This window comes from Hippopotamus amphibius, chromosome 13 (genome assembly GCF_030028045.1).
Source record: "Hippopotamus amphibius kiboko isolate mHipAmp2 chromosome 13, mHipAmp2.hap2, whole genome shotgun sequence".
Taxonomy (NCBI): Eukaryota; Metazoa; Chordata; class Mammalia; order Artiodactyla; family Hippopotamidae; genus Hippopotamus; species Hippopotamus amphibius.
In genome coordinates, this window is record NC_080198.1 from 1,740,460 (window position 1) to 1,809,983 (window position 69,524).

General features: G+C 53.5%; 3 protein-coding genes across 6 annotated transcripts; 1 reads left to right on the plus strand and 2 right to left on the minus strand.

Moving 5' to 3' along the window:
• The first annotated feature begins 1,078 nt into the window (after positions 1-1,078).
• On the plus strand, positions 1,079-2,453 carry LOC130834324 (histone H1.10). The gene has a single exon (XM_057704325.1). The coding sequence runs from the start codon at positions 1,406-1,408 to the stop codon at positions 2,045-2,047; it is 642 nt and encodes a 213-aa protein (XP_057560308.1). The 5' UTR covers positions 1,079-1,405; the 3' UTR covers positions 2,048-2,453.
• A 7,442-nt stretch (positions 2,454-9,895) lies between these two features.
• HMCES (5-hydroxymethylcytosine binding, ES cell specific) lies at positions 9,896-27,498 on the minus strand. 4 transcript variants are annotated; one of them, XM_057706420.1, is made up of 7 exons: positions 27,478-27,498; positions 26,966-27,177; positions 19,326-19,469; positions 18,429-18,554; positions 15,454-15,635; positions 12,184-12,376; positions 9,896-10,710 (listed from the first exon to the last, which is right to left on the minus strand). In XM_057706420.1, the coding sequence occupies exons 2-7, from the start codon at positions 27,146-27,148 to the stop codon at positions 10,477-10,479; spliced, it is 1,062 nt and encodes a 353-aa protein (XP_057562403.1). In that variant the 5' UTR covers positions 27,149-27,177; positions 27,478-27,498; the 3' UTR covers positions 9,896-10,476. The 4 variants fall into 4 exon arrangements, with proteins under 4 accessions (XP_057562403.1, XP_057562402.1, XP_057562406.1 ...); XM_057706419.1 differs by having other exon boundaries at positions 27,409-27,488; XM_057706423.1 differs by lacking the exons at positions 19,326-19,469; positions 27,478-27,498 and having other exon boundaries at positions 26,966-27,216.
• Positions 27,499-28,527: 1,029 nt separating this feature from the next.
• On the minus strand, positions 28,528-50,314 carry COPG1 (COPI coat complex subunit gamma 1). Its single transcript, XM_057704961.1, has 24 exons — positions 50,151-50,314; positions 49,232-49,284; positions 48,695-48,775; positions 48,386-48,457; positions 48,187-48,266; positions 47,124-47,199; positions 46,825-46,917; positions 46,340-46,426; positions 45,085-45,242; positions 44,859-44,992; positions 42,743-42,810; positions 42,351-42,539; positions 41,109-41,204; positions 39,931-40,174; positions 39,101-39,176; positions 37,733-37,836; positions 37,214-37,339; positions 36,835-36,903; positions 34,101-34,243; positions 33,651-33,822; positions 32,903-33,000; positions 31,090-31,228; positions 30,767-30,865; positions 28,528-29,018 (listed from the first exon to the last, which is right to left on the minus strand). The coding sequence occupies exons 1-24, from the start codon at positions 50,185-50,187 to the stop codon at positions 28,888-28,890; spliced, it is 2,625 nt and encodes an 874-aa protein (XP_057560944.1). The 5' UTR covers positions 50,188-50,314; the 3' UTR covers positions 28,528-28,887.
• Between the last annotated feature and the right edge of the window lie 19,210 nt (positions 50,315-69,524).

Consider the following 69,524-nt stretch of genomic DNA (forward strand, 5'->3'; position numbering starts at 1 on the left):
GATCCGGGTGTAAAGCACTCACCCCAAAGGGATCCGCCCTCCTCCCGGAGCGTCCCCCCCCCCCCACCGTGGTCTCAGCTCCCCAAATGGGGGCTCCTTTGGCGTCTCCTCCGCACCCCCACTACTGGACCCAGCGGCTGGGCGACCGGATCTGCACAAGCCTCCTCCGCCTGGTACCAGCGGAGGGGCCCCCCGCCCCCCACGCGAAGAGGGAGGGGTGTGGCCCGCAACACGGAGCAACCCCCCTCCCCCATCCTCCGCGGGAGACCCTCCGGGGTCCGCGGCCTCCCCTTCGCCCGCCGGAGTCGCCGTTCGGTGTCGGGGGAACGGCGGCGGCTGCTCACGCACCAGAAAACGGGGCATTCGTGGGCTCCGCGGCGCCGGCGCGGGGGCAGCCAGGAGGGTCCCCAGGGAGGCACCGCGGCGCTCCCGCCGCCCGCAGCGCCGCGCCCGGGCCCCCGAGGCCTCGGGAGACGCCGGTGGCGCCGGGCAGGCCGCCCGCACCCGCGCCCCCCGGCGCTGCGGCGGAGACCCCCCTCGAGGCCGGCCCGGCCCCGCCACACTGCGCCGGCCGGCCGCGCGAGGGCGTGCCCTGTGTTAGTTGGGGCAAATGAAAGCGCGTCCAGCGGGCCGGCCCGGGGGCCCCCGGACGCGGTCTGGGCCTGGGGGCCCGCGGAGCGCTCTCGGCTGCCGGCCGCCGAGCCCCGGGCCGCGCGGCCTCCCCGGGGGCCCGCGCTACGCGGCCCTACCCGGGGTGCCCCCCTCCGCTCGCGCGCCCGCAGCCTGGGGTGCGCCCCTCCGGCCCGCTCTGCCGGGCCCCGCCTGGGCGCGGGCCGCCCCTCCGCCGCGCCGCGGGCTCGGGCCCGGTCCGGGGCGCACGGCGGCGGGCGCGGCGGCGCGCGGCGGGCGCGGCCCGCGGGGCCAGCGGCCGGGGAAGGGGCTCCAGAAAGCACAGGTTGGCGCTGGCCCCGGACCAGGCTGTTGTTGTTCTCAACGTGGTCCGCCGCGCAGCCATAAAGGCGGGGCGCGGCGCCCGCCTCGCCAGAGCGCAGCGCGCACGCCCAGCGAGCTCGCGCAGAGGCTGCGCAGGCGGCGGCGGCGGCGGCGCTCGCTCGGCCGACTTCCCCGCTCCCGGGCCCCCCGCGCGCTCCGGCCGCCCCGCGCCGGGACCCTTGCGCTCCGGCCGCCCCCGCGCCGGCTCCGGTCCCGCCCCGGGACCCCCGCCCCGGCCGGCCCGGCCCCCACCCCAGCCCTGCCGCCCGGCCCCAGGCCCGGCCGCGGCCGCTCCCGCCCGGAGCCGCCGCGCGCCCCCAGCCCCCCGGCGCCCCCGCGGCCCCTCGCCTTCCTCTTCCCGGCGCGGCCCCCGGGCTTCCGCGCCCCGCCCGCCACCAACCCGCTCGCCACCATGTCCGTGGAGCTCGAGGAGGCCCTGCCGCTGACGACCGCCGACGGGGCGGCCAAGAAGGCGGCCAAGGCCGGTGGCTCGGCCGCGCTGTCCCCGTCCAAGAAGAGAAAGAACAACAAGAAGAAGAACCAGCCGGGCAAGTACAGCCAGCTGGTGGTGGAGACCATCCGGCGGCTGGGCGAGCGCAACGGCTCGTCGCTGGCCAAGATCTACGCGGAGGCCAAGAAGGTGGCGTGGTTCGACCAGCAGAACGGGCGCACCTACCTCAAGTACTCCATCAAGGCGCTGGTGCAGAACGACACGCTGCTGCAGGTGAAGGGCACCGGCGCCAACGGCTCCTTCAAGCTCAACCGCAAGAAGCTGGAGGGCGGCGGCGAGCGGCGCGGAGCCCCGGCGCCCGCCTCCGCCCCGGCGCCCGCCGCGCACAAGGCCAAGAAGGCGGCCCCGGGCGCGGCCGCCCCGCGGCGGGCGGACAAGAAGCCCGCCAAGGGCCCCCCGCCCGAGAAGCGCTCGCACAAGAAGGGCGCCGCCTCCAAGAAGGACAAAGGCAGCAAGGCCAAGAAGGCGGCGGCCGCGGGGGGCAAGAAGGTGAAGAAGGCGGCCAAGCCCAGCGTCCCCAAAGTGCCCAAGGGCCGCAAGTGAGCGCGGGCCGCGGCGCCCGCTCTGCCACCCCGCGTGCGCGCAGGTCTGGCGCGGGCCCCGGCCCGGGACCGCCGTGCGCGCTCCGCCATCAGGGGCCCGCGCCCGCGCCGCCGTGCCCATCCCCCGTGTGGGAGCGGGCTTTTTTTTGTTTGCTTTAGAATTTTGAAACGGCCCCGGAGACGCCCCTATTGGCTCTCGCCCTTGGCAACGGCTGTCGTCTCGGTTCCCGGACCCCGGGCGCCCGGGCCCTGCGCGCGAGGACGCGGCGGCCGCGCAGCCCTGCCCGCCCCCGCGCTCCCCGCCTCCGGGCGCGCGCGCCGGGCCATCGCGCGGGGCGCGCGGCGCTCCCCTCCCCCCCGCCACCTTTTTTGGGGCACAATAAATTGTTTAAACCTTTGAACCGCTCTCGTTTCCTTCCGAGTGGAGCCGGGTTGGGCGCGGCTGCCGCGGGGCTTGGGCTGCTGGATGGGGCGGGTCCCTAGCGCCCCGGTCCCGTTAGATGCAGGCCCAGAGCCTGGAGCCTGCGGGGACGAGGCCCGGTGCGTCCCCAAAGGAGGTGTGGCGTTTACTTCAGATGGGCAGTGTGGGGGTGGGGGAGCGGGGACTTCGTGGGGCCTGCGGCTCAGAGCCCCTCGGCTCGCGCAAGGTCCCTGCAGGCTGGGCCTTCAAGGAGCTTCTGATTGTCGATTCCGCGAGGTTTTGCGTTGATGTGACAGGGACAGTGCAGCTGGGCTCTGGCTCACCTATTGCAAACAGGTGTGACCTGAGCAAGGCTCTGACCGGCGCCCCCCACCCAGGCCCCCGAATTTGCAAATTAATCGGGTGCACATGGGACCTGGAGGATTAAGGGCAACCTTCAGCCCTGGGATACCGCGCCCCTTTGTGTCCGGCATATGGAATGGTTGTTCGTCCAGTTGGGTACTGGACATGAAGCAGGCCTATTCTGACACGTTCCTATGAAGGGACAGCTCTGCAAAACAGTGAAAGACATGGAACAGTGGGAAGCTAGAAAACATTCTAGAACAATCCGCATACACATACCAGGCTGGGCAAGCATGGGCTGGCGCTAGATAAGAGCCATAGGGCATCTCCACTGGAGAAGAGCCTCTGGGCCTGGCAGCCACTGCCCTCCTCTGGCACACAGGGTGGGGTAACAGGGCAGACCCTTCCCACACTGGGCAAGGGGCCACCCAGTCCCACTTAAAGTCTCTTCCTACCCTGCTGGGGGCTTTCCCCACTGCTGCCTGCCGCAGGGAACTGCACGGCCTGGTGCCAGTGTGTCACTGCCCTACCCTGTCATGGGCCAAACCAGCACAGGTGCCTGCCCTGCCCAAGCTTCCAACCTCTGTGGGAGGAAGGGGAAGACAGGGCACAGGAGCACGACATCATTGCCCTGGAGGCACCCTGATCTGGCTGGCATTAGGGCAAAGGAGGAATGCTGCACTTGGAAGTGACTGTTCTGATTCTGGGGAACCACCCACCCGGCCAGCCCATGTCCTGGCCACTTGCTCATCAGTCACAGCTTCATCTACTTTGCAGTTTTGATTGGGGGGCACTGTGCCCAGTGTCCTGCTGCAGGGCCACTGTGCCAGCCTGGGCCAGTCCCAAGCTGCCTGCAGAGCCAGCCAACAGGCCAGCAGCAGCTCGCAGCGGTGAGAGGCCGCGGCCTCCCCAGGGTTCTGGGGGATGGTGCTCCTGACCAGCTACACGTGAGCCCTCTGATTCCACCTTCTCCCTAAGTCAGAAACCCAAACCCAGATGCCACCTGGGCTCACCCCCGCTGTCCAAGTCAGCATCTGAGGCTGGGGCCCGGGGCTTGGCTTTCTGACTCCTAGGTGACCCTGAGGTTCAGAGAGGGTTGGGAAGTGCTGCAGGGACCTGGACATGTGGTCACTGCTCCTTCCTGCCCAACTCTGCACTCAGAGCCGTGTCCCCTTCCCAGAGCCCTCCCTGACCGAAGCCCCGACCCTACGGACTCTGTCCTTTGAAGGTGTCCCGTGAGCTCCAAGGCCCCAAAGCGTCCAGACTGGCCTCATTCTGCATCGTCCAGGCTTCCCACCCAAATCCGCCCTTTGCTGCTCACACCCCCGGCTCTCCCGGCGGCCCCCCCCCCCCCCCCCCCCGCTCTGCTGCTGCCGCCCCCACCCCTCTCCTGTCACCCCTCCCCGCATTCTTCGAAGACCCGGCCCCTGGCTTGTTGTCCACGCTAAGGCCTACCTTCTCCAGCAGCACCGGAGCCCTTCTCATTCTTCTGATAATAAGAGGCACTTGAATTTTCTCCTGGGGACAAAACCGTCCTACTCTCAGGCCACATGGCTCTGGGGGTCTGACCCTTCCAGTCCCAGGGATGGTCATGCGACCAAAGACCTGGCTGTTGAGTGTTTAGTCTCTTCCTTGGCCGCAATGATTGGAGAAACGGGTTCTTGACCCCAGTGAGTTTAACGAGTCAATCCTGAGACTTCCTGGAACTAGTGAGAAAGAGGTGTGCTCTCACCCAGGAAGGGGCCACAGCTGCCACTGGCCATCTTTGTCAACACATAGGGAAAACCCACCTGAAAAAGGAGCCAAGACAGAGAAAGCTGGAGCCAAGAAATGGAGAAACAGAGAAACACATACCTAAGGACATTAATGCAGCATCTGGATCCAACCATGCCTGAAGCTACTTAGAGCTGGCTGTTCTGTGAGCGGATACTTGCTTTTTAACATTGGTTTGAATTGCGTTTCTGTCACTTGCAATCTGGTCTCTCACACCTTTGACTCACTTTATCCTTCCATGCCTACATCCTGGACTTTGTCATCCATTCAAATTGCTCTTCCTCAAAACCACTCTCCCAGGGTCCCTCTCTCCACCCACAGGCTCCTCCCCTCTTCCCAACTTGCTTGATCAGACCCTTCGGCCAAGCTGCACCTTCATGAGTGGGTCCCACATCCTGCAGTTGAAGGAACACTTGGTGTGTGCCAGGTCTCTGAGGAAGGCTGCAGAGACCTCAGCCTCCAGACAGCCACTGAGGGAGGCGTTCCCACACTCACCTTGCTGGTGCGGGGGGTGTATTTCCTGCCCCGACACCACACTCAGCTCCTGCACAGAGTGCGGAACCCATTTACTTACTGTGTCTCTTGGACTTGTCTTCAAGGGGCCTCAATTCCAGGTGAACATTGAAGGCACGTGACACTGCGAGGCCCTGGAGGAGGGCTTCCTGGGGGAGGTGACCAAAGTACAGCAAGGAGGCAAAAGACTAGGTGGTTTGCTTGTCTGTAAGACAGCTGCACAGCGCCGGCCCAGGCCCACAGAGGCTGAAGTCAGGGTTCTGGGCCTGCGTCCACCATGGTCTTTTGTCCAGGGCAAAAGTGTTCTCTCTCCGAGCCTCAGTTTCCTCACCTGTAAACAGAGCCAAGAAAGATTTCTTTTACTCACGCATCTGCTGACCAGAGCCTTCTGAACACACCACTCTGGCCAGGTTTTCCGCCTCCACCCCTCGCAGCCCTGGGTGTAGTGCTCTCTCCTCCTGCGAAGCCGCCTCCTTCCTCTCACAGGGCTGGGACTCTGCACCCGGTGAACCTTCTCAGGATCTCGAGTCTACCTTCTGGGTTCCTGGATCCTACTTCTCCCTGGGCCCCAGATGGCTCTGCAGACACTGCAAAGGGCCCTTTCCAGGCCAAGCAGCCCTAGCAACCCAGAGGATGGGGTCTCCACCCAGCCAACTCCTGGGGACCAACCCAGCTAAAGCTATCCTCTTGCAAGACAGGGCCTGGCACGGAGCATAGGACTGAAACCCGTGTCCATGTCGCCTCCGACCTTGGCGATGAGGGTATGGTGCAGAAACTGAGGCCTTTCACCCAGAGCGCAACACGTCCGCATCTGGCCCAGGAGTCGGAGACACTGAAGGAGGATCCAGGGGAAGTAGAGTACGTGCAGGCCCAGGTGCCACTTCCCACCAAGGAGGTAAACCAGCAGCTCAGCAACCAAAACGGTTGCTTCCTTCCACATCTGGCGAGAACCAGCCCTGCGGCCCACCTACCGGGAAACACACACGTAAGGGCGCGCTGGGCGAGGCAGCGCAGCGCAGCCACACGGACACAGTGCAGAGCCGGCGTGACTCCCCACTACGAAATGGGTGAGAGCGAACTGGACCAGGGTCTCACACACGGAGATGCACACGCCCCACACTGGGCAGGGCAGCCCGGCCAACGGGAGGACACAGACCCCCCCTGACGGGGGGCACAGACCGACCACCCAATCCTGCTGGTGGTCTCCAGGCAGCAGTGCCGCGGAATACGGACAGAGCGTCCCACTTTGTCAGACCATGTTAGAAGCTCCTCCCAAAAGTTTCTGAGGTCCCCTCCCGAGGCAGGGAGGGTCATGGGCCATCCAGGGAAGGCGGGCAGGAGGGGGCCCCGACTGGCAGTGGTCCCCCACAGGGCTCAAGTCATCAGAGGCACCTCCTGAAAAGTTTTTATGTGGAAAGTATAAACTTCTTCTTGTGAAACCTCCCAGTTTTAAAATGTGGGCTTAAAAAAAGAAACACTCCTGCTCACACCCGTTAGGATGGCTACTACTTAAAGCAAAAGAACACGTGCAGGTGAGGATGTGGAGAAACTGAAACTCCGTGCACTGTTGGTGGGAAAGTAAGATGGTGCAGCTGCTGGAAAACAGTATGGAGGGTCCTCAAAAAATCAAGCATAGAATTGATCCAGCAATTTCACTTCTGGGTACACACACCCAAAAGAACCGAAAATAGTGACCCAAAGAGAGATTCGCACACCCATGTTCACAGCAGCCCAAAGCTGGAAGCAACCCACGTGTCCGTCAGTGGATGACGGATGAAAAGAGCGGCCTCTACATACAATGGAGTATTCTTCAGTCCTGAAAGGAAGTTCTGACACGTGTGACAACACAGATGAACCTGGAGGACACTCTGCTCACTGAAATAAGCCAGTCGCGAAAGGACAAGTACTGTCTGATCCCGCTTGTTTGAGGTCCCTAGGGGAGTCAGCTTCACAAAGACAGAAAGTAGGATGGTGGTTGCAGGGGCTGGGGGAGGGGAAGGGAGTCAGAGTTTCAGTTTCGCAAGATGAAAAGGGTTGTGGGGATGGAGGGTGGGGATGACCGTACGATAATGTGAATGTACCGTATTTAACACCACTGAACTGTGCACTTAAAAGTGGTTGAGATGGCAAACTTCACGTCATGTGTATTTTACCACAACTAAAAATAAATAAATACTTTATGGGCCGAAGAAAATCACGTGTGACTTAGTGTGGCCCACGGTCCCCACCTCTGCGATCCCTCAACTTGATCTTCTATGCAGGCTGTTCCGCTGCTTCGTGAGACAAGAAGCTTCAAATGGTGGCGTCCTGATGGAGCCGGAGCCAAAGGAAGCCACACAGTGGTGAAAGTGAGACACCAGGCTGCCGGTGCCGAGGACCTGCGCCCGGGTGGCCACCTCCCCCCGCAGGGTTGCTACGAGCACCCAGAGCTTTGCACAGTGCACCATGCACGCAGCTGCTTCCCTGTTCTCACTCACCTCCTCTGGCCTCTTCCAGCTCGTCCTTCTCCTGGCTGCCTCCATCAGGGGCTACACATGTGGCACTGGGGCCCTACCCCGGCCCAGCTGCCCTTTAAACTCTGTGTGCTATTCAATGTGATGACCCAGCCCTTTCACTGAAGCCCCAGCTCGTCCAAACCGTCCCCTGGCTTCCAGTGCCCACTGGGAGCGTCGCCTGCAGAACGCCTCTCTTCTCTGGAGCCCCGGGGCACAACAGGGGAGCCTCACCCGACTCCACATGACGGACACCATGACAGATGTAGCTTCTGGGTCTCCAGCAACCAGCGCGTGTTGCTGTGGGCTCCTGGGAGTTCACCTGTGAGCACCCACTCTCCTGATTCAGAGATGGGCAAACCAAGTCTCAGAGAGGGCCAAGGACTTGGTCCGTTTTGTATGTACTGGGTACCCTACCATACAGCCTGAACCAAAGCTCCTTTCCCCAAGGAATGCGGTTCCACACCTCCCATCGCTGAGTGCTCCTCATCCTGGTTGAGAAGGGGGAGACCGTCTGAGGCCACCCATTACCATCTCTGGTTCCCACCACCAATCTACCCTCTGGGCTTTTCCCAGCAGCAAGCAAATTCTCCAAGCCAAGACACCCTTCCCAGGCCAGCAGCACCTTGGATTTGCCCTCGACTTACCTATGCCAAGCTGTGTGCTGTGGGCCAAAGCCTCTCCCTCGCCTGGGTCTGTTCCACTTGGCTCTGTACAAAGCAGGACTGGGCTTCAGGCACACAAGCTTTGCAAGGAGAGATGGACTGCAGACAGGAGTCGGGGAGACACCGGTCTACTAGAATCTGTAACCTAGAGACCCTCTGCCTCCTCTAAGGCTGCAGAGCAGGAAAGAATCCCCTAAGGCCTGGAGCCAAGCCTAGTCACTGTGCAGGTAGGGTGGAGTGGGAGGCCTGCCAGCTGCGGGCCCAGTGAGGGGCCAGACAGCCTCCTCCAAGAGCTGTCCCTCCTGCGCTGAGAACAGTTGGGGCCCTGGTCTACTTGGCCACACTGAGACAGCAAGGAGAAGGCTGCCCTGTTTGTCCCTGAGATTTGATTCTTTAAAAACAAAGGACAGGAGGAGATACTGTGCTGTTCTGACAAGCAGTAGTATTAGCAAAATGTGGGAAAATGGTAATTACATGCCCCTGAAACTAGTGAAAATTTGCAGAGTACCTTGGCAATACCTCATAAAGCTGACAACTCCGGAGGAGAAAACTGCAGCATGAAATGCCCAAGGTGACACCATTTATGTAAACCTGAAAATCTCAAAACAACGTTTTGATACAAGAATGTGCTTTTAACATCACGTTTATGTCGAAATATAAAAACCTGAATGAAAAGGACACAGGCTCCTGAGGCCACTCTATTCTGTCTTGTAAAAGACCCCAGCAACCTGACTGCTAACCCTGAAAAAGAGTGGGGAAAACACGGAAAAACAAAGGACAGTTCACTTTTGTCGCTTATTGAACTCGAAGCAGATATGACCAAAACCCCAACAGTCAGCATCCTGGCAGGGTATCTGCATTTGTAAGATCTGTCACCAGAACCCCACGCAAAAGATTCCGGAAAAGCCTGGAAGCCCCGGGAAGGCCCCGCGCGCCCCACCCGGAGCCCGGGCTCCACCCGGCCCGGCCCGGCCCGGCCCGGCCCGGCCCGCCGCCAACCCCGGCACAGGGATCGCGGGGCCCGGGTCCGCGGCCGGGACCCGCCCGCCGGCGCCGCCCGCTCCCATTGGCAGAGCAGCGCCGGGGCGCCGCTCCGATTGGCGAGGTTGCGATCCCTGATTTGCATAGGCCCGGCGGCGGCGTGCGCGCGGCAGCCCGTGCGCGGGGGCGCGCCTGCGGCCGGGGCCGCGCCCGGCGGGTTCCGGTCTCCGCGAGGCGCGGGGGCCGAGGGCGGGCCGGCGTGGCCCTCCTGGAAGCGGTGCCGGGCCCCCCGGGAGGCCCCCCGGGTCGGTGCGCGCAGGCCCTGCCGGGGCGCGCGCGGGCCCGCTGTCCGCCCGCGGAGAGAGCGGCCCCGCCTTCGCAGACCGTCCTCTGGGTGGGGAGGCGGCCAGTCCCCAGCACCCAGCGAGCACCCAGCTGCGGAGCGGCTGGTGCCCGGGCAGGCGTGCGGAACAAGCCCGGACGGCCGTCCGCGCCCCGCTCCCCCGGGGGCTCGCACCCAGACCCTGCGCTCCCCGCGCGCGCACGGGGCCCCGGCCTCTGCAGCCCCTCGTGTTTGGCAGGCACTCTGGTTTAAGCTTTAAGCGGCAGGAGTCAGACAACGTCCAAGCATTAAGAGTGAAAACAGACTCAATAAAGAGCCCTCCACCAATCCTTTTTATTGTTTCCAAAAAAGCAGTTAGCTCCACAAAAACCCCGGTCCCCACATTTGTGATGAAATGATTCCCTAGGACTACGCCAGGAGAAAACAGTCAGGTCCAGAATTCCTCCCACCAGCAGCATTTTCTGAAATGCAGACAGTTCATCAAATACAATGTATTCAGAAAAAAAACACGTTTTAACAATTGCAAAACACTGAAAGAACCCGAAGGCTGAACAGAAAATAGCCCCTGCTCAGCAGCACCAGGTCACACTGAGACCTGCCAGCAGGGTCCGGCTCTGAGGGGAGGGCCAGCAGTCCTATGGGGAGAGGGCTGTTGGCACAAGGGGGCCCCTCGCCTCCCACCATGAGTTGATGGTGGCGGCCCTTCCTATTCCCAGGCTGCCCACCCACCCCACTGGAGGTTCCTGGTCACAGCCAGGACAGCCACTCCCCCAAGAAGCCACAACTGTTAACTAACACTGGTACCTCCTCCAAGCAACAGGCCCGCCCACCACCACACACACACCACCTGCTACCACCATGCAGTGCAGCACACTGTGGTCTTGGCCTGGAAGTCCTGCACTACTGGGTGTGAGGCCGCTTGGCCACGGGCTCGTCCTCCTCCCGCTTCAGCCATCGCTCCAGGAGCCCGGGGCCACCTCTCTTAGGGGACAACGGACTCTTCTGCAGGAACTGGCTGGACCACTGGGGAACATCTGCCTCTGCCTTTGGGGGTGTTTGGGGGTCTTCCTTTTTGGGTGACTTTGTGGCCAGCCACTGCAACATCTTCTGGCTGCTGCCACTTGTCTTGCGCTCCTAGGAGAAAGAAGAAAAAGCTCAAACCACCAGCTCAAGCTTTTGGGAAAAGGCCAGCAACTCCAAGGGAAGAAACAAGGGAAGAGGCATTAGGTATTGACCTTGGCATGGAAAATGTTACCAAGAGCCAGAGAGGGCCCCTAATCAGGAGTGGGAGGTGAGGAGCAGAGTGTGTTCCAAGGGCTGTGAGGAGCAGGGGCAGCTCCCAGAGGAGGTGTGTGGGACCAGCTAGAGAAGAGAGCTGTCGGGCACTCCAAACACGGGCAGGGAATGAAGCAATCTCAGGGGAAAGAATGTACTGCAGCATGACCAGGCAGCGCGCGGAAGTGAGCTGCAGGCGCAGGATCTCAGCCAGCCACGAGAGGAGTCCGCCTAGGGCTGGAGAGGACCTGTTTCCCACCGCACAGCCCTCTGCACAGCCTCTCCTCACCAGCCCCGCTCCCCCGGCTGCCTTTACACCTGCACCCAACTCTGAACTGAAGGTTCTGAATTCACGTGATGCCACCTCTCCAGAATGTGAATTCTTCTGGAGGAAAGACCATGGCAGAAGTGGGGCAGCACCTACTGCAAAATGAATATATATAACTACATTTTTAGAGACAGGTAATGAAAAAAAGTGTCAGGGTGCAGGAGTTTGAGACAACTCAAAGAAAAAAGATGACACTGACTGTGAGTATGAAAACAATACACTTCAAGAAAAATGGGGATGGGGCCAGCTGTTCTAGCCGTCGCTGTCCTCCACACGTCTCAGGCACCCTAGCACTCAGACCCTTGTCTTACTTCGGGTCCCTCTACACCACCCGGAAACAGCGGCTACTCCTAAGCCCTCCCTCCCCAGGTGCCGGCAGGCCCAGCTTCTGTCTGCAGCTGCTTTCTCACTGAGGCCTCCTGCCTGTTCACCTTCCCTTCAGAATATATCATCTGGATCCCTGCCCATTCTAAGAAGTTACAGTTCATGGCAGGAATGTTCTCAAATCCCCCTGAAAAAGAACGAGGACTGGGATTCCTCCATCTTGTAGCTGGGAAAACAGAGGAACAGAAAATAGACATAAATAAATCACACATTTGGCTGGCGGGAAAACACAGTTATGGTCAAGGGTTCCTTTGTCCTTCTCACAAGTACCCTCTAGATTAGGGGTCCTCAAATTTGAGTTCTTCTCAGACCCACTAAAGCAGTTTCCTAAGATACAGGAGCCCAAGCCCAGCCCTGAATACCGATGCAGGAGGTCTAGACAGAGGCCGGCATTTACATTTTGAAACAGGTCTCCTGAGGACTCCAAGTCCCAGCCAGCTTTGAGAATCCCTGCTCTGGTCAGGCCTTGCTGTGCACAAGGAAGATGAATTTTGGGTGGTTGTGGTCTGTCTTTAGTCTCTGACTGTGAAAGGTCACAGCATACATTAACAGGCCATATTGACAGAAGACAGAAAGCTGAGAAAGGACCATCAGAGGTCCTGATAGTGTCAGGCCCCTACCTTTTTGATCAGCAAGTGGACAGGAAGCACACACTTAGGAGTGTCGTTTATTATGTTGTTCACCACGTAAGAGACTGGATGGAAGGTGATGTTCTCCGTGGGCTGGATTAACTTCAGAGCTTCTTGAGCTGAGACCTCCCCGAAGTCCAGCCACTTAGAGACTGCCTCCTCTCCATCTAATATGGCAGGCATCCTGGCCGGTGAGGTCAAGACGGCGGTTGGGAACAGCAGTGACGGGAGGGAAAGAGGGAGAGAGGCCTGGTCAGCTGAAGTGCACCGCGTCCCAAGCAGCAGCTCCCCCTCCCTCTGCGCCCCGAGAGCAACAGGGCACAAAGCTCCACACCAGGAGGGCCAGCTTCGCAGAGCTGCCCGGCAGTGACAGTGCCCAGCGCCGTGAGCGGATCCATCCAGCTCGCACGCTAGCACACTGGTGACCTTCATAATGCTCCAGGCTGGACTTAAAAAGAAAATAAATCCTGAAACCTTGTCTACCAACAATACTCTCCAGCCTTACCACCCATGGCAGAGTTATCTAAGCAAGAGCTATTTATATAATCGTGAACAAAGGAAATTATGGCTCAGAAAAGCAAAGAGGCTGCCCCAGATGACTGCTGGTACCCAGAAGATGTTAGGAAAAGATCCCCTGTTTAGCTTCCAATTTTATGTCCTAGGCCAATGCAAAGAACGTTTACATTTCATTGGTGAGTGGTACAGCTGAATTTAGGCGATAAATGCATTAACATCTATTTTGTTAATTACTGTTACTTCAACATGTCAAACATTTCATTTTATTTTAGTTTATTTTTTTTGGCCATGTAGCTTACGAGATCTTAGTTCCCTGACTAGGGATCGAACTCAGGCCCTCAGCAGTGGAAGCATGGAGTCATAACCACTGGACCTCCAGGGAAGTCCCCCAAACATGTACTTTTAAAAACTATTTTAAGGGACTTCCCCGGTGGCATAGTGATTAAGAATCTGCCTGCCAATCTAGGGGACACGGGTTCGGTCCCTGGGCTGGGAAGATCCCACATGCCGCGGAGCAATGAAGACCGTGCGCCACAACTACTGAGCCCGAGCTCTAGAGCTTGCGGGCCACAACTACCGAAGCGCGCGCGCCTAGAGCCTGTGTTCCACAAGAGAAGCCACCAAAATGAGGAGCCCGTGCACCACAACGAAAAGTAGCCATGGCTCACCACAACTAGAGAAAGCCCATGTGCAGCAATGAAGACCCAACGCAGCCTAAAATAAACAAACAAACCAAAAAAGTTATTTAAAAAAAAAAGTATTTTAACCTCTGAAATCCAGACGCTTTCTATGATGAATGGCATCCCCGCACTGCATTATGGTTTCATTGCCAGCATTTGGCAGCACTGGACTTTTCCAAACAGTGTATAAAATAGTGGTACAAAATCTTAGATTAGATGAAATAGGAATTTATTTTAAGGTGAATTAGCAAAAACTGGAACTATTATATCCTGTGAAGGCATCATTTCAGACAGAACGCTTAGGACAAGGGGGCTAAAATAGGTAATGTATCATGTGCGGCACTGCATTCTTTTCAGCAAAACATCATAAAATTAGTCCTGAGGACACTCAGATCTGGCAAAAACTGTGACGTGTTACACATGTACAGTCAGTTCTGCTAACACATGTTTTTATTTTTATTTATTTTTACTTTTTTAAGATTTTTTTTTTTTTTTAGTATTTATTTATGTATCCATTTGGCTGCGCCAGGTCTTCGTTGAGGCACGCGGACTCTAAGTTGCAGCACGTGGGATCTAGCTCCCCAGCCAGGGATTGAACCCGCGCCCCCTGCACTGGGAGCACGGAGTTTTAGCCACTGGACCACCAGGGACGTCCCATAACACTTGTTTTTAAAATGAAACTCTGTCCCCGTGTGACTGACCTATTAGAGCATAATGCAGATTTTGCATTTGCTTATACACGGTTTTGTCTGTGAGAAACTCAAAGTGAACACAGGAAACCGCACCCCACTGAACTGAGCTGTGTAACTGTACATAAAACACACATTCACACCCCTCAAACACTGACGGCTACCTTGGCTCACTGCGTAACATCCTCCAAAGTTGTGTCCTGCTCTTACTTTGCATCTGTAAACTTCTCTATTAAAAAAACTATTCATTTAACATCTCAAACATGTCTAAGCTTTGTGGCTCAAACATGCTAAGCAGTGCATGCAAATGGAAAACTTTTAAGTCTCAATGAGGAGCCTGAAATTATAATACAGCATCTTGAAAGCAAGAAGAGAACATGTGACATCTCCTGAGCCACAGACATAAGGGATCCACAACGGTAACAGGGCTGGGAAGAAAGGAACGTCCATGGCTGGAGCAGCTGTGAGAAGTGTTATGAAGTCAACACTAACCAGGCCTGAAGGAACAGAAGCAGTGGGAAGATTTTTTAGTGTATGGGCTGAAAGTCAAACAGAAAAAAACCTGGAAGCTTTCTCACAAAGAAAATGCACTCTCCGTACACCAAGACCACACAAGCACCATAGAGGTGGCTGCCCTTAGAGCTAGGGATGGCTGTTGTGGTGGCTTCAAACACCGACGCAGTTTCCAGAGCTCGCAGCTGTCGGGAGAAGACGTGCCCGCAGGCAAAGGTGCTGCTAAGGAATTCCCAGTAGTGATGCTGACGTCAGCTGGAAGAGGCTATGCGTTAGATCAAGACGTTCACTTCTGATTAAATACGTATCTATCATAAAGGCATGTCTCAAAGGAACAGCATTTCAAGCACAGAAGAACATGCCCCAGGATTTAAGACCGCGAAAGACAATAATTTTACATCATCTTCCTTCCACTGCTTCACAATGACGCACAAGCTGCAACTCTTCCAACACCTGCACAAGCTGATTTCAGGTCTTTTAAGGTAAAGTGCCAGATTTATTGTAATAACTATGTACTTCTTAACCGCTTAATACATGAAACAGTACAGTTTTGTTAGATTCCTATTAGTTTTTTTACGGTGTCGCTGACAAATTTTTAAGTGTTGTCCCCGTATTCCCACTTTTCCCATAAGTCTTGTGGTTTCCACTGTACAATTTTGCATAGTGTGGTGATTTTCAGGAATGCATGTCCTGTTATAGCCAAGCTGACTGTAACTGTATTTTGTGAAGCAGCTGCCTTAGTTTCCTACTCTCTAAACCCGTGCATACAGAAACTCTGCATTCTGAGAGCTGCTTATCTAAAAGCGAAGAGGACGAAGCCTGCCCTGAAGCCTCCTGGACCCGGCACGAGCAGTGTGACTTGCCTGTGGTGGATGTTGTTCAAGCCCCTGCAGGCGTCCACAGTGATGACGGTGTAAGAGTACAGGCAGTCTCCTCCCTCCGGTGGCTGCCAGCAGTCAAAGATCCCGGCCATTGTCAGTGGCCTCCAGTTGTCCCAGACTTTCTCCCAGTCCTCAGGGCCGTCTGCAGCACCCGCGCTCTCTGACTGGAAGCAGAACCCATGGCAGAGGGGATCCTCAGCAGCTGCCCTCCCCCCGCAGGCTGGGCACTATTACAGACTTGAGAGCACAGCAACCGCTTTAGAGGTAATTCAGCCATGCCTTCCCTATGGGTCCTCTTGACCCAGTGCTGCGGAAGGAAAGAGCTTGGTGGCAAATACTCGCTGAAGCAATAGGCTTACGGCTCCCAAAGGCTTCCACAAGACAATTTCACACCTCCAGCATTCGGGCCTTCCACGATCTGGATCATCAAGCCGGCTTTCACTCACGATGCAACGTGAATGAAGTCCAGCTACTTGCAAATGAAGCCCTCATACAATTTAACGCCCCCATGTCTCATGGAAGCAACTTTCCTCTGCCCAAAAGGTCTTTCCTGCCCTTTCTCATCATGCCAACTTCTACTTGCCATTTAAGATTCAGTTCAAGGCCTAGATACAGAAAGCTGGAAAGCGTCACCTGCACCCTAACAACAACAAAAAAGGCACAGAATCTAAACAGCCATAGCTTTTTTATTTATTTGTTTGTTTGTTTAGTTTATTGGCTGTGTTGGGTCTTTGTTGCTGCACACGGGCTTTCTCTAGTTGCAATGAGTGGGGGCTACTTTTCATTGTGGTGCGCGGGCTCCTCACTGAGGTGGGTTCTCTTGTTGCAGAGCACGGACTCTAGGCGTGTGGGCTTCAGTAGTTGCGGCACATGGGCTCAATAGTTGTGGCGCACAGGCTAAGCTGTTCCACAGCATGTGGGATCTTCCCGCAGCAGGGCTCAAAGCAGTGTCCCCTGCACTGGCAGGCGGGTTCTGAACCACTGCACCACCTGGGAAGTCCCGCCGTAGCTCTTCTTAAACTCACCAGAGAACTGAGGTCATAGGGCAACCAACTAGCCTGAACTTTATGGAAAGACAGGGTCCGGACTGCCGTCGTGATGCAGTGGTTAAAAATCCACCTGCCAATGCAGGGGATACAGGTTCGAGCCCTGGTCTAGGAAGATCTCACGTGCCGTGCAGAGACTAATCCTGTACACCACAGCTACTGAGCCTGTGCTCTAGAGCCTGTGAGCCACAACTATTGAGCCCATGTGCCTAGAGCCCATGCTCCACAACAAGAGAACCCACTGCAATGAGAAGCCCATGCCCCTCAACAAAGAGTAGCCCCCGCTCGCCACAGCTAGAGATCCATGAACAGCAATGAAGACCCAACACAGTCAAAAATAAAAATAAATAAATAAATAAAATGTTTAAAAAAAGGTTGAAGTTGCATCTACCCTGGTTGAATTAAAGAAAGGAAGGAAGGAAGGAAGGCAGGAAGGCAGGAAGGAAGGAAGGAAGAAAGAAAGAAAGAGAAAGAAAGGAAAAGAAAGACAGACAGACAGACAGACAGGGTCATCCAAGGGGAGATGAGATACCAGTACTGGCTTCCCAGTGGCGACAGAAGGAAAACAAGGCCTCCTTCAAACAGCAGGTGAGAATTCAGATAAAAATCGCATCAAATTGACTGATGCAGTGTGGGCTAGCCTGAGAGCACAGAACCCCTGGGGGCTGCGGACTTCGGGGGAGTTTGCCTCAGCCTGCAGACCACCCTCGGTGGGTGCTCACGCAAGAGACTGGGGGCAGGAGACTGGAGCACGCTTCCTCACCAGCGTGTGCCTCGATGCAGGGAGCTCTTCTGCCTCAGGGACGGTGAGAAGCCTCACCTGGTCACTTCTCCTCTAAGGAACAAAAAAGGCAGGGGCCAGGGGAAAAGTGACAACCCTATCGCTCCTAAGATACAGGTAAAGACCCACGGAGGCTGGAAAAGGCCAAAAGAAAAAACCCTCTACTCCGCTGGGTAAGGCGCAGGATGACTGAGAAGGCCTGAGCCTGAGAGGCGAGGACACATTCTGCTGAAGACTGAGACTGCACCCAGACAACAGAGAACTCTCTCCACCCAGGGACCAGCGACAGCAGTCTACTTCTGGGGCAGGGGCAGGGGCATGGCGGGACCCTCCTGAAGGCACAGGCTCGAAGGGAAGTAACAGCAGCTGCAGGGAGCAGGGCTAGTGAGAAAAACCCTCTGGAAAACCAACCCTTACCCTAAACACGTTTAAAGTCTGTGGTGTACAGCAAAACCCAAACCCAGTTCAGCGTCTGACAAGATCAACTCCACCTCGGACAGCAATGGCCTAATAGAAGAATAAACGTATCCATTTCCAGACATAAATATTATTGACCTCAGTCTCTGTGCTACCTACTATGTCTGGCAATCAATAGAAAATTATCAGACACAGGAAAAAGCCAAAAATGAACCAATGAACTGCCAAGATATACAGAAATCAACAGGACCAGATTCAAGAGATTACATTTCCCAAGTGCTGAAACTATCAGATAGGGATTTAAGTATAATTACTACATATAAAATAGCTATGTATTACATATATACATATAGTAGCTCTTTTAGAAAAGGCAGACAACACGCATGAACAGATAAGCAATTTCAGTGAAATAGGAAAGGACAGTGAACTTGCAAACAGGTCAATAAAAATCACCTAAACTGAAACACAGAGAAAAAAGAATGAAACATACGGAAGAGAACATCCAAAAACTATGGGACAATATCAAACTGTCTAACACAGGTATAATTAGAATCCCAGACAGAGAAGAGAAAATGGGGCAGAATATCTGAATAGATAATGGCTGAGAATTTTCAAAAAAAAATAAGAAAGACATCAAACAGAAAATCCAAGAAGCTCAGAGCACATGCCAAACACACACAGACACACAGACAGATACACACTGCTCATGATACCTTTTCTGTTTTGATTTGGGGGAAGTAGATGAAGTAGGGCTGCTTCTTCTTTTTCCCCGGACACTGCCGCCACTCATAGAATCCATCTGCTAAAACAACACAGCGTCTCCCCTTTTCCAGAGGCAGCTGCGGGAAAATACAAGCAAGACACGGTCTCAGCGACAGAAACATGTTTCACGGACTTGAGTTAAAACCTCAGATCCACCTCAGAGTGTTAATTCCTCTGTATGTCACATTTCTTATGTATAAAGTCACACTTACACAGATGTGGAAAAGATTAAATAATGTACATACAGGAAACAGACACTGTGGTAGCTAGTCTCCAAAGCTGGCCCCCCAGAGAACCACGCCTACCAAGATTCACATGTCATATAGTCCCCTCCCTCAGTGACCTCGGGCTGGCTCTGTATAACCAACAGAATACAGCGGAAGTGATGCTGTTATGACTTCCAAGGCGAGCTCACGAAGCCCTGCAGCTCCCACCCTGCTCTCTTGGATGGTGAACTCTGGGTAAGCCAGATGCCACGTGAGATGCCTGACTACCCTGACACTGCCCAGCCAGGCGTATGGAAAGGCCTCTAGCTGTTCTACTCATCCCAGCTGAGGTGTCACACATGTGGGCTAAGAAGCCACCTGGACATCCAGCTGTCATCTGGTGAGAACTACATGAGAACCTCTGGTTGGGTAAAAACTGTCCCGTTGAGCCCAGGCAGCCCACGGTTTACCATGAGAAATAATCAGCTGCTTTCCTGGCATGTGTGTCACACAGTAATGAAGACAACAGCACTCTACATTAATGACTGGGGACACACTGTGGAACTCAGGTATGTAAGACACTCATAATTCTATTAGATAAAATATCAGAATATGTGTCTTCTCCCTCGGCCAGTTACCTACCCTGAAGGACCGCTTCTCCATTATGGTATCACTACGACAGTTGCTCGTGTGGAACGGCAGCTTGGAGGGATCCGTTTCTTTAAACCAGAACGGGACCAAACCCCACTGCATGGGAGCAATGATACGCTCCGATGAGTCTGCACCCTGCCACGAGAGAGGTTAGGATCCCGTGAGGAGACCATAATGAAATTTACACAACCTAATTTAGTGCATGCATTGCATTCTACTAGCACCAACATACAAAGAGTACAAGATGATTAAAAGAGAAAGATTCTACCTGAAAACACTTTTAATGATTCATCATGAAGTGAGTAACCTGAGCTCTCTAGCAATCACCTTTATTAGAACGTAAGACGTTCTGCTTGGGTAGGCTGGGGTATACAAAGAGGTTCAGTTTCTGTAAATTTTTACTTCGTGCCTACTGCAGGAGGGACATGGCACTAGGCCCGGCACTTCACGTGGCCCCCACTTTCAAGAAGCACAGGTTACAGGCAACCATCATACAATAAGGTACACGCTGCGATTCAGGGATACACAAGGTGCTGTGGGGGCACACAAAGTGCTTAACCTCAAGGGGCTTGCACTGTAACGTGTGAGGCCACACAGACATTAACAACATGAAGTAATAAGATACTATACACAGCTAAGGGCCATATAAGTGGTACACACAAGAGTGTCAGAAAAGCTCAGTGGAGAGTGATCTGTGAGACACGGAACGGGGAAATATTATCAGCTCCTTGGGAGGGGCAGGAGGGGAGGGAACAGGGTGAGCTGGTTCTTGGACTGGATCCCACAAGAGGTACAGGAACCAGACAGAGAAGAGATGGGAGGAAAGACCAGGTATGAAATTAGAGACTGTGAATAAAGTGCAGGAAGTGGTTTTGTGCAGCAAAGTTACAGCAAGCCTGAGGATGCAACTTTTAGGAGGGTCTGTTTACGGGGCCGGCCCTCAGTTAGCATCTGGGAACTTGGATTTTGAGTGTCTCCACCTTTCCCTAACTGATAAGGGTGGTATACGATGCCTACTTTGTGCAAAAAACGAGCTTTACGCTGAGTACCTGCTTTCCTTCTAGGAGCCTGGAATTCTGGTACTTGCGAGGCAGAGGGTGCCTATGCGACCGGCCCCCAACAAAAACCTGGGGCCTGAGCTTCTAATGAGTTTCCCTGGGCAGGAACACTGCACACAAGTGACCACATTTTCCACTACTGGGGAGGGAACATGCTCGACATGTCCCCTCGCAGGAAGCACAGACTACACGGAAGCCTGCGCGAGCGCTTCTCCAGATTTCTACGTGTTTCTTTTTCCCTTGTTGATTCTACTGGGTATCCTTTCACTGCAATAAACCTCAGCCAGGTTATATGCTGCGTCCTTCCAACAAATCTCCAAATGTGGGGGTAGTCTTGGGGCCCCCGCCCTCAGCACATGGTTGTTAAACGTTTTGGGGGGGCAACTGGCCCCTCGAGAATGTCATGAAACCTACAGATTAAAATGCACACACACTGTTCTCGTGGTATATACAGCACACTGAGTTGGAAGGGACCAGAGAGCAGGGAGTGCATCTTAGGTTCTGCTACAGTGGTACAGTGGGTCTGGTGACAGTAGTGAGAGTAAAACACACTCAAAAAATAGAAAAAAAACAACTGTGGTGGGAAACGGACAAAGAAAACAGGGATGATTCAGTTTTCAGGCCCAGAAGACTGAAATAATCATGGCACTACTGAACAAGAGAAAAATCCGAAGAGGGGTTTGATTTGGGAAAGATCACATGTTGAATTTCAGGTAACAGTGGGAAGTCTGTGGCAGCTTAAAAAAATGGTCACAAAGTCTCTGAAACATCTGGAATCGACAGCTGGGGTGTCTGTTTCCTTTCCATGAATCTCTACGGGCCTGTGACTTGCTTGTATCCAACAGAATGTGGCACGAGAGACACTGCGTGATTCCTAAGGCTACGTCAGAAAAGGCTTTCCAGCTTCCTCCTTGTGTGCTGCGACACGGCTGTCGTGCTGTGAAAAAGCCCAGGCTTTGTGGAGAGGCCACATGGAGGGGCTTTGGACAAAAGCCCCAGTTAACAGACAACATCAACTGCCAGATAAGACAGTGACAATGCCTCTAGATCAGATGCTGGAGAACTTCTCTCTACAAGGTTAAACGTTAAGTACTGCAGACCTTGCAGGCCATACAGCCTTTGTTATAAATGCCGTTAGAGGGACAGAGCAGCCACAGACAGCAGACACATGGATGTTGCTCTGTTCCATAAAATTTCATTTACAGAAACGATCAGAGGAGCCTAGTTTTCTGCCTCCTGCTCTAGATGAGTCTAGCCCCACTGCCAGGTCTTCTCAGCTGAGGCCCCAGACTCCAGAGAAGAGACAAAACATACCTGCAATGCCTTGTCCCAATTCCTCACTGGTAAACATAACATAAACATTGCTCTGAGTCACTAGAATAAAATCTATGTACATATTTTTACTATGTCCAACAAGCATGTGGAATTATAGCTCAGGAGAGAGGCAGCATAGTATAGATGGGTCAGCAAACTTTTTCTGTAATGGACCAGATGGTAAATATTTTTGGCTTTCTGAGTCCATACAGTCTCTGCTGCAACTCAACTCTGCCACCGTTGGTAGTGTGAAAGCAGCCAAAGAACAAGTGAGGATGGCTGTATTCTAATAAAATTTTATTTATAAAAACAGGCAGCAAGGACTTCCCTGGTGGCACAGGCAGTGGTTAAGATTCTGCCCGCCAACGCAGGGGACAAGGGTTCGAGCCCCAGTCAGGGAACATCCCACGTGCCAAGGAGCAACTAAGCCCGTGCGCCTCAACTATTGAGCCTGCGCTCTAGAGCCCACGAGCCACAACTACTGAGCCTGTGTGCCACAACTACTGAAGCCCACACGTGCCTAGAGCCAGTGCTCCACAATAAGAGAAGCCACCGCATTGAGAAGCGCAACGAAGAGTAGCCTTCGTTCACTGCAACTGAGAAAGCCCGCTCACAGCAACGAAGACCCAACACAGCCAGTAAATAAATAAAATAAATAAATTTATTAAAAAAAACAAAAAACAAGCAGTGAGCCAGATCTGGTCTGAGGAGCATGGTTTGCCAACCTCTAGTATAAAGGAAAGAATAAGGCCTTTGTAAGAAGACCCTGGTTCTAAATTCCCTGCTCTGCTACTTACGATGTTAGATGTGTGGCATGGAATAGGCACACAAATTGTAGTTGAATATTTTTCAAGGTCATGATTAAAAAGAAACAGCAAAATCTTCTATATAAACGTGATTGGGAAAGTCATTAGGATAAAGTTTCGTAGAGAGTACGAATCACAGGATTAAATCTGGGGGTACAAAACGAAAAAAGGAGAAATGAGGAAAAAGTGCAGTCCAAGAAAAAGTACCTAGAGAGGTAAAAGCAGAATGAAAAAAGTTGAGAGGATGGAATTCCAAGAGCGGAATCATCAGTAGCAGTGTCTTAGAAGGGCTTCCTTTTTGTTTTTCTATTTTATTTGGTTGTGCCGGGTCTGAGTTGTGGCACGCAGGATCTAGTGCCCTGACCAGGGATCCAACCCGGGCCCCCTGCATGTGGAGCACTGAGTCTTAACCACTGGACTGCCAGGGAAGTCCTGGGCTACCCTTTTGTTTAAAGCTAATTCCTCCACTGTGCTCTTCACAAGATCCTGTCCCATTTCTTTCAAAATCTTGCCTGTATTAGTTAATCCCCTTTGCATACAAACAACACCCCCCCTCCCCCTCCAGAGTCCATTCTTGTTACACATGGCAGTTACAGTTGCCTCAAACACTGCATTAGGGAATACTGAACTGCTGCTCTCGGGGGAGATACCAGGAACCTACAGGGACAACATTTTCATCAACTGATCAATATACATCCTTGGCTTCTGAGTATTTTTGTTTAACATATTTATTACCATATGTGAAACTTTATTTAACATTTACTGTTGGGTCACTGATGTTGAACTCACGACCAGCAACCACAGTGACTCATGCCTGAAGGAAGCGTCTCTAACACATGTATTTTCTCTGTAAGGCACATTAAGCCCTTCTTGCATTTAGGAATTCCAGCCTGAACTTTACCACTACGCTTGGGGACAACTTTAAACAGGGAGATCACCAACAAAAAGCACAGAAATGCAAAAAACATGGCAATAAACAGATCTCAAAGAAGACACTTGTTTATAGTAAAAAATGGAAACAAGAAGGTAGAGCCTCATCTTTTTTTTTTTTTTTTTTGAATTATTAAAATTAGTGTGTTTAACAAGGTTGTTAGATCCAGGGTCAATACACAGAAAATTCTATATTTATGCATTAGCCACAAAAATTTAGAAATACAATTTTGAAAAGATACTATTTACAATAGCTCAAAAATATCAAGTATCTAGGGAGACATGCACACAGCTATCTGTAAGACTACTGCACAGGAAACTAAAACATCACTGAGAGAAATTTTAAACATGAAAATACATATTCTTGAGAAGTAAGACAATATGGTAAAGATGAGACTTCTGCAAATTATTTACAGAATCATGTAAGATGCACACGGAGAAAATGCACACTCAAATGTACAGCTTAATACATTCTAACTGACAATAGAATGACATCTAGAATATAGTGAGAACTCCTAAAAATCAACAGGAAAAAGACAGACAACCCAAATGAAAAATGGGCAAGAGAATTAACGGACAGGGACTTCACAGTTGAGAATATCGAAAAGGCCAAAAGTATATAAAAAGGTATTCAATCTCACTAGCAATCAGTGAAATGAAAACAAAAGCCACAATAAGATACCACTATGAATCCATGGAAATGGCTAAAATGAAAAAGACAATACCACGTGGTGACGAGTATACGGAGCACTGGAGACGCTCGTGCACTGCTGGTTGGTAGTAAATTTGTACAATCACTCTGAACATACACATCCCCGACAGGACACTTACACAGGTACACTGAGAGACAAGGGAGGGAATGTTCAGAGCAGCACAATTCTTAGTAGCCCCAAATGTGAAACAACCCAAGCCATCAACAGTAGAAAAAACAAATAATTGTATACAGCAATAGAAATCGTAGTAACTACAGCCACAATTTGACATCATGGATGAATCTCACAAACATATATAAGTGAAAAAAGGCAGATTCAAAGAATACGTGCTATATGATTTGACTGATATAAAATTCAAATTTAGGCCAGGAATTCAGGACAGCAGCCACCTGTGAGAACGCAGGAGGGATGCAGACGGGGCGATGGCAAAAGGGGGTGCGGACGGCCGTGAGCTGCGGTCATGTCTGGGGTAACTAACTCCGTTACCGTGCTCTCTAGGGTGGTGTATTGAGCTCCATCTTATTTGATCTGAGCTGCAGACGTGTGATTGGGTGATTAGAATATTTCACCACTTCGTATGTCCATGAATGACTACAAAAGCAACATGCCTGTTATTCTGGGGTTACAAAGTAGGCATGTAGGAAAATTTACCAACACCAAAGCTGTGAGATCTATGAGTACTGAGCGTCAATTGTACGTATAAATACATATGTATGTCTCTGTGTTTTTTCTTCCTTAAAGACGGACGCTGCCTTTAAAACCAACCATGAGAGCGCAGGATAACTAAGGAAAAGATGACTCTGGAGAGAAAATGAAGGGAGAGAAGGAATATATGAAAACACAGAGCTGCTGTAAATCCTCTTTCTCTTCCAGAATTCAACGTGTCAGATGTGCCTCCCAAGCAGACGGACCCCCTGCCCAACGCATAAATGAAAATAAGAGCGAGAACATTATCTCACAGCCAACTAAACAATCGCGAATCAGAAACTTACAAGACAATACTCTAAATCTGAGGTTCAGGACGGGGGCCATTCGGACACCTCCCTCCCAGAGCTTCACCAAGCCCCAGGGCTGGGCCCCTGGCATCGCGTGGGTGTACGCGTACGGAATGGGTATTTGGCAATATCAGGAGACACTTTTGGTTCTGAGCACCGAGGGAAAGCGACTGGCGTCTGCGGGGGAGGGGTCACCGACACTGCTGATCGCCCCACAACGCACAGGTCAGCCCCCACAGCAGCCACCCCACTCGAAACGTCAGCAGTGCCAAGGCGGAGAAATCACACTCGCACGTGATCCCCTTGAACCTGAGTGGGGTCACTGGACAATGGTAAAGTAAACCCAAAGAGAGGGCTGCCCCACACTGCGAACAATGAATAGAAAGCGGCTTCTAAGCCAAAACACTGAAAATATTGCTCACTATTAGTCATCTTTTCCTCTACCCCCTTGGACCTGTGACCAGAACCCCCAGTAACACTGGGGGTAGATACATGAAAGAGGAAGCACCGCGCACATCGGTGGTTTCAAATGCAAATGGGACAAGCGACGCACACGTGCTGGCCGTTGACGATATACGTTAACGATCTGAAATTTACAATTTTCATTTTCAGATAAATGAAACCTCAAATATTTACCAAAATTAGGAAACCCTAGCAAAGTTTATAAAATTTATTAGAGATATGGAATCAAAACATTACATTAGCAAATTCATACCACTGACAGCAGAGGAGGGCTATGCCAGCTTAGGGGCTCCATCCTCCCAATTCCTAGTTCCAGGAAGCATCCACTGGAGTGGAATGGCAGACTGGACCTTGGTACCAGCTCTGCCCCTCACTGACTGGATAACCTAGGACCCTTCACAATTTTTCTACAAGTCTGTCTTTACATCTGTTAAAGTTTTCTTCTGGCTAACATTCATTCTGTAATTCTAAAGAGGTGGTACAAAGAGAACAAAGGCTAAAAAATAAGAAACCTCGCAGTTAATCCTTCTGTCTCTTCAAATTATGCCTTCCTCTGAAACGTTTTATTTCCGCCTTTCCCAGTTAAGGTTCCCCGTGATATTTATCTTACTTTGATGTCCCTCTCATTAAAAAAAAAGCTTTTTTAGTTTCAATAAGGAAGTCTGCATCCACTAAAAATGGCTCAAGAATAAACTGTTTCATGTAAATGGCTTCATTCAACCGAAACATATCAAACTTACCTGCTTTTTTTTTCTTTTCAAAATAATGTGATCCCCGTAACGTAAAAATGACTTTTTTTGACCACCACATTATCACTACCGTTCTGAAGAGTATGCAGCACGGGAATAATCAGCTTTATCATGTGACTTAAGCATTATGGATCAAAGAGAATAAAAATCCAGGATGGAAACCATCAGGATTGTGAAAAACACATCCAGCATATTTAAAATATTTACGACATGGAGCGACCATTAATTTCCGGAATGAAGCACTTTTATGCCACTGCACGCCCGCACGCGCGCTCTCCCTCTCCCTCTCTCAGGAGCTGAAGCAAAGACCCAGAACACGATGCTACGTTACCGGCCGGTCCAACAAACACTCCAGGCGTGGATGCTATACACATAAAGGACGCAATGACACGTCAGAATACCAAACCAGGTTCCTCTGTTCCCAGCGTCCGTACAAGACACACGTAAGAAGGCTGAAAGGACGGAAACCCCAAGGCCGGGACCGCCCGCGTCTCCCGCGCCCGGGGCCCAGAGACCCCGGCCCGGCTGGGCTCCCAAGGGGCGGGCACACGCTTTCCCCCCAGCGGGTCCGGGGACGGCCCGGCGCGCTCCGCGGGCGCCTCACCTTCTCCACGTGCCGCCGCGACAGCAGCACCGGGCTGCAGGACTGCGGGCTCTTGTTGTACGAGGGCTGGTAGCCGTCCGCGCCCCTCCACTCCGGGAGCCGCCGGCGGCCCTGCCGGTCGCGGTAGGCGCAGGCCCGGGCCAGCACCTCCCTGGGCAAGTGGCAGCACGTCCGCCCGCACATCCTCCGCGCTGCGGCTCGCACGGCCGGGCCTACAGGCGAGCGGGGGCGCGGGCGCCTCGGACGCGGCCCCCCGCCCCCGGCCCCGCCCCTCCCCGAGCCCCGCCCCCGTCCCCCCGGGCCCCGCATCCCACCCCTCCCCCCCGGGCCGGGCTCACAGGCACGGGACAACCCTTCTCCGCCTGCCCTCCCCCCGGCCCCCGGCCCCCAGGGCTGCGCCTCGCCCCGCACCCCCGCCCGCCCGTCCGTCCCTCCCGCGTCACCTCCACCTCCGGCCCGCCGTCCTCCCGCCCCGGCCCGGCCCCGCTCAGCCCCCGCGCGCCGCACTCCACCTCCACCTCCGGCCCCGCGCCCGCGACGTCGCTCCCCGCGCCAGGCCCCGCCCCAACGGCAGGCCGGCCCCGCCCCCGCGCGCCAGGCCCCGCCCCCAACCGCAGGCCTGCGCTTCCTCCCCGCGGCCGGCCTTCTTCCCCGCCCCCAACGGGCCGAGGGATTGGACCCCGGAAGCTGCTCTCCTGAGAGCGCGGGAGGAGGAGGCTCTGATTGCCTCGGGGACTCCTCGGTCCCAAGGTTGTCAGGGTCCACGGCCTCCGTGTTGGCCGCTCCCCTGGGGGCTCCCTCCGAGGGCGGACCTGGGGACCGGCCCGGAGAGGGCCCCCGAGGGTCCATGCTGGCAGAGACCCTAGATGCGACCTGGGGGCCTGCGGTCCCTCCTCCGCACAGCGGGAAGCACAACTCCAGGGCACCAGGTCGTTGTAGGGGCGAAATCGGGACATATTCACTTCGCAGTCCTACCAACTTCCCATAGTTTCGGGCAAAAATTGAAAAACCATCAGGAAAACTTCCATGAATCACACAAGTCCCTCTCAAACTTCAGTGGACACCAGAACACCTTCCAAGGCCCCACCTTCCCCCCACCCCCAAATCTGAATCTCTAAAGATTGACGCCGTTTTAAAAAGATAGGCTTTACAGGTGTATTTCAGCCACAAAATCGGCAAAACCACCTGGCACGGCTCTAAAAGCCCAGCTGAGGAAACCAGGGACTTCTGCGCTGTAGGGGCTGCTTCCCCAGCAGCAGGAGTGCACCCTGCACCTGTGACCAGGCACCAGGCACCAGCCAGGTAATCCCCCAACCCTCCCGCCTCACTGAGCTACAGGAGGAGGGGTGTTTAAGGGCACAAACTCAATGCCCACCAGCTGCTGTCATTCCCTCAGCAAACCTGCACTGCTCCTGGGCGTGGGGCTCTGACCGAGGCCAGTGAGAGTCCTGCCTCATGGTAAGTACAGTGGCAAAGGGCTGCAGGTGCAAAGGGGACGCAGAGGTGTCGCTGGTGATGGGGAAGCCTGACCCTTAAGCATGAGTCTGCAGAAGTAGCAGTCATTCAATAAATACATGCTGATTTATTTATAGGGTAAGATGGTCCCTTAGGCGATAAACTCAAGAGGTGGTGCAAGCACTTTATTCATCTGCGATGTCCCTTCTCTGGCAGGCAAGGCAGCAAGTTCTACGACAAGCTAAAATCATCCCGTTTCAAAAGTTACCCTCAGCTAGGAGTTTCAGGGCAGGGGTTAAATTAAAAAAAACAAACAAACCAGAAAACAAAAAAACACTCAATGATTCCTAATTGTTTTTGAATACAGATGCTTGAAAAGGAGTTTCCACTGGGTTCACGAAAACGACACAACTTCTGCGTAGTGTTGGGGGGAAAAGGTAGGACTTGGTCCTGTACAGGCTGGCCTCTTAGCCCACAGACGCCAAGACGATGTCCACTGGCAGCTCCTCCGAACTTCTGGCTGTCACCTGCATTGTTACTGTGTCCAAAAGCAGCAGCCGGGAGCGCACCAGGATGTCATGACCCCCCCGGAACACGCCTAGAAGGGAAGAAAGAAGGATAGGTATGTAAGGCAGAAGCAGACTACAGAGCTGGGCTGAGACGGGTGCTTGCAGCAACTGGCGGAAGCAGCTCTAGGGTGTGAGATGGGCGGGCCCTGGAACAGGAGCACTGGCTGAAACCGCTGAGGGAGGTCCTGGGCATGTCACGTTACCTCTCTGAGCTGCAGCATCGTCAAGGATCTCAGTAGAGATCCCTCTACCAGCTGTATTTCATGCTTCCGCCAAGCTCAAGTGAGGTAATGGACACATATGTCTTGTGTCGGACATCACAGAGGCTCTCATACACATTGACTGAATGTAAGGGCACAGATGAAGGGACAGCCCCACCATGACAAAACGCAGTGCAGGTGTCTGCAAAACCCAGGGGACTGGGTTGCTTCACTGTGGTCAGAAATGAAGGGCTCTGGGGCTGTCAGCTGTGAGCAGGGCACTGAAGCAGAGCTACTTCCTAGTCCTGTTTATAAACACTCAGAAAAAAAAAGTTTCCTTTTGTTCACTGTTTTAGGTGTGGTAAGTATATTGCCCCCTTTTAAACAAAGGGTCGTTAACGTTTAGAGAAGCATACAGATAGAAAACATTTACATGTAAACTGTCTGTAAATGGAGTCTGCTCTAAAGGAATCTGGGCTGGAGAATAAGTGTGGGGAGACGCTGTTTGTTGTTGCAGCTGGAGGATGAGTACACAGGTTCCATTTTTGTGTATATTTGAAAATTCCATGATAAGTGCTTAAAATCCCACTGCTATTAGAAAAGACCAACCAACCCAGGAGAAAACTAGACAAAGGATGTGAAAACAATTCACAGAAGAGGAAACATAAAGGGCACTTTGCATTTGAGAAGATGCTTAACTTCACTCAATACATTTGCACCTGGCAGAGATGTTAAAGTCTGATAACACTGTGTTGTGCAAAGTATGCGAGAAAAGGCATGCAATCCCTATGTAAGGCAACGGGAAATATTTACCAAAATGAAAAATGCACTGTGACCTGGGAAAGCCTTGGGAAGCTTACCCTGCCAATACCCTAGGTGCACATATGCAAAATACAGTGTGTATGGATGCACATATGGGATTATTCCCCGCAGCAAAGCCTGTAACAGCAAAAGCTAGGACAACCTAAATGTTCATCAATACGTGAACTAGTTCTACAAAATACAGTCCATCCACAGAATGGAAGAGTCGTCAGCAACAGAAAAGAATGAGCACTCAGTGTGGGATGATGAAAAAGTTCTACAGTTGGATGGTGTGATAGTTGCAAAACAATGTGAATGTACTTAATGCCACTGAGCTGTACACCTAAAAATGGTTAAAACAGTCAATTTCATGTTACGTTAAAAAAAAAAAAGAAAGAATGAGGACGTGAGTATCGATGAGGGAGCTCTCCAAGATGCACTGTCTAGTAAAACACCAAGTGCAGAGCAACAGACGTATACACCACTTGTATATACACATTTGAGTTTAAAAAGGGAAATGCGTACACATTTGCTCTTATATCCTGATGTCCACAGGAAGGATATACAGCATCCTTCACCATCTATAACTGGCTGCCTGGTGGAAGGGAAACCGAATGACTGGCAGAAAGGGCTGGGAGGCAGGCATCTCACTGCAGGTCTTTCTGTGCCTTGTGAATGTTCAACTCTGTGAACTCCGAACCCCCGGGTTCCCAGGGGGAGCCCCCAGCCCAGGATGCAGTGGCATCCAGGCCCTCCCCAGCAGAAACGCCGCTTACCAGCCAGGAGCAGCGTGTGCGTGTTCTTGCTGTCCGGCACTTTGTCTGACCTCTCACAAGGATGCATCCCTAAGAATTTCACGATATTGCCCACAGCCTCTGTAGGGAGAAATCCCAGTGTCATTAACCCACTTATCTTGGGTCCCCTTCGTGCCACCACCACTCCCCCATCCCCTAACCCCACTCTGCACAGCTGTTAGTGAAGTGGCATCTGAAGTATGTGCTCGAGACATGGCCCTGGGTCTTTGCGGACCTGGGCGGGGGGGGGGGGGGGGGGGGGCACTTCAACAGTAGCCTTTAAAGACAAGCCCCCCAGGATTTACCTTCAAGTGTCTTGATGGTAGACAAGGTGAACGTTTCTTCCTTCTCAAACTCATCCCCGACCTCATCCCAGGCTGCTTCAAAGTTCAGCTTCATGACCTTCTGGATGTGATCTGCGATCGTGACTTCCAGATCTTCCAACTGGGGAGATGCAGGGGCGCATCAGCTCCAGGGAGAGACACCTTCGAGCCTCCGCCGCGCTCTGACCGCAGCTGCTTGCTAGGCTCCAAGCACTGTGCTCAGGGGACAGGCACCACCTGACCGGCTCCCTGTCCTCAGGGTGCTCACCGAGTGGTGTCCCCTCAGTGGAAAACGCCCTCACCCGTTTACAGCCGGCCCTCGGTATCTGCGGCGACTGGTTCTAGGACCCCGCCAGATACCAAAATGACAAACGCTCAGGTCCTTTATGCAAAGTGGTGTCATGTTTGCATTTAACGTACACACCTCCTCCCTTATTCTTTGAATTATCTCTAAACTACTTATAATACCTGAAACAATGTAAATGTTATGTAAATAGTTACACATACAATGCAATCCTATGTAAATAGTTGCCTTGTGTGACAAACTCAAGTTGTGCTTTCTGGAATTTTCTGGAACACCCTCCTACCCCAACTCTGAATATTTCTGTTGACTCCACGGAGGCAGAACCCACAGATATGGAGGGCCCACGGTCCTCATCTTCGGGTGTCAGCTGTGAGAGCACATTGCTCTACAGCTGCCTGGAGTCAGGGCCTGACAGGACAGCAGGGAGGTCCGCCTCCCGTGACTCAGCTGTGTCCTCCCTGGGCCTAACACATAATCCTGCCCCCTGCCTTGGACTAACTGTACGTAAAGGTTCCCCATTCATTCAGCCAACAGCCCCTCACCGAGCCCTACGCCTGTGTATGTGTAAGGTGTTCACACGGACTCAGCTCCTACAGCAGCCAGCCTCAGACCCAGCTCTGCTGTCCTAGGGCAGCTCCTGCCCTTAGGTCACTGCTGCCTCAGGGAAGGCCCGTCCTCACAATGCACCTGGGAGGACACACGTGACTGTGGGCTGCATCCTGGTGACTGCCCTGCTGGTCACGAGGGCTCTGACAGTCTCCATGCCAGGCTGAGCGTCAGGGGCTGCACTCAGATGGCACGGAGCCGGTGTGACCTTGGTAAACCCCAGAATGACCCTGCACTCAGTTCCACGCAAGCTCCAAGAGCTGGAAATGGAAGGGCCATTGACGTGCATGCAAACGGATCCAATTTCTCGAGAAAGCGATTGGACAGTACGAATCAAGATGTCTTAAAATCACGCTTAGCCTTTGACCCAGTTATTCTACTTCCAGGAATCTGTCCTAAGAAGATCATCTGAAATACAGATAAAATTGTGTACCCAAAGGAATGTTTACTGTAGCATTTAAAAATAGTGAAAATCTGGAATCACAAATGCCCGTTGTTAAAGGAATACAAGGTCAAGTGAGTTAGGCTTTATCAACATAAAGGAGTATCTTAAAGTCATTAAAAACTGCGTTTATCATGTATTGGTAATGACAGGATACACACTGTGGTTCTAAGTGGGCGGAGCAAGAGCTGTAATGTACAGAATGACCTCCACGACGCAACTCCTCTCCCTCCGGTCATCCCCAAGGACTATGGGTAATGTTTTCCTGTTTGTGTATACTTTGTTTTTGTATTTCCCAGGTTTTCTTTTCCCACGCACTTGTATTTTTTAAGTCAAAAAAAAAAAAAAAAACTTCTCTCAAAGAGATGTCTACACCAAAACCAGCAAGAAAAAGCTCCGAGGCTGGCTGTCAGCTCCCGAAGCCTCCTGGCCCAGCTTCTTACCACATACTCATCCTCATAGCCTTCATCGTCCGTCTCCCCGGTGGTGGGGTCGCAGTCCTTGACAGTGAACTTCATCATGCAGCTGAACGTGCAGGCCACTGCGGGGAGGAAAGGCCGGGTGTCGGTCGAGGTCCCCCGCAGGCCGGCAGCCACAGCCTGCCCTCCAGGCCTCGGCTGCATCGGCACAAGCAGCGCGTGCCACCCGGCCCCACAAGTGTGGGCAGAGGGCAGCAGCGTGCAGAAGGCAGGAGAGCCAGGCCACGGCCCCGAGATGCCCTCACAGGGAGGGGAGAGAGAGGGAGGCAGAGCTGCTGCAGGGTGGCTCTGCCCACAGCCGTCCCAGGCCTGGAAAAAGCACCTGGTTTCTTGGGGGGGAGTGGACCTGGACGGTCTGTGTCTGTGCCTGTCTCTGGGCCGTCCTCTGTGCTCTTCCCTGGTGCAGTGATAGAGTCCTGGTTTGAGGACCAGGCAGACCTGGGCTCTGCCTCTCAACAGCCATATGAACTCAGACAAGCTGAGTCTCGCTTTCCTCCTCTATGACTGGGGACAGCAGTGCTGCTCCCCTGGGGTCTATGAGGAGGAAATGAGCTAATGTGTGAAAAGCCCCCGGGACGTAGCCGTCCTTCTCGAGCAGCGAGCAGCCAGCGGAAGCTCTGATGGGAGGCACACAGCCAGTGCACGAGCCGCCCACCCCGCCCCGGCCCCAGGGGCTCCCACGAGGCCAGGGGGCATCTGCAGAGGGGCTCACCTGCTGTGGGGTCTTCTCTGGGCAGGGCCACCAGCGTGTAGCAGGTCCCGGGCTGGTTGTAGGGCAGGCTCCGGGCAGGTACATAACACAGCACCTCGTAGGCCTCCGTGGGCTCCATCTGCACTGTGACGTTCTCCAGAGTCTGGTCGTTGAGTGTGTTCGTGCAGTCAAACTGTACCAGGGAGCAGCGTGGGGCTTAGCTGCTGCGCTGGGCCACCCCTGCTGCACAGGGGCCAGGAGGTTCTGCCTCTCACCCCAAGCCACACCAACGCCCTTCCCAGGCCCCCGGCCCAGGCTCCCTGTCTCCACGCGGGCACTCAGGAGCCACAGAGGCCCTGGGACAAGGACTCGAGAGACACGGCCGCTGGAGACAGGTGCAGCATCGGGCTGGGCTCCAAGCACTCAGTGTGGGGGCGCCGGGACCCCGTGGGAGGGCCTCCCCCGGCTCACCTGGAAGACCATGTGGGCAGTGAAGGTGTGTTTGGTACAGCGGATGACATACTCTGTCTCCGACTCAGTGAGGGCCACGGGCTCAGGCGAGGACTTGAAGAGGGGCCCCAGCCCCTGGAACTCCGGCACTGCCGCCAGCTGCTCTGAAACCCCCAGGCCACACGTTTACTCAGCTGCTCAGTGAGGTCGCTCATCAGCCCTCAGGCCTGGTTCTCAAGGCCTCTGACCCACTGAAGCCGTCACTCCCGATTTCTCGAACATATCCGAGTTTCCTCACCTCCCTCCCTCTGCTCAGCATGTGCCACCCAGTGAAACACTCCACCCCGCTGTCCCACACAAGACACCAGAGCAACCAATGGACCTTAGGCCCGGTGTCCCAGGCCTAATCCTCCTGGAGACTCCCTCAACCTTAGAAGCTCAGCAAGGATTCTTCAAAGAAGAGGGAGATTGAGAAGAGAGAGAGGAGATGAATGCTGTGATGGCCATGGAACCAGGTGAAAGAACAAACTGGTCTTAGACACGGCAGTTAACATGAGTGGCCCCAAAGGAGAGGCTGCACATTCAGAGTGTTTCAGAAAACCCGACACAGTGTGGACGGGGGGCGTCTGGTAAGGCCTCTCCCTACAGCCCACAGCTGGGTTCCAGCCCTGGCGCATCCGGTGAACGAGGCATCTGGCAGCTGCCCCTATTCCACAGCAGGGGCAGGACTCCCCAAAGGGTGGTCGTGAATCACCTGTGTCAGAATTACCGGGGGTGAGGGCTTGTTGACAACACAGGTTCCTGGACCCATCCCAGACCTGCTCTATCAAAACCTCTGGCTGCGGGGTCCACCAAGCTGCACTTCTAACACGTTTCCTCAGATGACTCTGATGTGTACTGTTATTTGAAGACCACTACCCAAGATTTTTAACTTGTCTTCCCAGTTAAACTGAACTCCATGCAGAAAACAATTGTGCCTGAGGCCAGGGATATGATATTTTGCCCTGGACTTAGTAGGTGCTCAACTGACATTTCAGGAATAGAGAGGGAAAGAAGGCATTATTATTCCGCTTTCTCTCCCCACAAAGAGGCGGCCTGGGTGACTGCTTCATCCCGCTGAACGTGCAGGCGATAAAAAGCCCAGGAAGAGCCAGCTTAGCTGCTAGGAGGAGCCTTCGGGCCCCCGAGACCATGAGCCTCCAGAGTGCTTTCCTACGGGACTTGATTTCACTGGGCATCAAGGTGCCGGACCCGCCCCTTACTGCCTGGGGGATTCTGCTGGCAGCTATAAACTGATGCCTCTGAGTTTCAGACTCTTCATCAATAAAACAGATATGATCACCTCCTTCACGGGGCTGTCTGAAAGATACCTGATGCAATAAATGTCAGGATCTAGCAAACACCCTGAAACTTAACATGGGATCAATATCTGTTAGGCGTTGGAAGACTGTTTATGAATGGAATTGAGTCCCTCCAAGAGGCTTCAGAGGAGTCTTCCTTGGAAGGGGTGGCAGAACTACAGCCCCTGGGACATGTACGTGCCAACTCCCAGAACCTGTGAGCACGCGCCCCCGCTTCGCAGGGACTGCGCTGGATCTTGAGATGGGGACCCTCTCTTGGATTGCCTGGGTGGGCCCGCCGTGACCACAAGGGTCCTTGTCAGAGGGAGGCAGGAGGGTCAGAGCCAGAGGGGCGTGAAGAGGCCGCACTGCTGGCTTGAAAGACGGAGGACGGGGCCTCCAGGCAGGGCACGTAGGTGGCCCCCAAAGACGAGAGAAGGCGAGTCGACCACCCCTCTTAGGGAGCTCAGCACTGCCAACACAGCAAAACCCATTTTGGATTTCTGACCTCAGAACAAGGTAATACATTTGTGTTATGTTAAACCACTAAGTGGGTGGTGATTTGTGACAGTAGCAAGAGAGAACACAGGAGGAAAAGTTTTGGGTTAGGGTGATCCCAGTCAGCTCTGGGTCCTAGATTTGCTGAACCTGAGAGACAGTATGTTTGTGGAAGACAGGATTTGTGAATGGGATGGAAAAGGTGGGATTTACTTTAATGCAACAACCGGGAGCCCACTGTGAGGAAGGAAGGCATTGTCTAAGTGCAGTGACAGACAGAGAACACAGATGATAGAACACATGGAGAATGGCACAGGACCACGGAAGAGAAGACAGGAGCTCAGGGGCAGGGAGGGCATCACCAAGGATGAGGGACACGTGATAGGCCTCGGAGGTAGGACTCCAGTGCATAAGAGGGTCTGGCAACCCTACACGCAGCCTCTCCCTTTAAAAACTGCACGAGCAGAGGGACAGACGAAAACCTAAACAAAATCCTGAAAGACGACATGGACGGGACACATTTGGAACCTGAGACAAAGGACTGTGTCCCTCGACTCAGCTGTGCGGCATCAGACATCCTGAACTGGCCTGGGCCCCAGGCACCTGAGCTCTCAGAACCAAGGCCGAGGCAGCTCTGAGCCAGCTGGAGCTGGAACTTAATTCCAGGCCCCCCTTCCCACCCCCGACCCTCTTGCTGTGCAAACTTGGGCAAATCACTGTCTCTCTCCAAACAACCAAACCCTCAGATACTAAATGGACCCAATAACCTCCACCTGAGGATCACGTGCTGTCTAAAGACTCTCAGAGCCCAGCACTTAGGAGAGACCTGAGCGACGCGGTTTCTACTCTTAATTCCCCAGGGAAGCGCCGCTACCCTGGTCACAGCCCTGGGAGCCCCATCGAGCACCACCACTCACCCTGGAAGATCTCCTGCCGCGTGGCTGCCACCTTCTCAGGCTGCTTGGCTGCTGTGGTGGGAGTGCTTTCTGCAGGAACAAACATGCACGGTGACCCACAACTGTGGTAACGGCCAGGGTGGTGCTGACCACAGCGCTGTTACTTAGCGAGTATAACCTCCACCCCAAAGAGTGTGAAGTACAGAGCATGTGAGAAAGAGAGCAGGTGTTTGTGTCTAGGTGTCCTTATTTCCTGGAGCCAGAGGCAGACGGGATAACTCCCTCTGCCCAGCACAGCCCCATCCATCCTGGGCAGGTCTAGTGGCTTTGCGGCCAACACAGACCCTCCAGCGGAGGCCAGGACCGGACGGTCTCTGAAAGAAGTACAGGTGTTACTTACCTGTTCTCTGCTCTGCCATGGGCGTGGTGGCCAGAGGCACAGACTTGAGGTCAAAAGGCTTTTCCGATGGTTCTAGAGTGTACTGCTGCAGAGCCCTCTCCAGACCAGGGATGGACACGGTCAGACCTAGAGGCCAGTGGAAGACTGAGGTCCTGGGATCGAGGGTTGTATGATCCTGAACCACTCAGGCCTCTGAGCCCCCAACTGTCTCATGACATCGTCCTTCACGGGACTGATGTGGGGAGTAAACAGACACAGGAGAGGGACTTATAAAGGGTAAAACACTCTGCAAATGGAGATTTTTATGACTAACTATTGTTTCAGTTCACTGGGCTGTTTCCACCCACATGGCTGTGAAGCGGGGGCGCTGGGTCTCCTGAGATCACAGTGATGCTCTGTCGTTGCCATGAAAGCCCAGCCGAGAGCACCTTGCCTCAGAAATCCCTGCCCCCGCCGCCCGGCCCGGGGAGGCCCTGGCTCCAGCAGGGGCCGGCTCAGGGCCAGCCCGGTAAGACTCACCGTTTAGGATGTAGCCTGCGCTGAGGGCCTTCTGCTTCTGCTCCAGGACGCTGAGGTAGAAGGTGGCTCGGTCTCTGACCTCGTTGTCATCGTCCATCACACACCTGTGTTCAGGACATAAGGCCCTCCTGACCGGGGCCCCGCAGGGCCGGCAGGAGGGATGCTGCAGGGCTGCCGCAGAGAGCAGTGAGGGGGAGCAGGTCTCTCAAAGCTCAGTCTTCGGATGTGGACCCAGGCATCCAATGCACAGAAGGGCCCACGGGACTCTAACCAATGAACCAGGGGGTGGCCGTATTCATACTCCCTGGGCCCTCTCCCCAGAGCCCACCCAGGCAGGGAAGCAACCTCCTGTGTCCACGGCACACGTCACAAAAGAATTTAATGTGACCCAACACTTCCACTGCTGGGTACACACCCAAGAGAACTGAAAACGTGTCACATGAAAACTCGTACACAAATGTTTGCAGCAGCACGAGTCACAACAGCCACGAGGTGGAAACACCCACATGCCCACCACCTGATGAACGCACAGACAAAACGTGGTCTCTCCATGCCACGAAGCATGACTTGCCCATAAGGAATGAAGTACGGGCACATTACCACACAGAACACAGCATGAAGAAGCCAGACACCTGAAAGGCGATACGTTGCATGCCTGCCTTTATGTGAAGTGTCCAGGACAGGCAAATCCAGAGCCAGGAGGCATGTGAGTGGCTGACTAGGGCTGGGGGGGGGTGGGGTCGTGGTGACTACTCATGAGCACACGGCTGCTTTTTGGGGGCTAAAAACGTTTTCGGGACTTCCTCAGCAGCTGCGGTTAGGGCTCTGCATGGCACTGCAGGGGGCACAGGTTCGATCCTGGCCGGGGAACTAGGAGCCCACAGGCCACACGGCACAACCAAAGAAAGTCTTCAACTGAGACGGTGGCAATCGTTACACAGCTCTGAATACACTAAAACCACTGAATCACACATTCTACATGGGTACATTGTATAGGTCTCAATAAAGCTTTTTTTTCAAACAGAAAACACCTTAGTGCCCGGGTGGAGGGGTTTTTGCATGATGTTGTTTTTCATGCGTTTCTTTTTCTTTTCAATATTCATGTCTTCATCTGGCTGCCCCAGGTCTTAGTGGCAGCATACGGGCTCTGGGTCCCTGACCAGGGATCAAACCTGGGCCCCCGGCACTGGAGTGCAGAGCCTTACCCACTGGACCACGAGGGACGTTCCATGCTTTTCTACGTTCCCATTTTTTCCTATAATCAAGTTGTATTATCTTTCCTCCCCTTCATTAGTTAAAAAGAGACGAAGGACAGGCGCCCGGGCCCAAGGGAACACGGCGGCCCACCAGGCGGCGGCCTGGACTCACCTCTTCAGCAACACCAAGATGCTGGGCAGCATCTCCTCATTCTGTGCTCCAAACTTGGCCAGAGCACTCACGGCGCCTGTGTTCACGAAGCAAACGTGATTTACTTCCAGGGCTCAGAACGGGCCGTCCAGAGCCGAGCAGTCCAGAGCCAGCAGGCCCGACCCAACCCAATGCAACAAGCACCTCAACTCCTCGCTGCTCAGGGGGAAGGCAGCCCTGTTCTCAGGTCCCAGGAGAACAGCCCCTTTTGACTACGAAGAGGCCATGAGAGCTGTATCCAAACAGCCTCAGAGCACAGTGAGGTATTAAGCGACCATAAATGAGAGAACCAACGACTACGGAGCAAGTAACAACTGCTGAAAGAAGAACATCTGTCCAGAGGGGGCATGAGAAGAAAAGAGCAGTCGCTTAAAAGTAAAGTTAAAAATATGACGGTTGCACAATGAATTGCACACTCATTTAAGAGTGAGTTTTACAGTATGTGAATTACATCTCAGCAAAGCTCTTACTAAAAATAAAAGACTAAACACCAAAAAGAAAAAAAGGAAGGCGGGGAGGGAGGAAGAGAGAGAGAGAGAGAGAGAGGAAGTCAAACAACAACATATAGTGAAACTTAAAAAGACAAAAAAATCACTAAGGTGAATCAGAGGTTAAGAACCATTCACCTAGATGACGCCCAAGCATCCAGGGTCCTGCCTGTAACATCAAACACCGAGCTTGTGAGGCAAGAGCACAAGGTGCCCGTGTCCCCCTGGGGGCTCAGGGCCCTTTGCGGGGGGCTCTACTCCAGGGCAAGCCAGGGGCCCGGGGGCAGCCCTGCTCACACCCACCTGCCCGGACCTCCTCGTGCTCCAAGACCACTCGGTTGTAGATGAAGCGGATGTACTTGGAGGGGTTGTTGGTCTTGGGCCCCTCCTGGCCCAGGAGGTGCAGGATGCGGGTGGCCAGCACCGTGAACTCGCAGTCCTCGATGAACTCGCACAGGTGGGACAGCCCCGTCTCCTTGCTCTCCGAGTTCTCCTCGATGATGCTGATGATGCAGTCCACGATGGCCCGCTTGTACTCGAAGCCGCCCTGCAGCGCGAGGAGCTGGCTGAGCGCCGAGGCTGCTCTCTCCAGAGCCTAACCGGGGCCCGGCACAGCGGCCCAGGCACAGAACCCGGCGGCAAGGGCCTGGCTCTCCCGGCCGCTACCTTCCTTTTGTGTACCACGAAAGGCTCAGGCTGAATGCTCACTGGGGCCCTCCTGTTCTAACAGTAAACGGTTTAATACAAACACGTGGGACTTAATTTTCTTCTTGACTTTGAGATAAAGGTAGAATGGGTGGTGTAGGTGCTGGAGGAGCAGTGGGGAGTCAGTGTTTCATGGGAACAGAGTTCAGTTTTCCAAGATGAAAAAGTTCTGGAGATTAACTGCACACCAGTGTGAATGTACTTCACAATACTGAATTATACACTTAAAAACAGGTTAGATAATGAATTCTAAGTTGTATATTTTATGGCAATATAAGAAAAGGTAGAATGGGGCATTGGAAAGACAAAAGATCGCGGGTCAAATCTATGCTCTGCCACTTACAGACTCTAAAAACAGAAGTGGCAACTGAGATGCCGCCAGGTGCCAGACCATAAGCCGTCAAGGCGCAGCAGACTGGATGGGACAGTGGGGCCGTGTGCAGTGCCCATCCCATCTCAAGAGCGAAACCACCATGCAGCCAAGTGGTGTCGGGTCTTAGAAGTTTCTCAAGAGAAACTGGGGATCTGTTGTGGTGGTTTTCCTGATTTTTAAATAGTGGCTACTAATTCAAAATGTATAAAACTCTCTACAATCCAAGTTAAACTTGTCCGTGGGTCAGATCTGGCCCAGAAGGAGTTTAAAGGGCCGTGGGCACCAGGAAACCAGCCAGTTAGCAGGTGGTTCTGGGTACACCTGAGAACGAGCCAGATGGGGAGCCAGCAGTCGGGCCGCCGCCCGCACAGGAGACCTGGGGCCCGGAGCGCCCTGCCCTCACCTCCTCGCGCAGCATGGAGAACAGGAAGTTCATGAGCACGGCGTGCTTGCGGGGGTACTTCTGGCACAGCGCGCTGATGGCCTGCACCACCACCACCTGGGCCGAACAGACACGCGTGAGCAGCGGCCCTGCCGCCTGGCTGGTGACTTCATTCACCCAGTGCCCACGGAGTCCTTCCTCAGGCAAGGCCGGGCCCTGGGGGCGACAGGCCAGGACACGAGGGGAACCCCGCCCCCACCCTCTGGGGGCCCCCAGGCAGGGAGGCACGCACAGCCGTCCCGAGGCCCCAGCCCACACTCTGGGTCCCCCCACTCTGCTCTTCTACTCAGCTGGTTACCAGGTGGATCTGGGGACACCTGAGAACGAGCCGGACGGGGAAGAGCCCACATGCCTCAGAGCAACTGAGCCCGTGCGCCACAACTACTGAGCCTGTGCTCTAGAGCCTGCGAGCCACAACTAGTGAACCTATGTGCCACAACTACTGAGTCCACGTGCCTCAACTACTGAGGCCTGCGCATCTAGAGCCCGTGCTCCGTGACAAGAGAAGCCACTGCAGTGAGAAGCCCGCACACCGCAACAGAGCAGCCCCCGCTCGCTGCAACTAGAGAAAGCCCACGCGCACAACAAAGACCTAATACACCAAAAATAAAGAAATAAAAATATTTTAAAAAATAATAAAAATTTAAAAAATAAAATCAAAGTTTAGAGAACACTACAGAAAACCTGCTCGCATCTTACTTAAAATCACAACTCTTTATCACGACCCCCTGGGCCTCACATGGTCTCACGGCTGCCACCTGCTCCAACTTCACTGCCTCCATCGGCCCCAAAGCCCCCAACACCACACTTCGGCCCCGTCCTCCTGCTCCCGACACACTTGCTTCTGCCTCTTCTCCCATATCTTCCCAGGGCGGCTCCTCCTGGGAACGCTACCCTGTGGGTTTTCCTCCCTGCACTAGTGTGTAGCATGACCTCGTCCACCCCTTGTTGACTGTCCATCTCCCCTCCCCGGAAAGCAAGCTCTGCAAGAGCAGGACCAGTCTGTCCGCTGCTCTGTTCCCCTTTCTCCAAACTCTGTCCAGCAAGCGCACAAGAAACACTGGAGGGCTTAATAAGCTGGCCGGGAAGCTCCTGGCCTTGTGGACAAAAGCCGGACACAGCACCACACGCATCTCCACCCCACCGGCCACCTCCCCCCCATCCCGGCTCAGGGTGGGCAGGCGGCGGGCGGGGGCTGTGGACCTTGAACTCGTCCGAGATCTCCGACATGAAGGAGGAGATCTGCTTCATGAGGCGGTCAATGCTGCCCTCGCTGCCCGTCTTCAGGAGGGTGGTGATGGCCAGCGTGGCGATGCTGCGGTTCGAGTCTGTAACCAGGTTCTCCAGGTCCAGGTTACAGGCTGTCACCGCGGATGGATGCTTCATGGCCACCTGTTTTGGGAGGAAAGAGATGAAGACAAGGATGTGGTACAGCAGGCCTCCCACTGCTCTGCTGGTCCTTCAGGTGAGCTCATGTCCCCACCGGAGGGCAGAGACCGACCAGGGCTGCACCTCCCACAGGGCAGGGGCCAGGAGACACGTCCAGCAGGCCCGGGCCGCCTCCCCCGGCCCCATTCCGCCCACCCCGAACTCACCTTGTTGAGGGTGCGGACAGCAGCGTAACGGAGCGCAGCCTTGGGGGAGCTGCAGAAAAGCTGGAGCACTGCAGGGAGACAGACACCGGTGCTGGGCTGCCCCCTGCTCGGCAGCCAGGAAACCCAGGGGCCCCCAGGAGGAGCAGGAACAGGGCACGGGCGGTGGGAGTGGGGCGTGCAAGGGCTCTGAGGCGTTCAGACCCGGACCCCCCACTCAGCTGTGTCCCTGCTGGCGCCACCATCCCAACCAAGGAAGACGCTGTGCTCTCTGTGGGTCCCGGAGCCCCGCACGGACCCCAGGCATGCTCGCGAGGGCCCGGGGCTCCATGCGGAGGGGCCTGGTGCTGAGAGCTGCCTGCTGTCTCCACGAACCCCCTCATGCCGGCAAAGCAACTCCCATATCTCCCCACTTAACACACACAGAGGCCAAGGTGCAAAGGGGCGGAGCAACTGCAGGAACGAGGCCAGCAGGTGGGAAGTGGCAGAGCCAGGACTGACATCCGAGGCTGCCTGCCCCCGAGCCCGAGCCGCTGCCCGTGTGGAGCCGATCCCCCCTGGGGCCGCACAGAGATCGGCCGCCCCGCCCTGCGCCTCGGCCTCAGGAAGCTCGGGCTCCCTCCTGCACCCGCTGGAGCAATGAACACGACCACTGCTCTCTGCAGTCTCTACGCGCCTCTCCTCATAACTTGGCTTTTATTCTCTGATACTTTTTCAGCACTTATTTATTTTTTCTTCAATAATTCTTATTTTGAAAACTCTTCCTGACTTTCATTATTCTGGAAACGTGAGGAATATAGCAAGAAAGCACAAACATTCAAACCAGGGAATGAATTCATTTAGCCCTTTTTCTTTTGTCACCAAGGAGGAAGAGAAATATCTCCCCGCACATGTGAGCTCCATCTGTGTGCCTGGCAGGCTGACAGCCTTGTTCTGAGAACATGAAAGAAGCAGAGGGCCAACCACGCGTCCACCTCTGCAGCTGGAGCCCTCCGGCCAGAGCACCGTCACTTCCATCACCAGGTTTTCCTTCTGGGACACTCACCCCTTCTCTCCCGCTCCTAGTCCCACTCTCAACACACCCTCCTTCCAGCACCAACCACTTAGCCCACCGTCACACGGCTGCTACCCCAACATGCAGTGAGATCTCAAACCTTAGCACAGGGGTCTGCTAGACCAAGGCACTGATTACTCAACAACTGGCCCGGGACTTCCCTGGTGGTGCAGTGGTTAAGGATCCTCCTGCTAATGCAGGGGACACAGGTTCAATCCCTGGTCTGGAAAGATCTCATATGCTGTGGAGCAACTAAGCCCGTGCACAACTACTGAACCCTCCTGCCGCAACTACTGAAGCCTGCATGCCTAGAGCCCCTGTTTTGCAACAAGAGAAGCCACTGCAATGAAAAGCCCGTGCACTGCAACGAAGAGTAGCCTCCACTCGCCACAACTAGAGAAAACTCGCGTGCAGCAATGAAGACTCAACACGGTCCAAATAAATAATAAACAAACAAATGCCCCCCCCCGCCCCCCCCCAAAAACACTAGCCCGGCAGCAGTGGGAGCTGGGCGGACTCTGCCACACCACCACCCGGAGCAGGGGCGCCGGGTACACCATGCTGCCAGGCACTGCTTGAAGCCGTCTGCAGGGGTGACAGTGCACTGCCTGCCGGGACCCCGTGTAACGGGCACAACTCCTATCCACCCTGCAGAAGACGGCTGACTCCCCAGGCTCGCCCAGCTGGCCCGTGACAGAGCCAGGACTCCAACCTGGGTCCCTGGCCTGGCTCCAACCACCCTTCTTTCTCCTTCCTGAGACGCCCCAGCCCTCGAGAGCAAGCCCTGGCTTCATCAACACGGGCTTTCTCCGTCGGGCCCTCCTGCCTCGGCAGCCACCAGCAGGATGTAGAGGGCCTGTAAGCCTCGCCTCCACCACTCGCCAGAGCCCAGGTGAGAGGCCCTGGCCCGAGGAAGCAGGTGCTGCCTGGGGATGGACGCCCTCTCTTAACGGTAGCCTATGGCCCACCCGAGGGCATTTCCCTTCTTTCCTGCACCCTCCGGCCCAGGGCCGAGTTCCCAGCAGGCACAGCCGTGCAGGGCTGGGGTAGGGAGCGCCTGGTCACCTGACACGGCCGGGGCCAGCTCCTTGGCGCTGCAGCCTGGCAGGTTGACAATGGCCGAGGCGGCTTCGTACACCACCATCTCGTGCTTGTTGCGCAAGCAGCTCTCGATGAAGTCGAACAGCGGGCCGTCGCGACTGCAGAACAACAGGCGGCAAGAGGAAGCTGGGGGGCCCGCCCGGGAGACGGCGGGGGCCGCGCGCAGCACGAGGGAACGCCGCACCGCTACCTGCCGTCCTCCTCCTCCAGCTGCCTGCTGGCCACGCGGATCATCATGCAGTAGGCGAAGGGCGACCTGAGGCCGTGCCGCGTGAACTTGCCGACCATTTTGCTGACCGCCAGGCGGTCATTCCTGCGCACGTGGTACAGGAGCCCCAGCGCGTGGTACTGCAGGACGGGAGAGGGCAGCAGAGGGCAGGCGCGTGAGGCCAGGCCCCTGCTCGCGGGGCCCTGGAGGCCACACGTCCCTTTGGACTCCGGCCTCCTCGTCTCTGGGATGGGCGCCGTGGTCGCGTCCTCCAGAGTCTGGGTGCGACCACATCCAACAAGCCCCTGGGCGTCTGCAGTCCTCGTCTGCCCCCGCCCTCGCCCCAGCTTCAGCAAGGGCCTTGACAGGCAGCGTGAGTGCAGGTGCGGAGGGGACAACAGGAGACCAGGTGTCTCTGATCAGAAAGAGAAAGCAGGAGCTGAGCCTCGAGCAGGCACACACGTCATGAGGTGCTGTGCACAGCATCAGGCCCGTGTGTGACACCACGGAGGCGGGTCCTCCTGTCCCCACCGCCCTGCCCGAGGACTCGGGGCTGCTGCTGGCAAAGCTAGGTCTGGAGAGGGAAGCATACAGTTATCTCCTGCCCCCTCTGCTTCCTCACCGGGGCGACACTCAAGCGCCTTCTATGTGGGAAGCTCCTCTGTCCCTGGCAAGGGTGTGAGGGGCCACAGCTGGCCTTGGAGATAGCGTCCGGCACGAAGGGCAAGCAGGGAGGGGACAGGTGCCCACCCAGAGGGCCTGCGGGCGGGTGCCACACAGGCTCTCACCTGACCCTCACAGCTCTGTGAGGCAGGGACCCTCACTCCCATTTTACAGACGGGGAAACTGAGACTCGCAGAAATAAAGGGCTTCCCGGCCTAGGTCCCTGAGAGGAGTTCAGCAGATAAAAGCCCCACTGGGATGCTTCCACGCGTCCCTGACACAGCCCGCGGGCAAAGGCCCTCTGCCTGCCTGGACCAGGCCAACTGCGTCACACGCCCCAGAACAACGCTCAGCTGGTTATCAAAATACGCAAATATTTCAGTCTCAGCTGGTAACAGCTCTAACCCAACTCCCCCTGCAAGCAGTACCCTGGATTCTCTCCCCAAGCCCCCCAAGGCTCCCCACAATGACGAAAGGATTAAAGCTGCTCTGGCCTGGCACTGCCAGGGTCCCCACGGTGTGAGTCCATCCCGTCTGGCCAGCTCCCCGCCACCTACCTAAGTGCTCTGCTCACCTGCACCATGACGTTGTCACTGGACGCTGCCTCCTGGGCCTCATTCACCCAGCGCTTGACCACGTCGAAGCTGCACTTGAGCAGGTGCTGTGGGGCACAGGGCACACTGAGAGGCGAGCAGGCAGGGCGCTGGGCCGTCCTAGCCTGGCCCGGCCGCAGCTCAGCCCAGCCCAGGACCCCTCCACTCTCCGGGTCCTCTGAGAAGTGCCCGGGCTCGGGACGGCTCCCACCCTCACTCTCCCTGCCCTGGCAGACTTCCCACCAGGCTCCACTTCCACAACTGTCACCCCAGGGATGCGTCAAGGCCCCCCGGGCCCCCAGCCAAGCCAGAGCTCCCTGGGCGCTCTTTGCTGAGAAGGGGCTGGGACTCTCAGAGCTCAGCACACAAAACCTTTTTTCTTTTAGAAAGCAATTTGTATGTTTCTTCCGTCTCCCAATCCAGCCCCTACCCCCAGCCCCACCGGGCCCCCGCTGCGGCCACACACCAGGGCAGACACCAGAGCGGAGCTGGAGACGCTGGGCACCTTGTCCACAATGGCCTGCTTCATGTAGCGCTCAATTGCCTGCAGCATGGTGCTCTGGGGGACGAGGAGCGAGCGGGAGAGGGCCCAGTCAGCCTCTGCAGCCTCAGGGGCACAGGGGACAAGGCGTGTGGCAGTGAGGACTGGGAGGAAGGAGGCAGGCGTGTCCTGTGTTCCCGCACCCCTCCCAGCAGCCGCAGGATGAGCTACAGCCCGTGAAGGGGGAGACCCTGCGGCGACCCGGCCGGGCGAGCGGGACTCACGTCTGTGATCTGGCAGAGGGCACGCACGGCTGGGCCCCGGTAGCTGTCCTCCTTCCCGGTCATGTCCTTTGTCAGGCTGCAGGGGCACGGAGCTGGCCTCAGCGAGGAGCCGGGCCCCGCCCTGCCCACCCGGGGCACCCTGCCGTCTCCTGAGCATCCTCTGTTATTAACCCTTCCCTGCCACACACCGCACAGCAGCCACAGGCTTTTCATGAAACTGACAACCGATCAGGTCACTTTCCTGCGTTGACTGAAACCTTCCCGAGGCTTCCTGTGCCGTCGCCATCAGGCCCTCGTAGAGAAGTCCCCACACAGGGTGTGCTCTCCCCCTCTGCCCGCCCCCCACCCTGGGGCCCTGCCACCTGCACCCCCTCAGCCGGGCACACTGCTCCCCTCACCTCCACCTCTGTCCTGCTATTTCTCACTCAGCCCTCAGGACTCCACTCAGACAGTTCCAGGGGCCTCTCACGGCCGTCATGCTTCCCTAATGCCTGTCTGCCAGGTAACTTCTCCGTAAATTCTGGGGCTGCAGAGGCATGCCTGTCGTGTTTGCTGCTCTATTCCCAGGGTTACACAGGGGCTGGCAGACGATAAATATTTTCTAAATGAACCTACACGTGAACGTATAACGTTCCCCCCAGACGGTAGCAAGAAGAAATAAGAGAACTGAGCCCAGGGATTATATTTCAGTCAACCCTGTCCCCTGAACCCCTTGGCTTAATGCTTAGTGAGCAGAGCAGTCTGTCTGTGCGCCTCTGTACACCTGCCTGTCCTCTCTGGACTCTCCTGGTACTCGCTAGAGTCTGTGTGAAAGTCCCGCGCTGCCTCAGTTGACTAAGAGGAATCAAGGGAAGGAAGGGCTTGAGCCTAAGTTCAGGCCAGAGAGTTAAGAGGAACCGCCCACCCTGGAGGCCGCCAGGGGTGGGCAGAGTAACTGAAGAACGAGGGAGGCAGGAGAGGAAGGCAGGAAAGGGCACTGGCAACGTGTCAGCCGAAGTCAGCACCGGCTGCTCGTGCGAAGACGAGCCCTGTGTGGGTGGATCCTTCAGAGACCAAGACTCGCCTGCTGGTCACGATGATGACATCCTCTGCAATGCACGACATCTCCTTGATGGTCAAGTAGCACATCCGTCGGAGGGTGGGCTGGGCAAGAGATGCAGAAACCCCTCTGATCCTCGGCTCAGCACGACACAGGCAGCCTCGCTCCCACCACCCAGTCAGAGCTGCCCCCTCTGGAGGAGGGCTGGGGTGGGGGCACTTACATCGTTGGACTGAAAGAGTTTGGTCATGGCAAAGAAGGCCTCGGTTGCTTCCGTGGTCCCCAGGTGCTCCCCCTGTTTTAATCAAGAAAGAAGGCTCAGCTTGGCACAGACGGGCCAGAAGGCTCTTCCTGCCAGACCAGCCCAGGCCGGATCCTCGGGCCCTGCAGAGGCTCCATCGAAGGCGACACATCAGAGCTGGACACTGAGGGGACCCAGGGCTGGGCCGCTGGCTACAACCAGACAGGGGCTGTGCACCTCCCCCAACACACCCCAGTACACTTCCCCCACCCCCAAGCCTCACCCGGTTACCTGGTTTATGAGGTAAAGGATCTTGGTGAGGATGTGGGCACATTTCCGAGGGTTGATGGGAGTTTCGTTAAACACACGGGCCTAGGAAGAAGCGGCCAAGGATATTACCTCCTGGCTGTGTTCATTTCCCTTCCACGACTACCCTCAATCACACTCAGGGTCTGAGAAGCCCCAGGGGAAGTAAATAACCTTGCCCAACCTCACTTTCATGAAGAAAGAGTTCTGTTTTGCTTTTTTTCTAATTCACCTATTAACAACTCCTGAAACCTTCCCTAAACGTTATCTGGGGATGTGCTGACTTAATGACTAATGGATGCTTAGGAAACGCTTATTAATTAACTGGAAGGAAAGACGAAGACAAAGAAAAAGGTAAGCATGATGAACTCTCCCCAGGAACAAAGTCTCCCTGTATTTCCGGGAACGGGTTTCTCCCCTCCTGTCCTTTAAACTGGCACTTTGAATGTGCCGGGACAACATCTGACCACACTGGTTGTGAATACTCATGGTGGAAGAGACAGGGGAGCAAATGACACTTGCCTCCTGGAGCACTGCACTCTTCTCGAGGTGCTGGAACGGGTTGGAGCCTCCACCTACCGTCAGAGAACAGACACGACTGAGTGCAGGCTGTGACCCTGAATTTAAAAAACTCTCCTGGACGTAGACAAGGGAAAGGTGTCCCAATGGTTGACCTATTCAAGTTCCACCTCCTCTGAATGGCAATCAAAGCTTTACAACCTGTCAACAGATTCAGCCACCCTCCTGCAAGGGGGCTCCCGCTACCCCAAACCACTGACTCACGGTCACTCAGCAGCCCTGGTACAGTCTTTCTGTGCCTCTCACAGTGCGACGTGGTGCGTTCATTTATGCAGTTGGTGCTTTACTGAGTCCCTACCGCGTGCGGGACCACCATCTCCAGTGACTAGGGTTTCTGCTTAGCAGGTGTCACACTTGTAATTAATTAGACACGAGCATCTGACTGAGGTCTGTTTCCTCCCCTACGTCGCGACCATCCTAACGTTCCCGGCTCGGGCTGAGCGTCTCACCTGTTATGGCGCAGTGTCAGGGCCCAGCACAGCCTGGCACGCAGAGAGCGCTCAATACATGTTTACTGCGTAAACGAACCAGAGCCAGGGTCCTCGGCCCCCGGACCCCGCGATCCCCGCTCTGGCCAGCCCCGACGCGGCCCCAGCGAACCCCCAGAGGAGCATCGGGCCCGGCCCCGGCCCCGGCGAAGGGCAAAGCCGACCCGCCCGCGGTCCCCCAGCGACTCGCGGCCCGACCTCACGGGGGCGGGGCAGCGGAGCCCGCCCGCGCTCTCCGGGGCCTGCGGCGGCCCTGCGGCGGCCCTTCGCGCAGGCCGCCGTCCCTCCCGGGGCTCGGCTGGGCACCGGGGCCCCCGCGGGGGCGCGCGGAGGGCCTGCGCGGGCTCCGGCCTCCCCAGGCCTCGCCCCCTCACCCGACTCCTCGTCCTTCTTGTCAAATTTCTTCAGCATGGTGGCGCCGGCGGGGTCGCGGAGCAGCACCCGGCGCGGGACGGAGCGGCAGGCTGCGGCGGTCCGGCGGCGGCTCCGCTCGGGCCCCTTCCGGCCGGCCACGTCGCCCGGCGCTGTGCGCAGGCGCGCTCCGCGCTCCGCGCACGCGCACATCCGGGCCGGGCGCCGCGTCAGGCGCGCACGGCGTCCCCGCCGGGAGGGGCCCGGCGCCCGCCCCTGCGCGCCCCGGCCCCGCCCCCGGCCCCGCCCCCCGGCCCCGCGGCGGGAGGTCCAGCGCGCCGGCGCGAGGAGCCGCCCCCTCCCTCTGGCCCCCGCCTCCGGGAGGCGCGCCCCGCACGCCCCGCGCCCGGCTCTGTCCGCTGCGCGGGCGCCCAGGAGGCCGGGGCGTGAGGGGCCGGCCCGGCCGCTGACGGGAGCGCCTCCGAGCCGCGGGCGTGCGGCGCGCGGGGCGGGCGGACAGGGCCCAGGGCTGCCTGCGCGGACCCGGGAAGACGCCCCGAGGCCCAGGTGAGGACGCACGCCCCGCCGCGCCCAGGCCCCCGGCCCCGGGAGGAGCCGCGGGCCGCGCGGGCGGGCGGGCCCCGGGGGCGGCCTCTGGCGGCCGGCGGGCGCGGGAGGGGCCGGGCCGACGGGCAGCATCTCCACAGCCGTGACCCCACCGCCTCCCGAGGAAACCCCCCGAAGCGGGAAATGAAGTCGTTCCCCGGAAACGCCCTCCGTGCCCCGCAGCGAGGGCCTGGCTGAGGGAACCTGCTGCGTCCGTGGGAGGAAGCACGCCCCAGCCTTTGTAGAGGGGTGTTTCTGAGGACGCGGGAGGCGGTTTCCAAACGTTGTTGTCGTTGTTGTTGATCTTGGCTGCGCCCGCCTCCCAGCTGCCGCAGGTGGGCTCCTTATTGCGGGGTGCGCGCGGGGTGGGCCCCCTGCGCTGGGACCGCGGAGCCCGGGCCACCGGGGACGTGCCCAGACGTCTCATGCCACGTGGGACGCCGGCGGCTCCGGCGGGCGGGACTCCGCGGTCCCAGCGCAGGGGGCCCAGCCCGCGCGCACCCCGCAGCGAAGTTCGCATGCCCCAGTGAGAGGAGTGAAGAGAGAGACCCCGCACGCAGCAGCGAAGATCTTGCGTGCCGCACCTGGGCCCCGGCGCAACCAGAATAAACAGGTAACTGAAAAAAAGTGTTTAATGAGCCATGAAAAGGGAGAAGCAGGGTGTAAAAGTGTTCATAATTAGGGTGAAACACGTATCCCTCATCGTTAAAAACCAGAAAAGATTCCCAGAGACTTGCGTTGTTGTGTGAAGACGGCGGAGAACAGATAAATTGCGTTAACAATATCCTTTTACAGTATGTTGTTAATTTTGTAGAACTGTATATAGCAAGGGCTATGTTTATAATACCTCATTGTTTACAATGAGAATTGTGGGCTGTGACTCCAGCTCTGTGTATGGACTAATATATAATTGTAGGGGTTTTATTACCTTTTCATTGTAACATACATTCTTCAGGATAATCGCTAAGTCCTTTGTAGAAACACAGGATAATGAAAGTATAGGAGAAATTCGGGAAATCTGAATAAGATTTGTAGATTGTACCCATATCAGTGTTATCCTGGTTCTGGTATTATTTTTTTTACTAATTTTACTAGTTTTAAAAAATTGAGATATAACCCACACGCCTTAAAATTCCCGCTTTTAAAAGTGTGTAATTCAGTGGTTCTTACTATATTCAAAAGTGCATCCGTTACTACTGGTTCCAGAACATTTTCATCACCCCCAAAAGAAATCTGACTCCGTTAGCGGTCACTCGGCATTCCTTACTCCCCCTGCCCCCAAGCGTGAGTCTACCTCCCCTGTCTCCGGATTTGCCTGTTCTGGATATTTCATGCAAATAGAATGGTTCAGCCTGTGGCCTGTTGTGTGTCTGGCTTCTTTCACTTAGCATAGTGTTTTCAGGGTTCGTGTCATAGCATGAATCTGTGTTTCATTCTTTTTTATTGCTGAATAACATTCCATTCTGTGTGTGTGTGTGTGTGTGTGTGTGTGTGTGTGTATGTATGAATATAGTCATGTTTTGTTTATTTAACATTCATCAGTTAATGGACACTTGGGTTGTTTCCACTTTTTGGCTCTTGTGAGTAATGCTGCTGTGAACATTTGTGTAGAGGTTTTTGTGTGACATGTTTTCATTTCTCTTGAGTATATAAGAGTAGACATGCTGGTCATACGATAACTCTGTTTAACTTTTTGCGAAACTGCCTGGTTTCCAAAGCACCTGCCCCACTTTATTTTCCCACCAGCAGTGTATTAAAGGTTGTAATTTCTCCACATCTTCAATAACACTTATTGTCTTTTTGATTGTAGCCATCCTGGTGAGTGTGAAGTGGCATCTTATTGTGGTTTTGATTTGCGTTTCCCTGATGGTTAATGATGTTGAGCATCTTTTCAGGTGCTTTTGGCCATTTGTACATCTTCTTTGAAGAAATGTCTATTCAGGTCCCTTGCTCATTTTTACTTATTTAATTTTTTTTGGCCACACCACGCATGGCATGTGGGATGTTAGTCCCCAACCTGGGATCGAACCTGCACCCCCTGCATTGGAAGTGAGGAGAGCTAACCACTGGATCACCAGGGAAGTTGCCCCTTGCCCATTTTTTTTTTTTTGGGCACACGGGCTTAGCTGCTCCGCGGCATGCGGGATCTTCCTGGAGCTGGGATCGAACCCGTGACCTCTGCATTGGCAGGCGGATTCTCAACCACTGCGCCACCTAGGAAGCCCAACCCCTTGCCCATTTTTAAATTGAGTTACATACCTTTTTATCATAGAGTTATGGGTTCTTTATATAATCTGAACACTAGACCCTTATCAGGTAAATAATGTACAAAATCTCTCTTCCATTCTGTGGGCTTTCTTTTCACTCTCTTTATAGTGTACTTTGAAGCACAAGAGTTTTTTACCATGATCTCGGAGAGACCGCAGAGAGCAGTCCTGAAGAGAGATCTTGGTTCCCAGCCTAAGAATTGAACGTGGGTAGCCTGAATGAAAACCAGGAATCCTAACTGCTAGTCCACCAGGGGCTAGAGGGTAGAAGAAAAGTGGCCCTGGCTCTTTCCCCCATTTGAAAGCAAGAATGTTTCAAGGAGGCAAAAACTGTAAAAACAGGTACAAAGTTATTATTAGAGACACAGCACAATGTATGGGAGAGCACACAGAAAAACAGTTTGTATATTTAAGGCTGAAGCAAGGCAGAAATACACACCCAGAGAGAAGGGGTGTGGGCATCCTCTCTAACCAGAAGGAGTGCATTAAGTGAGAAGCTAGGCAGAGATACACACTTGCCCTTTGGCTAGTTATCTTGCTTGTTTTTCACACCTGACTGGTCCTAGGACCCTTTCCAAGATGCGTGCGCAACTCTTTGTTAAGGTGGATCCCACCGCAGAGGCCTGTGGGTGTGTGTCCATACATGTTATGGGGTGGTGGCCCCTCCCTTTCTGACCCCCATGGAGCCTTCCTGCACATGTGCAGACAGGGAAGTTTTCCTTGACCTCAGCAGTGGGCACCTTATCTCTTTACTTGAGCAGAGCTCAGCTTCTGCCACTAGCTTCGTCCTTGGAGTGTGTGGGTGAGAACAGAGCTTCGGTTTGACTCCACTTGACAAACACCAGCTGTCCAGCCCAGGGCCCCATCTATCTCCTACCTCTTGATGAGGTCCATTTTATTCATTTTGTTACTGTTGTTGTTGCTTACGTTTTTGGCATCATATATAAGAAATCATTGCTTGATCCAAGGTCAAGAAGATTTATCCCTGTTTTCTTCTAAGAGTTTTATTGTTTTTCCTCTTACATTTAGGTCTTTGGCCCATTTTGAGTTAGTTTGTGTATAAGGTGTGAGGTTGGGGTCCAACTTCATTCTTTGGCATGTGGCCATCCAGTTGTCCCAACACCATTTGTTGAAAAGACCGTTCTTTCTCCCATCAAATTGTGTTGGCACTTTAGTCAAAGAACAATCGACCATAAATGTATGGATTTATTTCTGGACTCTCAATTCAATTCCATTGATCTATATACTATAGTTTTGCAAAATATTGCCATTGGGGGAAACTGGACAAAGGGTACGAAAGATCTTTCTGTATTATCTCTTACAACTGCAGGTGAATCTGTAATTATCTTAATAAAAATTTAATTTGAAAAGGCAGAGATTTTTTTGTTGTTGTTAAGGCAGAGATTGTTTTAATGGTACCTTCTCAACACCACCACCACCACCCCAACACCACACCCCACCCCATTAAGAATTTCCCCAGCCTTCCTGAGGTGCCCACTCTTGCCCTCCAGGTGGCACCAACTCGCTCTTTTTGCCTCTAGTTTTTCAGAAGCCACAGCAGGAAGAGGCTCTGCCAGGACCTCCCGCCAAGAGCAGGACCCCTTGCCAGGCTCTGGCTGCCCGCCAGCGTGACTCAGGGCAGAGTCCTGGGCCTGCCCTGACTGTCCCCAGTGTAACAGGGAAACTCAGGCCTGCTTTTCTTTAGGGGCAGCTTCTAGCCTTGTAAGATGTGTCCTCCCTGTGCCATCCCTGCTCACGCTTTGAGAGCGTTCATTCATTCATTTTCCCATTCATTCACTCAGCCCTTATTGAGTACCTGCTATGACGTAATGCTTGTAAACACAGCCAGTACTCTTTACATGTAAGTCATTGTTAGTAATAAGAGTTAGACTTTTTGGGACTTCCCTGGCACTCCAGTGGTTAGGACTCGGTGCTCTCACTGCTGAGGGCCCAGGTTCAATCCCTGGTCGCGGAACTAAGGTCCCATAAGCCACGTGCCACAGCCAAAAAAAAAACCCCAAAAAAGCCAAATAAGGATGAGATAAAGAATATAACCCCCCCCCACACACACACCCACCTTTGCAAACTGTAAAGGGCTACTCTTTAATAAGCTGCTATCACTTGGGGGGAGGGGGATCACTGTGCAAGTGCTGGCATTTATCAAGGGCTCACCAGGGGACAGACAACTGCGTGTATCTTATCTTTAACCATCCAAAGAAAGTTCAGAGTAAACATCACCGTGCTTTCCTAGTCACAAAAACAAATCTCAGGTTATGTATGCGGCCAAAGGAGACACTGCTGCTGAGTGACCGAGCTGGGTTTCCAAAGACTGCCGCTCCTCTGAACCCATCCACCAACCGAGAGGAAATCTCGGTGAAGCCACCTTCAGGAAGCTCAGCCCTGGACACATGATTCTTAGATGGCCACCTTAAGTACGCTTTCTTCCACCGTTTCTTTTGAGCCCCTCAGCACAGTTCTGTGCTTGTAAACGATTCCTGAATTTAGCAAGAGACATTTCTTTTTGTTTGTTTTGGCACACGGGCTTAGTCGCTTCGTGGCATGTGGGATCTTCCTGGAGCTGGGATCGAACCCGTGACCTCTGCATTGTCAGGCAGATTCTTAACCACTGCGCCACCTAGGAAGCCCCCAGCAAGAGACATTTCACATGTAGTTTCTTTCTTTTGTTTTCTGATTAGAAAAAAAAAAGCATATGTATTTGAGGGGAGGGAACATTAGAACAATACAGCAAAGTTAAAAAAAAAAAAAGAACATTGGTCACTTTTTTTCCTTTCCTACATTTTTATTTATATTTGATGCATACAAGAGAATATATGTTCACATGTAAGGTCTAGAGCATAGCAATGCAGTAACACCCAAACTCACCTCCCAAGTGCAGCTCTAGAACATTACCAGTAACCAGAGTCACCCCACACTGTCATGCCCTGCCCGTTGCCTACCCATGCCCTGCCCATGCCCAGAGGTAACTGTCATCCTGAGGTTTTAGTTTGTCTCCCTGCCTTTTGAAGAAAAAATCACGTATGCATGCATGCTTCATGAACCCGGTAGTTTTCGTTGGCGTTCAGGCTTCATGAAAATGGTGTCACACCGGAGGCAGTGTTCTGGGACTTGCTGTCCTGAACACTGTCCAGGGCTCATCTTGAGGGTGCATGGATGTAGTTCATCATTTCCACTGCTGTATCGTATCCCATTGTGAACGGACCGTAACATATCTGTTTTCTTATTGCTGGGCATTTCAATTCTTTCCAGGGTTTTTTTTCTTTTATCACAAAAAAAGGCTGCTGTGGACATTCTTCTGCCTGTCTTCTGGTGCATACGTTTACAGGAATGCACCAAGGGGAGGAATTGCCTTGGAAGGATGTTCAACCTTACAAGATAATCCACTTGCTTCCTAAAGTTTTGTACCAGTTTGCACTCCCCCGTGGATCCACATCCTCGCAGCTCAGTACCATTAAATCTACTTCCTGCCAGTCTAGTGGGTGTACCTGGAACCTCATGGAGGTCTAATTTGCTTTTCCCTGAGGTTCAAAATCTTTTACTTGCTTGTTGGACAACCATGATTTTTTCCTGAAACGTCCATTTGCGTCTTTTGTTGTGGTTTTTTGGTAGCCAATGTGTAGGAGTTCTCTGTATAATGCGAGTGCTGTTCTTTGTCGATTGTATTTATTTATTTGTTGACTGCAATTATCTTCTCCCAGCTTGTGACTTTTCATTTTCTTTATGGTATATTTTGATAAAGGAGAGCTTAATTTAATATTGTTGAATTATCAGTATTTTCTTTTGTGGAAAGTATATGTTGTATCTTTTATATTATTTTATTTTATATTGGAGTATAATCAATTAACAGTGCTGTGTTAGTTTCAGGTTACAGCAAAATGATTCAGTTGTACATATACATGTATCTATTCTTTTACAAATTCTTTTCTGATTGAGGTTGTTACAAAATATTGAGCAGAGTTCCCTGTGCTGTACCGTAGGTCCTCGTTGATTATCTATTTTATATAGTAGTATGTATATGTTAACCCCAAACTCCTAATTTATCCCTCCCAAACCCCAGCTTTCCCCTGTGGCAACCATGTTTGTTTTTAAACTCTGTGAGTCTGTTTCTGTTTTGTAAATAAGTTCACTTGTATAATTTTTTTTTAAGATTCCACATATAAGTGATATCATATGATATTTCTCTTTCTCTGTCTTACTTCGCTTACTGTGATCATCTCTAGATCCATCCGTGTAGCTGCAAATGGCATGATTTCATTCTTTTTAATGGCTGAGTAATATTCCACTGTATATATGTGCCACATCTTCTTTATCCATTCATCTGTTGATGGACACTTAGGTTGCTTCTGCATCTTGGCTATTGTAAATATTGCTGCTGTGAACACTGGGAGCTGTATCTTTTTGAATTAGAATTTTCGTCTTTTCCTGATATATGCCCAGGAGAGGGATTTCTGCATTATATGGTAGTTCTATTTTTAGTGTTTTTAAAGGAACCTGCATACTGTTCTCTATAGTGGCTGCACCAATTTACATTCCCACCAACAGTGTAGGAGGGTTCCTTTTCTCCATACCCTCTCCAGCATTTATTATTTGTAAACTTTTTGATGATGGCCATTCAGACTGGTGGGAGGTGATACCTCACTGTAGTTTTGATTTGCATTTCTGTCATGATTACCAATGTTGAGCATCTTTTCATATGCCTGTTGGCCATCTGGGTGTATTCTTTGGAGAAATGTCTGTTTAGGTCTTCTGCCCATATATTGATCAAATTTTTTTTATATTAAGCTGTATCGAACAGCACAGTTTATGTTTTCTTCCAAAGATTTTATTTTTATTTATTTATTTATTTATTTATTGGCTGTGTTGGGTCTTCGTTGCTGTTCAAGGGCTTCCTCTAGTTGCTGGGAGTGGGGGCTACGCTTTGTGGCAGTGCACGGGCTTCTCATTATTTTGGCTTCTCTTGTTGCAGAGCATGGGCTCTAGGTTCATGAGATTCGGTAGTTGTGGTGCACAGGTTCAGTAGTTGTGGCCCACAGGCTTAGTTCCTCCACGGCATGTGGGATCTTCCCAGACCAGAGATCGAGCTTGTGTCCCCTGCATTGGCAGGTGGATTCTTAACAACTGTGCCACCAGAGAAGCCCTTTCCAAAGATTTTAAATTTTGCCTTTCACATTTAAGTTCTGACTTCATCATAAATATTTTTTGTATGGTGTGAGGTAAGGAATCAATTTCATTTTTTTTCCATTTGGATAATCAATTGCCTGACACAGTTTATTGAAGAATCCTTTATTTCCATACTGATCTGCAATGCCATTTTTGTCCCATATCAAACTTCCATTTATACTCTGTTTGTGTGTCATCTATTGACAGCCACCTCTGTGGGTCTCTTTCTGGGCTCCCTATTCTGTATTATTGTTAGTCTGTCTATCCCTGTGTCAATTCCACACTTTTTTTTTTTATTAATTTATTTATTGGCTGTGTTGGGTCTTCGTTGCTGCACGCTGGCTTTTCTCTAGTTGTGGCGAGCAAGGGTTACTCTTCATTGTGGTGCGTGACCTTCTCATTGTGGTGGCTTCTCTTGTTGTAGAGCACAGGCTCTAGGTGCCTATGCTTCAGTAGTTGTGGCACATGGGCTCAGTAGTTGTGGCACATAGGCTTAATTGCTCTGAGGCATGTGGGATCTTCCCTGTCCAGGGATTGAACCCGTGTCCCCTGCATTGGCAGGTGGATTCTTAACCACTACACCACCAGGGAAGTCCTCTGCATTGTCTTAATCATCACAGTCTTAGGATAAGCACTGATGTTAGTATCTAGGAAGGTGAGTCCCTCCATCTTATTCTCGGAGCGTGTCTTGCCTCTTGGCCTTTACCCCTCCATAGAAATCCTCCTCATAGAGCTTGTTCCGTAGACAAACCATGGATTTTAATTAGAATTGACTTATATCTGTAGATGAACTTCAGCAATCTTTAGCATAACCATGACTATGTACATATGTATGTAACTTTCTACTTTTTAAAGTTAACCTTGCTTCTTGCACTTTCCCCCAGTGGCTCTGACGAGTGCCAGGCACTGTGTTATGAGTTGCACAAGCTCTCCAATTTGATTCTCACAGTCCCCACTTTCCAAGTTCACTGAGGCTTACGGAATTTGATGATTTGCCACAAGTTGTCCAGGGAAGGCAGTGGAAAAGCCAGAGTTTGAGCCCAAGCCTATCTGACTCCACACCTCCAGCTTTAATGCACCAAAGCATCTTCTTCTCAGGCATTTAGCTGTTTCCAGTTTCTCCACGTGTAAACCACATTGTGATAAACATCTCTGCTATACCTTTTGCCCCTGTTTCCAGAAAGTTCATGTCAGTGTCACTTCCCCAGCTTGTTCTGGTGTCAGCATTTATCAGTCACTGCCCCCGGTGAACAACCAGCAAGAGAAACTGACATTTCCACAGCGTCTCCTTTGTGCCAGACATGGCACTAACTCATTCTCTTATGTTATCTCATTTGATCCTCAGAACAATGCCAGGAAACTGAAGCTCAGAAAGGTACACTCACTTGCCCAAGATCACACAGCAAGCTAAGGACACAAGCTGCTAGAGGATTAACAACTTCTTAAAAGCTTCCAGGACTTCCCTGGTGGTCCAGTGGTTAAGACTGCGTACTTCCACTGAAGGGGGTACGGGTTCGATCCCTGGTCAGGGAACTAAGATCCCGCAGGCTGCTTGGCCCCCCCCCCCAAACAAAAAAGTAGGAAAGCTTCCAGAGGATTCCCCTCACACTGGAAATAAAATCCAGACTCCTCCCTGTGGGCTGTGAGCCCCTAACACCCTGCATCCTGCCTCCCTCTCCCACCACAGTCCCCTCCAGCTTCACTGGGATTCCTCCTGTTCCTCTGACTCTCCGTGACTCTGCCTTTGCCCAGCCAGTCCTCCACAGCTTTTACATGCCTGCTGCTCTCCTTCTGCGGTCAGCTGAGAGGCCATCTCCTCAGGGAGGCTTTCCTGACCTCTGTAGCTAAAGTACCACCCCCTCTTCTTTCCATGATCTTGTTTTACTTTCTTCATGGCAGTTTATCACTGTCTGGATTGACCATTTGTTTGCCTGTCGTATGAGTCAAGATTTTCCAAAAAGATAGAAATAATAGGATGTGTATGTCTGTAAGTGTATATATATAGGGACAGAGAGACAGAGAGAGACCAGGGAGAGAGGTTGAGATTTGTTGTAAGGAACTGGCTCCCGCAGTTATGGGAGTGGGCGGGTCCCAAGACCTGCAGGGTGAGTCAGCAATGTGGAGCCCCAGGAGAGCCAATGATTTAGTTCCAGTCTGAGTCCAAAGGTCTGAGGAGCAGGAGAGCTGATGGTGTGGTTTCTCTCTGAAGACGGGCAGGCTAAAGGCTCAGAAGAGCGTCCAATGGCAGGGAAAAAGCTGATACCTCAGTTCGAAAGGCTGTCAGACAGGTTTAGTTTCCTTCTATTCAGTCTTTTTGTTGTACTCAGGCCTTCGGCTGTTTGGGTGAGACCCACCCACAGTGGGGAGGGCCAGCTGCTTTAGGTAGTCTAGGGGTTTAAATGTAGTCTCATCCAAAACACCCTCACAGACACCCAGGATAATGTTTGACCAGATACCTGGGCGCCCTGTGGCCCAGTCAAGTTGACATAAAGTTAACCATCACACCTGTTTACTGTCATCTCTCCACCTTCAGCTCCTAAGACAGCTCCTTGTCTGGCATATTCCTGACACCTGGCACATAGTAGGTACTCAGTAAATAGCCGTGGAATGCGTGAATGACAGAGCCCAGACTCCAGCCCTGCTCTGAGCAACTCCATGTTTATTATTTTTCTTCAGTAAGACATTCATTCACATTGATCACTGCTGGTTGACTGAAAAGAAAAACATAATGTAACATCTGAAGTCAAATCAATGTCCGTGTGCAAATGCACGGGGCTCTTTTTGTGTGATAAAAGCAGCCCGGACTGGGAGTGTCAGGCAGCTCAGCTCCTTGTGGATCCCGAGTTCCCAAGCAACAAAATTAACTCTCATCCTGCTTTTCTCTGGACGTGTGGCTGTAAGCCTGATAGACCTGCAGCAAAGCTTCAGGGTTCCCGAGAGACAGTTTTCCTGTCCTGCCAAGTAGGAGGAGAAGCAGCCCTCTGCAGGCTCTCAGCCGCCAGGAGGGGCGGCGGGATTGAATTCTTATTAGTGACTCACCGGGAGCCGGTGACAGTGAATAGAAAGGGTTGGGAACATCTCCACCCGCCAGCAGACAGGCAGACAGCGGCAGAAGAGCAACAGCTCCGTACACCGACAGGGAGTGTCTGGGATGAGCTTTCTGGGGCCCACGCCCACCCCACGGGGCCCACCAACCTTGGGCTGTGCCTGGCTCTGTGGATTTTGAAGTCAGAAAGGCCCCAGAGCAAGTCTGCCTCTGCATGGACAGCTAAAACACACACACGCGGTATCGTGGAGTGTACACAAATCACACTGTGTGTCTAAGGCAGGGACACATTCCATGTGCAGGGACCCGAGCTGGCATTCCCCTGGAGGGTGACTGGTGTAGCTTGTGAAGGGCCTGTGACTTGGAAACCCCCAGGGAGTTCAGCCCTGGTGCGCCTTTCTTTTCCTAACTGTCATTAGGGACCCACTACACATGGTGCTCTGCTCAGAAGAAGGCTGACCAAGGATCGATGGGCAGGGGGGAAGGTCGCGTATATGGATTGCCTCAGAGACAGGTGACTGCCCCTGCCCTGCTGCGAGTGCTACAGTGATTTCCCATCTTAAACATGCAAAGAGAATGAAACCCTCGCTGGACCACTCTTTCCCTACATTTCTCTCTCCTCCAAGGAGGGATATAGACAGCCAATAAAAAGTCTGTAGACAACTCCTTACAGAGTTGCCCTTATTCCTGTGTCCCCTTCTTTTTTTTTTTTTTTAATAAATAAATAAATGAATTTATTTATTTATTAGCTGCGCGGGGGCTTTCTCTAGTTCCGGCGAGCGGAGGCTACTCTTCATTGTGGTGCGCAGGCTTCTCAGTGTGGTGGGCTCTCTTGTTGCGGAGCATGGGCTCTAGGTGTGCAGGCTTCAGTAGTTGTGGCATGTGGTCTCAATAGTTGTGGCCCGCAGGCTCAGCAGTCGTGGTGCATGGGCTTAGTTGCTCTGCAGCATGTGGGATCTTCCTGGACCAGGGGTCGAACCCGTGTCCCCTGCGTTGGCAGACAGGTTCTTAACCACTATGCCACCAGGGAAGTCCCCTATGTCCCCTTCTTTGCCGCCAGCCTTGCCACTGTCCCACCTCCACCGGGTCTTCCTCTGCCCAAGGTCCGCAGCCTTGGCTCTGTGATGACTCTCGGGGACTTGTGTTTCAGTTCTCCTCTTGCTCAACCTTTTGACAGCATTAGAAACCAAAAACCACTCCTTTCTTGGAACTAGCAAATGAGATTGTGTATTACTTACCTATTGCTGTGTAAAAATTACCCCAAAACTTAGCTGCTTACAATAACACACGTTTAATGAGATTCCACCTCATGCCCTTAGGATGACCACTATCAAAAGAACGAAGCAACGAGCGCTGGTGAGGATGTGCAGAAATTGGAACCCTTGTGCTCCTTTGGTGGGAACATAAGAAGGAAGACAGTACGGAGGTTTCTCAAAAACCTCAACATAGAATCACCATACGATCCAGCAATTCCACCCCGGGTGCACATCCAGAAGAATGGAAAGCAGGGCCTCAAAGAGATGTTTGCCATGTTCACAGCAGCGTTATTCACGGAGCCAAAAGGCGGAAGCAACTCCCAAGTCCGTTGATGGATAGAAGAAACAAAATGTGACATGTACACACACCGGAGTATCACTCAGCCTTAAAAAGGAAGAAATTCTGATACACATTGCCACATAGGTAAACCTGGAGGACATCGGGCTCAGTGAAATAAACCAGTCAGAAAGGATAACTACTGTCTGATTCTACTTCTGTAAGGCATCTGAAGCTGTCAAACTCACCGAAACGGAAAGTGGAACTGTGGTTTCAGGGTCTGGGGGGGAAGGGAATGGGGTGTAGGGTTTCAGCTGCAAGAAGGAGCCGTCCCAGGCAGCTTTCACACAGCACTGCGCATGTGGTTAACAGTACTGAACAGGACACTTCACATGGCTAAGATGGTAAATTTTATGCTATGTGCTTTTCACCACAATAAAAAGATAGAAAACCGTGCATTCCTTATCTCACAGTTTCTGTGGCCAGGAATCTGGGCCCAGCTCAGCTGGGTCCTCTGCTTCAGGGAGGCTGCACAGGGTCTGGGGTCTCATCTGAAGGCTGGGGAAAGGTCTTCCAAAATTGCGTGACTGTTGGCAGGATCTCGTGCCCTGTGTGTCATTGGCTCTAGAGCCTCTGTTGTTCCCTGGCTTTGGCCAGAGGCTGACCTTGGCCCCTTGCCGTGTGGGCCTCTCCATATGTTGGCTCACTTTTTCAGAGTGTGCAAACCAGGAGGGCAACAGAGCAATTCTGCTAGTGAGATGAAAGTCAGAATTTTTTGTAATCTAACTGCAGATGTGACATATCCTACTAGGTAGAATCAAGAAGTCGGGTCCAGCCCGCATTCAGAGAGGGGTTTGTACAAGGCTTTGCATAGTGGCTCGCCCGACAGACCTCCGCACCTCTGTCGGTGGTACCACTCAGTTGCATTATCCAGAGACCGAAATCCATCCTCGACACCTTCCTTCCCCCGTTCTCCACGTCCAGTCCGTCCGCGTGCTCCTCTGTCTCTCCAGCAAATATATCCAGAGCTGCTGCTTATGGACCAGGCTCTGTGCTTGGCTTCTGGATCAGCAATAACCTGGACAGGCAGGCTCCCTGCCCTCCTTATGCCTGCAGGCCTGCCTAGGCAGTAGTTTTAAACTTGTTTTCTTAGCTGTAAATTAATTTAAAACGAAATTGAGTAAATGAGGACCAAGTGAGCTAATATGAGGTAACATGCTTCGAGCAGTGTCTGGCACATAGTAAATGCTCCCGTCCTAGCTCTGATTGTCAGAGAGAGTGAGAAGACTCGTAAATGAGCAAAAGAGGAGGCCATAGGAGAGGACAGGGTGGCCTCCTCTCCCTGGGTGGGCAGGGCAGGCTTCTCTGAGGGGCCACGTCTTACACAAAACCCAAAGCGTGAGAAGGAACCAGCTAGGGAAACATCCTGGGACAGAGTAAGCAGTGCAGAGGCAAAGGTGGTGTTGGTTTGGAGTTTGGTGGTGGAGGTGGAGAGAGAGAAAATAGAGCCCTTGCAGACATATTTGGAAGTAGCCATGACGTGATTTGCGGCGGGGCGGGTGAAGCAGGGGGAGGGACCAGAGGACACTGTGTTTCTGCTCTAATTGTCCAGTATCACCAAGTGTAGCGCAGAAGCCAGAGGCCAGGACACCACCCGTTTGGGGAGATGCCAGCGGAGATGCCAACAGCCATTTCCCAAGTGGTCGCTCGATTCCACCCTGTTCCTCCCTCCCTCCCCACGGCCACCCCGTGGTCCACACACCAGCCCACCAGCCCGTCTCCCTGAGCTTTCGCAAGCACCTCTGCCCTGTTTTGCTCCTGGTCCTCCCTCACTCTGCAGCTCGAGTGTGGCCTCACCCACGGGAACCGTCTCTGGTCACTCCCTGGCAAGCAAATAGTCACTTAGTCTAAGAGTTCAGTAGGCGCCTGTTGGTGTGCGGCCGTATGGGCTGACGGAGCGAGCAGGGGCCTCCGCAGGCCCTGCTTCAGCTCCTCAGGCAAGTGGGCTTCCTGCCTGCACATTCCTCCCCCTGCTCCGTCCTCACTGGAGGCAGTAAATGGCGCATGGTGGCGGGGGCCAGGCCCATGGAGTCAAGCGGGACCTACTTCCAGTTCCGATAAGTTACTTCGGTTCTGGGAACTCTAGACATTTTGTCTGTGGAAAAAACAATGTTTAATTGGTGAGTTGGGGGACTCCAGGACCACCCTCAGCTTCAGTGATTTGCTGGAAGGACTCATACAACTCAGAAAAGCTGTTAAACGCATGGTTACAGTTCATCGCAGCAGAAGAAGAGAGATTAAAATCAGCGAAGGAAGAAGTGCACAGAGCAGAGTCCAAGGGCGACCAAGTGAGAGCATCCGGCTGTGCTCACCCGGAGGAGACCTGCAGACAGGGCTTGGTTCTCCCAGCAACCGCGTGTGACAATATGCGCAGAATGTGGCCAGCCAGGGACGCTCACCTGAGCCTCCGTGTTCCGTGTCCTGCGGAGGGTCCGTCTCGCAGGCAGGGAGCACCCGCGTGACTGGCCACAGGTATTCGGTCTCCACTGCCACCCCCCCACCACCTCCAACTGAAACAGCGTGACCCAAGGCCCCGAGCAAATAAACATGGGCATTCACCGTAAATCACACTGCTAGCATCCGCTGTGTGGGCCGGCCCAAGGCCCCAGGTACACAGAGGCGTTCCCACCAGGTGGGATGTGTCAAGGGCCCGTCCTTTCCGTGGAATGTGCGGGGTCTGGGCCCCCCAGGCCTGCTGAGTTATCCCTTTACTGCACTTGATCTCAACATTTACCATGTGTACCAGCCAGGGCCCAGCCGGGACAACTGAAACCGCTGTAGGTATTCAGCACAGGATTTAATGCAAGGAGCGGGTCTCCCAGGTGACTGAAGAGCTGGGAAGCTATGCAGGAGGCAGGGAAGCCAGAAACCAGCAGCAGCAACGGGAGGCCTCTGCTCCCCGGGACGAGGGGTGGTGTTGCCTGAGCCCAGAGGCTGACTCAGGTGCGGGGCTGCCTCCTGGGAGGGGGCGCTGCCTCCTGGGAGGGGGCGCTGTCAGCGGGCGCCAGCACGACAGAGGAGGGTCAGCTCCCACTCTGGCCCCAGTGAGGGAGAAGCGGAGAAGAACCCTGGTTTCTCCCTCCTCCTGCCTGCCCGGCCCCCACTGGCATCTCCCATTGGCTGAACGCAGCCGCGAACAGGGCGGGGGCTCCCCAGGAAATGACTCAGACACCATTTACTTAGGGCCTGTTCTGAGGTGCCTGACAGCGCGCCAGCCACGGTCACCCACCGCACCCCGTGTGGCCCCGCCTGAGAACTGCCCTGCAAGCAGATGTCGCCTCTGTATCGCAGGGATGCCGACGTTTTTAGGGACTCAGATAAAGAAAAACAGTCTGTGGGGGAGACGGAGCCAGAGGGGTGGAGGAAAGGAGAGAGGCTGCAGAGAAGGCACAGAGGGACTGTGCAGAAACCTTGCTGGCCAGGAAGCATCCCCGTGGCCAGAGCCACCAGAGGTGGGAAGAAGGAGGTGCTTCTTCAGCACATTCTGTGTTCCTTTAACACAGCCAGGAATTTCCTCCTGCCTGAGCCTCATTTCCTAACTCAGCCTGACTGTCCCCACCCACATCGCCCCCCTGGGAGGACCTGAGTTCATTCACAGCAGAAATTGTTTGCACTGAGTGTTTTCTATTTCCCCCTTGTGCTTGACTTGTGGCTACAGTTTGTTTCAATTCTATTTTTCATGCCATTTCCACACTGCTGATGGGTGAGTCGGCCCAGGGCTTGCTAACGGGCAGGCAGTTAATCACACGCGCTCAGAATCCAGGAGCTGGGGCTCTCCCATAAATGGTTTTAAACACAACTTTGAAGGACGCCAACAGCACGCCTTGGCCCGGCCCAGCACCCTGCCAGACTAGCCTGTGCTCCAGATAAGAAGTGCAGACAAAGGTGTTATCTCTTTCCCCCAAGCCCTGTGTTCAAAGACTCTGCCTCAGGATGGTTAATTTTTTTAGGTAGGACAGTGCTGTAGTGGTTGGGTATGAGAATTGAAATTACCTCCAAATCTTTGAGGAAAACACACACACACACACACACACACACACTCACATATAAAGTGAATATAGCAACTTAATGACAATTGTTGGATCTTTTCAGTCTGTGTATTTGACTTTTTTAAATAATAAAAAGTTTGGGAGTAAAAGAATCCCCACTTCCTCCCTTAAATTTTTTTAATGTATTTATTTACAACTTTAAAATTAATTTTTTAACTTCCAAATCACCAATCATAGCTTATAATCTATTTGAGATAAACTGTGTCATCACTTTGGGTTTATTTAATTCCATCCAAGAGGGAAAAGGAAAGGAAGAAATAAGGCTTTCTACTTAAACATAGATTTGGGGCAGTACAGAGTAGGGTTTGCCTCCTGTTTTTTAAGACACGAATGAACTTCAAGGTTAGGCAGACCTACCCCATTCTCCCTCTCTCTCCCAGAGGGCAGTTGGTGCTGAGGGAAAGGGTACGGGGTTAGGGCCGTGACCCCCTGCAGAGTCTGCGGGGAGCTCATTCCTGCTGGCCTGTCTGCTGCAGCCCCTCACAAGCTGTGTGGCCAGGACAAGCCAGGAAACGGCCCTCCAGACACCTCTGGGGTGACCTAGAGATCATGGAGAAAATGACTGGCACCCTCTCCATCACACACGTGTGTGCACACGCACACACACAAGGAGCGCAGAGACGAGCAGGGAGAGGGGTTCAGTGAGCTCCTGAATGAACTGCTGACTCTCACTGCGTGGATGCCGGGAAAGTGCAGAAGACAAAGCGAACGCCGTTGCAGCCCTTTGCCTCGGGCTCTGGGTTGTGGACTCGCACACAGCCGTTCATCGTGGAAGGTAGACTGGTGTCTCAGCTACCTGCTGCTGAAGTAAGCATGTCAGACTTATGTACGAAGTGATTTCGTATTTCTCCTGGCTCTGGGCTCTGGGCTGGGCTCAGCTGGGTGGTTCTTCCTCCCTACCTGGTCTCTCCTGGGGTGGAAGGTCCTGCAGTGCGTCTTCACTCACATTTCCAGGGCTTCAGCTGGGATGGCTGGGCCACCTGTCCGTCTCTGCGGTTGCTTCATCGTGGTGGCTGGACCTCTTTACAGAGTAACTCAGGACCTCAAGAGACAGGGTCCCAAGGGGACCAAGCCCAGCATTCAAGTACTTGTGAAGACTGCACCCGGCACACTTGCTACCCCCCCATTGGCCAAAACAAGTCACGTGGCCAATCCCAGTATTTATACGTGAGGGACCACAGGATGCATCGACCCCCACAGCCAGGCAGGGTACTGCATACAGGAGTAAGTCAACTGCCACGGGTGCCCCAGGAGGAAGCTGTCGGTTCGTCTGTGAGGACACCGTGCAGGATTTCTTGAGTGTGCAGGTGCTGGGGATGCGGGATGCACGAGACAGGGGAGCTCTGGCTTCTGTGGGGGTCACATAGCTAATACACAGAGAAGGCCAGCTCAGAGGACAACACGTGCTGTGAGGAAAGTCAAATAGCGCAACGGGACGGGGCGGGGGGGAGCCGGGGCCGAGGGGTGGATACTCAGCCGAGGCTTAAGTGACGCGCAGGAGCCAGCCTTGTGGAGAGCGGGTCAGAATGTTTGAGGAGGAGGGAACCAAAGGCAAAGGAAGAGCAGGAGTGCACTTGACTGAGACTCAGCTTGACGTGTTTTAGGGACAGAAACATGGCCAGGGTGGCTGGAGTATAAGAGGAGGGAGGGAAGGTCCGAGGGAGCAGGCTGGGCCTGGCTGGGCCTGTGGGTGCAGCCCAGAAGTGTTCCTTGAGTGCCAGGAGCTGTGGCCTGTAGTTCCTTGCCCATAGGCCTGTCCCTTTCCTGTGCTCCTCTGCATTTCCAGAAACATCCTGAGACGCTAGCTAGGTCTGGGGACTGCCAAAAGGTCAGGGGAGCTCAGAAGGAAGTTAAAAAAATATCCTCGCGTTTAGGGGCTGACATCCCTGTGCTGGAAATTGAGAGGCAGTGCAGAAACCTCCCACCACCACCATCTTACACACAGATGTACTGTCTTGACACAGATTCCGGGGCCCTGTCGCCCATTTCTAATTATAACCAGCATTTGTTTTCACATACATCATCCAACGTAATCCTCACGTCCAGCCAGGAAGAGACGGTCCAAGGAAGCAAGCATTCGAGCAACCTTTGTGCTAAATCTTGTGCTAAGCCCTTCTGTGCACGATCTCAGGTAACCTGCCCTACTAGCCTGTGCAGGTTTTACTACCGTCTCCATCTCGCTGTGGAGGATATCGGCTCAGAGTCACACAGGAAATAGCAGTGCTGCAATTCCAACCTGAGTGTTTTCATGCAGAGTCACAGGCCCCACCCCCTGCAGCTTTTGCTGTCTCCTAGCAGGGCCTGTCCTGGGCAGGTGGCCAGGTTGCTCATTCTCCAAGAGCTCGATCTCCGTACAAGGGCCTGTGTGAGTCAGAGATGAAAAGAAGGATGAAAAGAAGGATTAAAAGAAAATGCTTATCGTACTACCCTGAGTTTGTCTTCCTTTATCAAACCAGCACACCTGGAGTACACCATGAACAGATATATATATAGAGAGAGAGAATATTACACAATATGTGTAAAAATTTCCCTGTGTATTTCACATACTTTTTTGAATAAACAATTGGAGCTATTATTTTAAATTTAGGTGTTCTTTACCTGAAAAGGTTGCTAGAGGTTAGAGAAAAAAATATTGAACATATTAGTTGAAAATGGAAC

Coding starts and splice junctions, on each gene's coding strand:
- LOC130834324 (XM_057704325.1), top strand. CDS start 1,406: ATGTCCGTGGAGCTCGAGGAGGCCCTGCCGCTGACGACCGCCGACGGG.
- HMCES (XM_057706420.1), bottom strand. CDS start 27,148: ATGTGCGGGCGGACGTGCTGCCACTTGCCCAGGGAGGTGCTGGCCCGG. Junction 18,555..19,325: donor TGGAGAAGCGGTCCTTCAGG/GTAGGTAACTGG, acceptor ATTTTCCCGCAG/CTGCCTCTGGAAAAGGGGAG. Junction 15,636..18,428: donor CCCAAATCAAAACAGAAAAG/GTATCATGAGCA, acceptor TTCTGCTTCCAG/TCAGAGAGCGCGGGTGCTGC.
- COPG1 (XM_057704961.1), bottom strand. CDS start 50,187: ATGCTGAAGAAATTTGACAAGAAGGACGAGGAGTCGG. Junction 46,427..46,824: donor CCGCTCTGGTGTCTGCCCTG/GTGTGTGGCCGC, acceptor TGTGCCCCACAG/CACCTGCTCAAGTGCAGCTT. Junction 44,993..45,084: donor CTGGAGGAGGAGGACGGCAG/GTAGCGGTGCGG, acceptor GTTGTTCTGCAG/TCGCGACGGCCCGCTGTTCG.